This window comes from Micromys minutus, assembly GCF_963924665.1.
Source record: "Micromys minutus genome assembly, chromosome: 32".
Taxonomy (NCBI): domain Eukaryota; kingdom Metazoa; phylum Chordata; class Mammalia; order Rodentia; family Muridae; genus Micromys; species Micromys minutus.
In genome coordinates, this window is record NC_137967.1 from 18441414 (window position 1) to 18513502 (window position 72089).

General features: G+C 47.3%; 1 protein-coding gene across 1 annotated transcript; it reads right to left on the reverse strand.

The window, feature by feature from the left end:
• Positions 1–6011: 6011 nt before the first annotated feature.
• On the reverse strand, positions 6012–54159 carry LOC308413624 (cell adhesion molecule CEACAM6-like; the record flags this gene model as incomplete). Its single annotated transcript, XM_080908681.1, has 7 exons — positions 6012–6163; positions 11023–11298; positions 12648–12902; positions 13340–13618; positions 16799–17155; positions 50267–50632; positions 54066–54159. The coding sequence occupies 7 exons, from the start codon at positions 54157–54159 to the stop codon at positions 6012–6014; spliced, it is 1779 nt and encodes a 592-aa protein (XP_080764807.1).
• Positions 54160–72089: the final 17930 nt, after the last annotated feature.

Sequence of the window (72089 nt, forward strand, 5' to 3'; positions counted from 1 at the left end):
GCCTGGACCCAGTGTCTGCAAGAGGAGGGGCTGTCCACCTGATACGGGGATTCCGAGAAATTGGCCTGGTGAGCTTCCAGAAGAGGGAAAGCAAATCTCCAAGTTCACCCAAAATCAGGTAAGCTAGCGGCCGATAAATTATGCACCAAGAGTCTGCATGCAAAGTCAGCACAAGGACACCCTCCACTCTTAATATGCTGTTTTTGTTACTAGTGTTCCTCTAGGGCGTCCCTTCTGGGCTGCTTTTTCTCTAATAGGTAAATGAACTCACTACCAGTCCCTCCCTGTCCAGTGGCCTGAGTCTGCTCAGAAGCACTGTGTATGTGACAAGCCCCCACCCCTGCCCCCACCAGTCCCCCCACTCTCACTCTTAGTAGGGGACAGAGGAGGTGAGAGTCAGGGGCTGGTACATCAGCAGTGACGTCAGCACCCCAGGTCAGAGCCTCACCTTGCTGGTGATACTGTGGCCTCTGAGGGCTCCTGTCACTCACTGTCTGACATCCAGTGTGCACAGAGCAGTATGAATGAGAGGCAGATGAGGATGTGACAGCAAAGTGTGTTTGAGGGAAAGGACAGTTCTGTGTGCTCACTGTGGGCGGCTTCCCAGCTGTGAGAGTGCTACAACAGCCTTGGTAGGCAGGGACAACAGATGACCCTAAGGAGGACAGTCGCAACAGCGTACCTCTCAGAGAGAAGACTGGTTCAGACCAGAGTGGGAAGTCGACTCTGAAAACGCTACCTTTCTCGATTGCTAAAAGGACGTAAGATGCTATGTGGCAGGGGCTCTCTGATAACGAACAAAGGCACACAATCATCGCCTCTTTTAAGAGTCAACCTACGTGGTCTGTCCATCTCCTGATCGGGAAACCACGCCTCAGAAAGGCTGTTTGTGCAGAGACTTTAGAAAACAGCACCCAGCCTACCTAACCACACAGCCTGTGGTTCATTGTCCACCCCTTGAGGGCCTTCCATCTGCAGTGGGCCCTTTGGCCAATACCCACTGTGTTTCTCTAAGAAACCTGCCAGGCTCCTGTACGATGCCCTGTGTCTTGTCTGAATTCATCTGCCAGACACTAAAGGACTAAGGTGCAGGGCAGAGGAGGGGACAGAGACCCAAGCACCTGCACCCTTCACTGCTCCCAATGGAATCCCGTCCATTGAAGGCCAGCGCAGGTTCAGAGGATGCTGGACAAGGGAGGAAGGGTGTGGCCCTCCCTTGTTTGCGACAGTGCTGGGAGCTACACGGGTGTTAGCTGTCACGCCCTTTGACCTCTCTGAGTGGGCAGAGTGGAGGTGAGCAGGCTAAGGACGGAAGCGGTGAAGCTCCCTGTCTGTTGCATGAGGAGCTAAGGACACACCACACACTTGACTGCACAGTTGTGGCTCCAAGAGTCCCCAGTGCCTGCAGAGCCCTCTGAGAGGAAGCAGGCAACACTTGCCTCATGAGGAGAGTCGTGGGGCCTGTGACCTGCTGAAGGAAGGAAGAGAAGTCACCAGAGCACGGAAAGGCAGAGCTGATCTGAGACGGTGGTAGACATGGTGAGGGGCTGGTGATGTGCATGGCCGGTTAGAGAATTTGCTACAGATTCCGTCTGCAGACTGGGCTCATTGGACCAGAGGAGAGGCAACAAAGACAGAAGGCTGCGTTATCTGGTGCAGGAGTTCTCCCAGATCACAGAGCTGTGATAAATCTTTCCTCGGGGCTATGTGTCAGTGACATGTTCCTGTGAAGACAAGGAACACAACTCACACTCACAGCAGAGTCTTCTAAAGGGGAACGAATGTGCAGGACCCTCAGAGGTAGGGGGAGGCGTTGGCGAGAGGAATTGGCTCCGGGACATGTGGCTCCCTCAGACCTGCCCAGCCTAGGTGGACTCAGTCTCCCTTCAGCACTGACCTGTCATCCCGTGGCTGGGAAGGGGTGACGACCTACAGTAACTGAGGGCTGGGGAGAGAAGATCTGCTCTGTGAGTCGGAGAGTGGACCGTGGCTGGTGTCCAGGATGCCATGGTGGGGACAGGTGGTGGAACCTTCCGGTTCCCCTTGGTTAGTGGCTGTACTTACCTTGGGTGGGCAGTGTTGGCTTGTCTGCAAAGAGAATGCTGCTACTTCTTGCCCTAAGTGGGTGGGAAACATTGGCACTGTTGTTTGGTTTCTGAATTAGGGAGCACCCTGGGAGCCATGACTCCTGGGAGGAGCACCCTGGGCACCATGACTGCTGGGAGCCATGATTCCTGGGAAGATCACCCTGGGAGCCATGATTCCTGGGAGGAGCACCCTGGGAGTCATGACTTCTGGGAGGAGCATCCTGGGAGCCATGATTCCTGGGAGGAGCATCCTGGGAGCCATGATTCCTGGGAGGAGCACCCTGGGAGCCATGACTCCTGGGAGGAGCACTCTGGGAGCCATGATCCCTAGGAGGAGCACCCTGAGAGTCACGATTCCTGGGAGGAGCACCCTGGGAGTCATGACTTCTGGGAGGAGCACACTGGGAACCATGACTCCTGGGAATTGCTTGGCTTCCTTGCTGTGCATTCACACTGTGGCTGCGCTGCCTGTCTTGGCACTGCCTCCTTTTCGGACCTAAGCGTCCCCTCCAGCCTTTCCTCCTGTCACCCTGTCACTTTTGCCATCTCCCTACCTGGTGCTGGGGATGGTACTTTGGGCGAGCAGATCTTTCTGAGCAGTGTAACTTCACACACACACCCTTTGACTCCCACAGGGAGGTGGTTCTTCCTTCCCCCACCCCGGGTTGTCCTAGGAAACCCTGGTGCTTGTGCCTCCTCTCGATTCTCTGACCTACCTTTCTCTGCTTCTTTTTTGCTCTCTTCCAGTTCTTTCGTTCCTCCTTGTGTATTCCTTTGTGCCTTTTCTGACTAGGAGACAGAGAAATACAATGGAGTCTTTTGTTCTAAGCCCTATGAGAATGGGAGGGACCATGAGCAGCACAGAGAGGGATTAGGGAGTCACTGGGAAGGCAAGAATTTGAGGACCCCCCCAAGGAATTAATGAAGGAGCAGGCACATAGGAGAGGTGAGAAGACCCAGTCTAGAGACAGAGGTGAAGACGACCTTTTCCATTCCCAAGCAGGGAGGAAGGGAAGAGAAAGACACCATACTTATCAAGTTTCTTGAAAAACGCGAAATACACCAGGCCTCCCAGGATAGCCAGCCCAGCCAGAACTTCAGCAGCTAAGCTAGCCACAAGCAGGGGTGACAACGGGAAATTTTTTGTTGGTTGATCTGTCAGGGAAAGGTATCAGAAGAGGGAATTAAAGTCATTTTATCCCGGGTACTGGGTACCCGAGAGGCGCTCTAGGCATGGCCGGTGTCTCTGTCTGTCTCTCTGGGGGATGCATCTTCTCTAGGAAGGTCCTGTGGGTGACTGGGGGAAGGGAGGTGTGAAGAGAGACTGAGTCACAGCGTGGGGTCTAGAGCAGCCTGGGGTGAAGAGTGAGACCCAGGCCTGCAACCAGAACAGGACTCACGAAACACAGCATTTGCTCACCTGTATCTGTGTAGAGAAATGGATTTTAAAACATTTATCTGTTTGTGTTTGTGCGTATGTGTGTGTTTGGGCATGTGTGTGAGGAGCTTGGAGGACAGCTGTGGGAGTCTGTTCTCTCTACCACGTGGGTCCTGGAGACCAAACCATTTACACTTGACTGCAGGCACCTTTGTCCGCTGAAGCGTCCCCCCCACCCCAGTCACTTCAGACTTGGATGAAGGAGAGGACCCTTTTCCACAGACCATATAGAGGAAGCTGAATACCTGTCCATACCACACGGTTTTTCCTTGTGCAGTCTGCATTTCAGATCAAAGACCCTGATCGAAAACTTGAAAGGTTTGAGAAGATGGCAAAAGCTTCCTGACATGGGATTTGGCTGTGGTTTATTTTTTATTATTATTATTTTTTTACATTTATTTATTTTATGTATGTGAGTGCACTGTCTCTTATCTTCAGACAGCATCAGATCCCATCACAGATGATTGTGTGGTTGCTGGGATTGAACTCAGGACCTCTGGAAGAGCAGTCAGTGCTCTAACCACTGAGCCATCTCTCCAGCCCCTTGGCTGCAGTTTCTTGACTGTGACAGAAAAGCAGAGGTGTCAGTACTCACCGAGCCATAACACCTGAAAAGGGCAAACTTCAGGCATTCGGGACATTGTCTGGTCTGTCAAGCTCACTCAGGACTGTGCACACAAAGGAACCGGTTCTCTGCATTGCAAGGATAGCTAAGTCCTTCTGTTCTATGTTGCTATCAATGGAGCTAAGGCAGAGAAACTGCAGTGTCCATTGGTGGATGAATGGAAAGGCTGGGGTGTAAATATACCTTGTTGTGTGACTGGACCTTTCAAAAGATGCAGACTCTGTATTTTGAGAACAAGGGCGAACCTGGAGGATCATATGCTAAGTGAACTAAATCTTGGATAGAAAAATCCATGATCTTGCACGTGTGATCCTACTAAATGACCTTTCCTAAATAGATGTGAACATATATACTTCTGAATCAGTCCGCATGAACTAGTGAGATTGTTGGATAAAACACTTGACAAGAGTGTGGGTGAGGGGTTAATCATGGGAACATAGGTGACTCAGAGTCAGCTTCATGCCAGTAAAGCCCGCCCCCGCATATGTCACAACTCATGAAAGATGAAGCCCTTGGCCACCTTGCATGGCTGACAGGTATCTCCTCACCGCCGAAACCATGACTGGTTACATAGCCTAGCGTTAAAGGCCTTGTGAAGCATGTAAGTTTCAGGAGCTTTCTGAGATGTGTGAGTTTCATTGTTGTCTTAGTTAAGGTTTCTATTGCTGTAAAGAGACACCATGACCAAATCAACTCTTATAAAGGGCGACATTTAAGTGGGGCCAGCTTACAGGTTTAGAGGTTCAGTCCCTAATCATCAAGACAGGAAACGAGGCAGCATCCAGGCAGGCATGGTATAGGAGGAACTGAGAGTTTTAAGTCCCATTTCCAGCACCAGATGTGAATTCTCTCATGTGCGGAGAGCCTTAAATCTGATTGGAAAGCGGTTGGGTGTATACCTAAGAGTCACATCACTATTGTGCCAGTATACCCACCTTGCCTGGTACAACGTGTAGGGTCCATAGCCAAGCAGAACTGTGGGTGATAGTTTCCCTTAGTAACCATTATGATACCTTCCAGCACTAAGCAGAGAAAAGGTTCCATTTCAGTCAGTCTCCAACCAATGCATGCGCTGCCTTAAACAATGGGGTTTTATCATCCAGCTCTGGCAGACAGCCAACAGTAGGGCCATAGTCTTCGTAGATTGTGTGGCTGCCAAGAATCACGATCGGTAAGAGGTATCCCACATCTGGCACTGAGATTTTATATTTTTATCCAACAACCTTATGGCTTCGGGAGTGCCTTCGTTTAAACCCACTAAAGGTCCTTACTCTTCTAGATGCCTCTTACAAAGCTCTAAGACAATCAATCCAAAATTAGCCTTATGTAACAAAACCTTTTTTTTTTGCAGCCGGTGGGCCGAGTCTCTGTCTGAAGGCCCACCCAATCAGAGTAAGTGACAACTGATGCTAGGTTGCTATGGGGATGCTAGCGCACAGAGAGATTAGCAAGGCTTAGTACAGTCCTCAGAGATCTCATCACTTACCGCAGTGATTCCATTACCAGAGTAATATTGGGTATACTGGCATGGTTGGGGGAGGACTTTCTTCCACACACCTTAATCCATAGCCATAATCTACAGATATTGTCCATAAGCCATTCAGCCACTTTCCAGGGCTGCCTTGCACTGCTTGGCCTAGTTCAGCCTAGGGGCTGTAGTCTCCGGCTGTAAAGATCCTAGGCTGGGCAGACAGTCTCCTTGCCACATGCTTTGGGGGAATAACTGTGTACCCCTAGGCCAAGCATCATAGTCTCAACCCATTGTCTGCATTTCCTGTATTTCCTGTCCTACATTTCCTAAAGCTGTGCAGGCTTTAGGTCACTAACGCAGCATCCCTGGTTCTGTGCATTGTTCTCGTAGCTACTCTGGCTCCACATGGGTTCCCATTCGCCTTTGCGTCACCTGGACGTAGTTCGTTGTGCACTTGAACATCGGTGGTGGATTGAATAGGTATGGTCCCCAGAGGTCCCCAGAGGTCCCCAGAGGTCCCCATAGGCTCCTGTGCTTGAAAGCTTGGTCCATAGAAAGAGGTGCTAGTAGGAGGTGTGACCTTGTTGGAGGAAGAGTGTCACTGTGGGGGCTTTGAGATCTCCTATGCTCGAACTACACATGGTCTCCTTCTGCTGCCTGTAGATTAAAGTATAGAACTCTCAGCTCCTCCTCCATGCATGCTTGGACGCTGCCATGCTTCCCACCATGACAATGAACTGAACCTTTGAAACTGTAAGCTAGTGCCAAGCAAATGTCTTCCTTTATAGGAGTCGCTGTGATCAAGGTGTCTCCTCACAGGAAGTGATTCCAAAGATGCCATCCTTTCTCCCCTCTTGTTTGCTTCTTTAAAGAAATCTTGTTTTGTGTACATTGGTGTTTTTATCTACATGCATGTCTGTGTGAGGGGGTCAGAGTCCCCTGGAACTGGAGTTACAGGTGACTGTGAGCCACCATGTGTGTTCTGGGAATTGAACCTAGGCCCTCTGGGAGAGCAGTCAGTGCTCTTAGCTGCTGAGCCATCTCTCCAGCCCCTCTTGCTTGCTTTTGTACTTTACAGGCTTTCTGAATGTTTCTCCAAATGCTTCACCTGTGACAGAACTTCTGCCCCATAAAGAACAGATCCTACCGCGGACCTGTGGAAAGCCACCTCTGCCCATCCCGAGCCTCTTCCTGCACGCAGCCCTCTGTAGCCCAGTAAACCGGCTACTGACTGCTACCTCTCTGTGCACATGGCTTTCTTAGAAAGAGCTGTCTTATTGTTTTCCAGGTCCTAATATTGGTGGGTGATGTTAACAGCATCCCTAATAACTCCTACAGTCTGTCAACTGGGGACTGATTCTCACCGTAGTTCCCCAGGTTAGACAGCCTTTGTCTCAGGACAGATGGGTGCTGGGTGCTCACATCACCCGGTTCCTCTGCTTCTCAGAGCAATCCCTCCACACTCAGGCCAGAGTCCTCATGATCGAGATTCTGGTTGGAGTCTTCATTGTTTGTTGGAAAGCCTTTCCCAACAAGCAGATCAGAGGCTGAGAACCCAGCGATCACTGTAACTTCTTGCAATGAGCCTCTAGTAAGGCTCCTTCTGTGTACTGAAAACATGGCTTACTCCTGTGTTAAAGGTCAGACCTGAGGGGGGCCCTATCACTACTACCATGTTCTTCCTTGCTACTCTTGATAGCGCCCATGGATTCTGAATGTTTGCATCTTGAGTACAGCTCTACTGGAGACTCGTTTACACCATGTCTTAGGGGTTTACTGTTGTGAACAGACACCATGACCAAGTCAAGTCTTATAAAGGATGACATGTAATTGGGGCTGGCTTACAGGTGCAGAGGTTCATTATCATCATGGTGGGAGCAGGGCGTCATCTAGGCAGAAAGAACTGAGAGTTCTACATCTTTATCTGAAGGTTGCTAGTGGAAGACTGACTTCCAGGCAGCTAGGATGAGGGTCTTAAGCCCACACCCATGCCCACAGTGACACACCTACTCCAACAAGACCACACCCCCTAATAGTGCCACTCCCTTGGCCAAGCACATACAAACCATGACACACCATATCTAACCTTCTCAACTCTTCTCTCTCTGCCTCTGTTTCTCTGCCTCTCTGTCTTCCTCTCCCTGTTTCTCTGTCTCTCTCTGTCTCCCCTTCCCCCCAAAATAGAGACTATGCAGTGAAAACCATCTACATGCCTTTGTCTGTTGTGTCCTCTCTCACTTAGACAAATTCTTTGTGGGAAAGAGGTGAACATCTCTTTCTCTCACCAAAACAAAGGCACCTGCTCATGCTCTTGTCTTGTATGCACAATTCCAGTGTTTTAATATCTTCTGGAGTCCATCAAACAGTCGTGTGGTGCCCCCCTTCACCAAGAATGACATGCTGCCCATACTATTAGAGAAAGATTGTCACAAAGGGGTCTCCTCAAAGGGCATTTCATTCTCAGTGTCCTCTGCATGCCTGATTGTATGCCCTATGATACACCTCATGGAACATGCGGCCTCCAACATTGCTAGGCAGTGTGCCATAATATCATATAGGAAATGGTATCATACTGAGAGTAGCTCAACAGATCAGCCCAGCTTCGTGTGTTGGCACCCTTTGCCGTGGCCATGTGACCACGTCTCCCCAACTCATCCTTGGTTCTCTGAGTCTTTATTCAGATGCCGATTGTGCTGTGCTGTGTGACTTTGACTGGTCAAAGAAGTGATTTTACCCGAATTGAGCACAGTGAACCAGTGAGTTTTTGGAGTCACTTATAGGAACATGGCAAAGGGTTACTTAACAGGAACATGAATGATTGGAAGGCAACCACATCACAGACAAGGCTATCTTAGCATGGGTAACAGCTTGTGAGTCTGCACTGCTGAGTGGAAAAGCCTACTCTCCCAGAAACAGTTACTCTATACAACCTCAGGGAGAGGTGAGTAGGTACTGTCTGTTTCAGGATGTTCTTGAGACTTATGAGTTTGTATTCCTTCTGACAGCAACCAACTACCCATTTAAATAGCCAAACTTTTATGTAAATAGAAGGCTGGAAGGTGCTTACCAGAGTCTGGGTATAGAAAGAAAACACTGAGGAGCTATTGGTAGCAGGATATAAATTTCACATTGGGAAGAAGAGCAGGTTAGAAGTAACCCATAAAGAATTATATTTTGAAGTAGCTAAGATGAATTTTAAATGTCTCGTCATAACAAATGGAAGATAAATGAGGTGATGGATACTAATTGTCTAACTTAAACACTCTGCCTTGTACACAGACATCAAAGAACACTTTCTACTTCTACAACGTATGCACAGTTAGGATGCTGGTTAAAAACACTTTTAACAAGTAACAGGCCAAGTTTGTTATCAAGAAAGTGGAAAGACCATTTTCAAGTGTTAAAAAATGTTATGTACTGTAAATCTGAACATGGGCCAAAATATATAAAGAATTTTCACAATTCAACAATAGTCACAATAAAAACTACAAATAGCTCAATTCAAAAAGAAGGAAAGGACCTGACATTAAAAGAAAAACAAAAATTCTGGGGGTGGTGCCAAACATTATTAATCCTTGAACTCAAGAGACAGAGGCAGGTGGATCTCTGTGAGTTCGGGCAGCCTGGTCTACAAGAGTTCCAGGACAGCCAGGGCTACACAGAGAAGCCATGTCTTGGGGTGGGGGTTGGGGAGAAAGATAAACACAGCTCAGTGAAGAACGGCAGATATAAAGAATTGCTCATGTGCTACTCTGCTAATGTGAAAGGCCTGGCCAGTCAGCTCTTCTGTCTCTACCTCGCCATTTCCTGTCACACTCTGAGTACATACGGGTGCTGGTGAGCCACATACCTGCTTGTCAGTGTTTGTCCCTAAAGCTAACATATAAAGCCTATAAAGGCTTGCGTGTTAAAATGGTAAAGTTCTGGAAATGGACCGTGGCTACACAACCTTGTATATGTACTTAACGCCACTGAAATGTACACTTCAAAATAGCTAAAACAGGAAATACCACATATATGATATATTGTATATATCATATACTACAGATTGTAAATATGGATTATATTTTACATATATTATACATATGTTATATATGTAATATTTATATTTCTATATAAATATACACCTTAAAATAGCTAAAACCAGAAATACCATATATAATACATATTATAAATACATTATATTTTATACATATTATAATTTATATATTATATAACATGTACATCATATATAATTACATAATAAAATATAAAATAAATAATAATAGTAATATGTAATCATAATATGTAACATGTAATAATATAACATATAACACGATCTAAACAGTATAATCATATAATAGATAATATATACAGATAATGTATATTATATATTTATAATTATATAAATTTAATATAATTTATATAAAATATAATTATATATGTGTTATATATATATATATTTTTTTTTTAACCATAAAAACAACATACAGAAAAGAGTCTTGTGCGAGGTCACGGTAAACAGCACACATAGGAGAGGAAACAATTCTCCATCCATAGCTTTCACTTCCCTGGATTAAATCAAACTCAGGTCATCAGAAATATTCAGAAAAACCCAGAGGTAGGGTTCACATCGGTAGGAGCAGCACCTAGACGTGGAGGCAGGAGGATCTCCATACTGAGAGGATGCCTGGGCTGAGACATGGTTCCCCAAAGGAAGCAAAAAGACCCCAACCAAACAAAGACCCTCTCAGAACAATTGTGTCTGCCCTGAAAACTGCACAGACGTTTCCTGGCCTTGTTCTCACCGACAGAGTACTGCCCTTTGTCTGGTCCTGGTGTTGTATCTCACGCTGAAATCCTAACACAACACACAGTCTGTGCAATGATATTCAGACTTATCCCGAACACTGCCATTTTTGCCAGAAACAAGACCATCCACAGATTCTAATACCAATGGGTCTCCTGGAGCCATTTGCCCACGGATCCCAAGTATCTCATACCAGACTCAGAACTTACCCCTTAGCCACGTTGTAACTGGGTTTACTGTTTGAGTTTTATTTGTGTATATGTAATTTAGGGACAGGTTCTTGGTCTGTAACCCAGGCAGGTCTTTCTCTCCATCCTCCTGCCTTAGCCTCCCAAGTGCGTACCTCACTATATCGGTGTCTCGACTGACATTCTCTTCCCTGCTCAATATCAGTAACGAATCCCCCAGTGGGAGGACTCGGAGACGGTACAGTACAATATAGCTCCATGAACAAAACTGCCCGAGTTGGGTCCCTATAGCCCAGGTAGAAGGGGAGGAGCTAAGCATGTCTTCTGACCTCCACATGTGTACCACGGTAGCTGTGTGCCATCCAATAATAATAATAAGCCTTTAAGAAATCCCCTGGTAAGATGTGGGAGAGAAAGAACTCACAGAGCACAGCCAGCTTGACTGGGTCACTCAGCCTGGTGTTGAGGGGGTTGGAGACCTCACACTGGTACGACCCAGCATCCTCCTTCGTGACTGGGTCTATGGTGAGCCTTCTGTTGTTCCAGGAGAATGTCACCCTGTCTGTGGCCTTCAGCTTCTGGTTGTTGAACGTCCACCAGATGGAAACTCCAGTATTTTCCGAGACGCAGGTCAGGTCCACAAAGTGATGTTCTAGGACTGTTTTGTTTTTGACTTGGATATAGGGCTTTGGCAGTTTCTCTGTGAATGTGCAGAAGAGAGGACTAGTTAGAAGGAGTCTTTACGGAAAGGTTTCGGCCAGCACTTGGGGACCAGAGAGAACTGTAAGATGGTCCTGAAGTTGTCTCTAGGGCTGCAGGGACCCTCCATCTTGGTTCAGGAGACGGTCTGTAGGAAGAGTGAGGGTCCTACTAAAAACACCTCTCATCTCTGGGCCTCCTGGTTTGACCCTGGGACATGTCTCTAGCATTCCTATCAAGAATCCTTCCTAGGTTCCAGTGTCCAACATCTTCACCATCAGGAGCTCTAGATTTCCATACAAAATAACAAGTTCCATTATGACATTTTCAAGAAGCACGTCTCACTATACTTTATTCATACTCATTCTATAGTTACTTCTCTACATAGATGCTAACTATATATAAAGATTAGATAAATACTATATCTATATGTATATAGAGAGACAGATATTGCATTTTTGTTTTCATTTCTTACATACATGGATACATACATACATTCATCCATACTGCGGTGGTTTGAATATTCTTGGCCCAGGGAGTGACACTATTAGGAGATATGGCCTTGTTGGAGTCGGGGTGTCATTGTGGCAGACACTTATTAATTGAGCCATCTCCTTACCCACTGTTCTCTTCCATATATTCTTTCCCTCCCAACCCATAGTGAAGCCATATTTTCTCTCCTGTGCACCAAGTGTCCACAACCTCCCACAACACATCATCAGAGCAAGGACCCGGCTTAGAGACATCTACTCCAAAGCTTGCTTTTCTCAGTATCAGACTCCTAACCCCATGAAGGCTCTGGCATTGATTGGCTTCAGGGTTTATCCTGATTCTGAACAGGCGTTTCAGAGTTTCTCCACCCAACCTGTCCAACTGTGGGTGGAGTCGGAATAGAACCAGTCAGCAGGGCAGGAGCAGAACTGGGGAGAGCCGCCAACTGCTGTGAGCCATCTGTTGGGGGTGAAGTGTTCCTATCCCCACAGGCAGGCAACAAACAGTGCGAGTGTGTCCCAGTGCCCTGGTGTCCTTTGTAGATTACAGAGAGTACAAAAGATGAGTGGGAACACAGAGGATGAAGGAGGAGCAGGATCCCCTTCCTCCTCCCTCCTGGGATGCACTAACCCTACGCAGAGTTTAGAGTACCCCTCTTCGAAACCCATGTCTCCAGGTCAGCAGAGAGACGTCAGCGTATTCAGGGGAAGAGAGTGTCTCCTGGGTCAAAGCACCCCAGCGAAGAACTAGGGTTTGCTTGCAACTGTGAACGGGAGCTGTGGGCTTTCTCTCCACTCTTTACAGAAAACCAGACCCCACCTCCAGAGATTGGCCCCAATGTTACAAGAAGCCACTTACCGACTATTATAACTTCTTTGACCTTGGAATTACTGCGGCCAGTTGCTGGGTTATTGACGAGGCAGGTATATAGTCCATTATCACTTATGCCGACCTGGTGGACAGATAACTCTTGTCTAGCGTTCCAGGGTTCTCCATTGACATTCCAGGAATAGTGTGCTTTGGGGTGAGACACTGTTTGGCAGGAGAGCCACATGCTCCTTCCTTCCTCAAAGTATTTGTGTGGGGGAAATATTTCGGGGGTATCTGGGCCATCTGGAAGAAAGAGCAAGACAAGATACCATAAAAGGGCACCGTAGGATCCTGTTCTGTAGAAGGTCAGCGTGTCCCTGAGCAGGCTGACAACCTTGCCTTACGATTGTGCCAGGTAGGGCTGGCCCTTAGATAAGCCGTAAAGCAGTTTCCTCTGAGGGCTTCAGGCTCCTCTCTAACATTCCACAAACCACACCCTCACGGCAGTCAATTTAAACCTTACGCAGGTGGCGTGCCCTGTTTTCTGTCACTAGTAGTCACTAGTATTGATCCCCAGTACCTCCAGAATGGAGCAGCCCCTCCATTGTCTGTCTAAAGTCTCATCTGCCAGGATGTGCCTAGAGCAGATGGTGTGGCCGGTCCGGTTGTGTGTATGGGGGACCTGAGCATTGGGTGTGCATGGGGGCTGCCGGGATAAGAGAGGAACGAAAGTTACTCACAGAAAACGTCCAGAGTGAATGGGTCACTCTGGAAGACACTCAGTGGGTTCTTAGCTTCACACTCATAGCGTCCCCTGAAGTGCCTGGAGACCTTGAGCAAAGTGAGAGTGGCGTTTCCCCGCGACAGGACGACGTGGCCGTCACCGTGAAGCTTCTTACCGTTTAGATGCCACAGGTAGGTTGTTTTCCGGAAGGGAGGTTCACAAGTTAACTCAACAGTGTCTTCACCCTCTACAGCAGTGGTCCTGTTGCTTCTTACGGAGGGTTTGCTTAACAGAGCTGTGTAGATAACAGAAAGGAATGGTCCGTGTGGTACCGGATACCTGGAAGGTCCTCTCCGTACAAGGGTGTGCATTTCTCACCGCCCACCAGGGATGGGTGAGCCATAGACAGATGCACAAGGCTCTGGGCACTCAGGTCCTCTGCCCACGGGCACCGGGTGTGGGAGAAGTGCTGGCTGTCTCACGTGGGAGCTCGGCGCCAGAGTTTGGATGTGGACTGACCTGGGAATGGCAGCAGCAGTCCTGCCTGGCTCTGCTGCCCTCACTAAGATTAAACCTTGTTCTTTTAAATGAGTTGCATATGCACAGTGCATACCTAAGAGTTGAAACACACACACACTCACACACATATACATACACACACATATACACACTCACACACACACTCACACACATACACACATATACACACTCTCACACATACACTCACACACATACACACATAAACACACTCTCACACACACACTCACACACATACACACATATACACATACACACACACTCTCACACACACTCTTATACATACACACACACTCACACACACATACACACATACACACACTCACACACATAAACACACATACACACACTCACACACACATACACACATACACACACACATACACACACATTAACACATATATACACACACACAAACTCACACACACTCTCATACATACACACACACACTCACATACAGATACATATACACATACACACACTTTCACAAAACATTTACATATACACATAGACACACTCACACACATACACACACACACCACACACACATATGTGGCCAAGGCCGGAAAGTCACCATGGGGAAACAAGTGGGAGAAGGGCAGGAAAAAGAGAGACAGAACACACATACAGGCACAGAGAGAGGAGGAGAGAGAACAAAATGGAGTATATGGGGAAGATTCTCTGGGGGAAGAGCAACCCAGCCCTTGGGCTGGAAAGTTCAGGGTTGTGGGCAGGACACGCCAGGCAGGGGCTGGGGGATGCTGAGAGAACCTGATATGAAAATCATGCACCTCAGCCCCCTGTTGGAGCTGACACGTAGGTCACCAGTGTGTTCGGGTCCCGCCCACTGCGTTGTTCTCCACTGTTCAGCAGCAGCTTTGGCTGAGTCTGGGCTGTCCAAGGCTGTCATGGTGACAAGTCACCATGGAGCGTCCCACCCACAGTCCATTCTACGCACCGGAGCGGTGAGCAGAACCCACACACAGAAGACTTGAAGCAAGACTGGTCATCCCAGATCCCGTTGTCAGAGTGAGGGGGACAGACGGGCCTCAGAGAGCAAAGCTTGGTCTTGTGTCTAAGAGGAGTGTCTCCCTAGAGCTCAGTCAGTCTTAGACTGAAGTCCGGAGTCCTTCAGGACGGCATAGGGCTCTCCTGTAGAGAGATCTGTGAGTCCCTCAACAGCGACCGAACTACTCACAGGAAGTGTGCCTTGTCTGTGACATGGACAAATGCCATGCCAGATTGGTAAGTTTCAGACAGTAGATATCTATAACAGCTCTGGAGAGCCTCCCTTTATTTTGACCCCAGAAATCACAACTGAAGCTGTGCCCACGCCAGTCCTGGCCGATACAGCTCCCTCTCGAAGGTTTTAGGAAGCTGTGACATTGAGGAGACAGGAGCTCTGTGGCCTGAGCCTCAGTCTCCCCGGGAATCAGTCCAGACGGAAGTAGTTTCTCTGTCCCGTCTTGTGACTTACATCACTCGCCAATCACAGAAGAGACCTAGGTCGGACAAGGGCAGCCAGACCCTTGGCTAATGGTGAAACCTGCGGGAGTTTCAGCTTCCTGTGTTCTCTACTGTTCCACAGGCGCGGTGTGGCTACAGGTGCAGAGAGGAAGGGAACTGGACAGTCAGCCTTAATGTGGGAAGGGAGGAGAGAAGCAAGCTGGGCAGGGGACTCTCAGCTAAGGGTCGACTCGTGAGTGGCTCCCGAGTTAGCCTTGAGAGCACGTATACACTCACAGGAATGGGGCAGGACCGGCCTCCAGTGCAAAGAGTGGACTTGTCCAGAGGTTTACACGTCACAGCATCCAAAGAGCTTGCAGGTTCGTTCCCTTATTTGCAGCTTGCAGGTCTAGAGCTTTTGGCAGTCTTCCCTTCCTGGCCTTCCAAGTGCTGGCACTGAAGGCTAACGCCACCTCGCCTGGATCTCCTCTATTCTTCATCGCAAAACTATTAGGAGTTGTCTACTCTTTGGGAATCTGTCCTGGCTCAGTGTCCAGCGAAGAGGGAAAGACCACTATCGTTTTCTTTATCCTCTAAAGAAAGCGCCCCCCCCACCTCCCCACCTCATCCATCAAAAAGATACATGACCTTAGGTCCAGCAGGCCAGCATGTGCCCGGAGGACATGCTGAGACAGCACTGTCTTGATTCATGTGACTTTTGAAGAATAGGGACGATGTGCGTGCTCTAGGGCACAACCCAGGCTCTCTCCCAAGCTTCCTGTCTATCAGGAAAGCTCCTGACCCACCAGCTCCACAGCCACCTCAGAAGAAATCCTGCCATAGAGAACAGTACTGTGGCTGTAGGCAGACATCCCGTCTCTGACCAGCACTCAGGCCCCGTGTGCGGCAACTGCACTTCCTTTCCACAGGGCAACTGCTGTGGGGATTCCTGTCTCACCCATAGACTAGCCTCACAGTGCTCACACCAGCCCGAGTGGTCACCTTGCTCTTGACAGAGTCCTCCAGGCTCCTCTACAGAGCCATGGTCCCTGGGACAGACCATGTGTGGGACAGAGCTTTCCCTTCACACCAGCCTGTCTTCTGCAACACGGGTGCAGGAAAGGACGCTGCTCTTGGGAAGTATGTTTCCACCATGTGTGTCCTACACTAAGTGCTCAAAGCCAGACAACCTGTATGTAGTGTATGTGTGTGTGTGTGTGTGTGAGAGAGAGAGAGAGAGAGAGAGACTGTATATGCGAGTGTGCATATGTGAAACTGTGTGTGTGAGTATAAATGTCTGTGAGAATGAGTGTGTACATGTGTCAGTGGACATGAGTGTGTCAGTGTGTGCAAATGTATATGTGAGTGTGTATGAACATCTGTGTGAGTGTGTGTGCATGAATGTATGAGAGTGTGCATGTGAGTGTGAGTGTGTGTAAGAGAAATACAATGAACCCCACTTAGCTATTAGAGACCAGAGAGAATCACTCACGGTACACAGAGACTTCCACGAACACTGATTTTTGGCCATCTGCAGAATGGATATTTAGGTGGTAGATTCCAGATTGCTTCAAGGTGACATTGTGCAACACCAAGGACCCGTTAGGGTATAGCGTCTCTCCACCGCTGTGCAGCTTCCCCTGTTTAGTTTCTTGAGATTTTATTTCATACATTATAATTAGATCTTTGTCGAGCGAGCGTCTTCCTTTGAACCACTGATAGGCTGATGGGTTGTCTGGCAGATTGTGAGCAGGTAGAAGAACAGTCTTCCCCTCGAGAACAGCAGGTGGCACCGACTCAATAGTGGGGTCCGCAGCAGTGCGGGGGTTCCAGATGGTTAACAGTAAGGCTGAGAGGGAGGACAGAGAAAGACGTTAATATGTGGACCTTTATGTATAGAAGGACAGGGTCCTGTGTCATGAATAGGTATCTCTGTTCAACAGGTGTGTGTGTGTGTGTGTGTGAGTGTGTGTGTCTGCGTGTGAGAGTGATTGTACGTGTGTGAGTGCATGTGTGTGAGAATATGTGTGAGTGTGTATGTGTGTGTATATGTGTAAGAATATGTGTGAGTGTGTGTGTGTGTGTGAGAGAGTGATTGTATGTGTGTGTGAGTGTATGTGTGTGAGAATATGTGTGAGTGTGTATGTGTGTGTATGTGTGTAAGAATATGTGTGAGTGTGTATGTGTGTGTGAGATATTGTATGTGTGTGTGAGTGTATGTGTGTGAGAATATGTGTGAGTGTGTATGTGTGTGTGTATGTGTGTAAGAATATGTGTGAGTGTGTATGTGTGTGTGAGAGAGTGATTATATGTGTGTGTGAGTGTATTTATGTGAATGTGTGTTTCAGTGTGTGTGAATATGTGAGTGTATGTGTATATGAATGTGTGTGTATGAATGTTTGAAAGTATATGCGAGTGTGAGTATGTGTGTGTATGAGTGTGTATGTATGTGTTTCCCTCAACCCCTGCCACTGTTGCAGTCAGCAGCATGACCTCTATCCCATCAGCTTCCTGAACTTCCTGCACTTCTCATGTGGTTTGTGGAACTGTTTCCCCAGGTGCCTCGGAACCCACCATTCCCTGTCCTCAGATGCACACTCACATTCAGAGCATCCCGAGGAATGTATTCCTTAACCACCCTTTCTAGTGACCCTGGATTGTGGGCAGAGGATGAAGTCTGTGTGTAAGTGTGTATTGTTGGCATGAACATGGGCTGCCACGTCAAGGACGTCAAAGCCCCAGACCCAAGAGAATGCCAATGCTTTCCTGAGGTCAGGCTCAGTATGGCAAAATCCTTTTCTGGTCTATACACGGATGTTACAAATGACTGGCCTTTAGCTGAAGTCAGTGCATGCAGAAACTATCATCCACGGCTTCCTCCCTCTAGATGTGAGTGTGTGTGACCCTGAGACCCTTGCACCGAGATTAAGCAACCCACCAGCCTCCTTGTTCAACTGGATGCAACAAACCTCTCTTCAACTCAGATGCACAAAATAAGTACGCAGTGTCTCCCAGCTCCCGTTGGTACCTCTCCGTCAGGACACATGGCCCACCTGATCCCAGTTTCTCTGTACATGTGTCTGTGTGTCTGTCCTTTCTTCAGGCCCTGTCATACCAGTGAGGTTTTCAGGACCCAGCCTCGTGGGATGTAAGCTTGGGTCTCCACTTTCTGACCCTCCCTGCGCTGTTCTGCCCATGGCTTTTGTCAAACAGAGTTCATTGTCTAGATGCCTTTGCTGGTCTGTCTCCCTGCCTAGTATCATGTCTCTGTGAGGAGAAGGATTTGTTCCAGTTGTGGTCCCAGTGTTGATAATAGGCTCAGATACCTGTGTAGGAATAAGGAGATGTCGCCACGATCCTGTGTGTCGAGGGTTTGGTTTTGTAACAGTGGGCAGTACTCACTGGTCCAGTTTTTTGTTTGTTTGTTGTTTGTGTTTTGAGTCCCTGCAAACGTCAGGTTGGCCGGGGAATGACTCAGGGGAGTTAGGATTGAAACTCAGTTCAGCACGATTTAGTCGGTGCTGGGACAAACTTCTGGAGACTGACACTGGCTACTTATAGCCATATTTAAGCACAGCATGATTTTGGAAAACAGGGTTTCTAATGACAATGGACTCATTTCCAAATGTACAAGGTGTGTTTACGTCGAGACTCTTTGCAGAGTACATAAGGCTTCTTGCATAAAGATGGTTCGGTTGACTCGGGAACAAGGCTCAACATGAGGGTCTCCGGAGACTGGCTGAGGTAAGCACAGGAGTGATCTGTCCCTAGGATAACCCTGGGGTCACCCAGGCTGTCCTAAAGCACAAGTGATGTCACTCAGAAGTGATGTCACTCAGAAGTGATGTCACTCAGAAGTGATGTCACTCAGAAGTGATGTCACTCAGAAGCATGGGTTTTATGAACTAAGAAACAATGCTCAAGATTTAGGGGTGAAAGCCTGGGATAAACAAATACAATATTTTGGGGGGCTTGAGTGAAGCCTGGTCCGTGCCAGGATAGCAAAGGATCAGCAGGTGTTAAACTTCGTTCTTCCCATGTGCTCCCCAAGGAAGACAGGCAAAGGTCTTCCCTTGAAGAGTCGAGCCTGGGCAGTTAACTTTGCTGGCTTTTCCGGTGCATCTGTGTGTACAGGGCTCTCACACTCTACAACCCTGACACCTTGTGAGAATCCATCTTGAAGACTGCATTAAGGTTCTCTAGAGTCGCAGGATGTTTATTGTGCTGACTTACAGTCTGTAGTCCAATGAACCCAATGAGCAATAGGAAATCCAAAAAAAATCAAACAGTCGCTCAGTCCCACGAAAGCTTGTTTCACTCTTGTCCCTATATTTGTCCCTTCCCCTCAGGGGCCAAGAGAAGCCTTTTGTCCCTTCCCAGAATCCCATATTCTCCATGAGACTCCAGCCATGAAGGGAACGCCCCGGGGACTGAACTGAATGTGTGCTTTTGGCATGCACGGCCACTTCAAGGACCCCAGAGCTTCAGGCTTAGAAGGGTGGCAAATCCTTCCTCATGGGGCACTAGGTGGGAGTGTCAACCTTGAGCGCAGCAGCTGTCTTCCATGGCTGTCTCCCTGACCTATGGATATTTGTGGCCTGATGATTTCTTCCTTACAGAAACCGCTCCTAGGACAGTGCCTGTCACCTTGATCCAAATGTTTTCCACAGACCCCACCTCCTTATTCAGCTGTATGCAATAACCGTTGGGATTCTGTAAACCCCACCCCACAGCCACCTGGCCATAGCCAGATATGCTCCGCCCCAGTGACCTGACACTATAAAAGGGGCTGCTTGCCCCCTCCTCTCTCTCTTGCTCTCTTGGTCTCTTACTCTCACTTCCCCCTTGCCCCTCCTCTCCCCATTCCCTTCCCCTCCCCCCTCTCTCCACACGCTGTGGTCATGGCTGGCCTCTACTTCTCTACTCTCTCTCTCTCTCTCTCTGCCTCTACCACCCTCTTAACTCCCCTCCCCATGCCCCGAATAAACTCTGCTCTGTACTATACTGTCGTGTGGCTGGTCCGTCAGGGGGAAGGGATTCTCAACATGGGCCCCCCAGAGGCATCCCCTAACTCCACACCTTGCCGCACCTCCATGGGGATCCCCGCCCCCCAACTCTCTTCATTTTTTTTTCTAACATTGGTGCTGAAACCCGGGACGTCATCTTTTCTTTTTTATGTACACATTATTGGTATCTCCTGTGAGGAGACTAGATTTCCTCACGACCAAACATCGCTTTCTCTCTTTTCAATAACCCCTCTTCCCTGTTCAGCTCTCTAAAATAAGCATGCTCCGCTCCTAGAGGCTGCTGTTTCTCCATCAGAGATCCCAGTCTACCTGATCCCGGCTTTCCTGTGTGTCCATCTGTCTTTTCTTCATCCCCCTGCCACCCTGGTCTGGTTCATCTCTGGAGCTGTGCCAGGTACACCTCTTGGTTGTGACACACTCAATCTACCCACCATCTTCCTGCTCACTCCGTAGGCTGTTCTCCTTACCTGTGAGCAGCAGCCCCTGCCAGGGGACATACGTTGGCGGAAAGGCTGAGGGGGGCTCCATCATCTGTTGTAGGTTCTGTCCTTTCTCTGAGGAAAAGAGTTTGGGCCCCGATGGCCCAGCCGAGTCACTTCTGTTGTCCGTTGTCTCTCTGAACTGAGTTCATCCTGGGTCTGGTCCTTTCAGGGCCACATGGGCTAGGGACAGGGCCTGTTGTTAGGACTCGTCCCTGTTCCCTACCCTTCTGGTGTTCTTTCCTCTCCCTTCCCTGTGTTTGTTTTCAGTTCCCCATCCCCCACAGACTGACTGGCCCCCAGTCAAGCCACCTACCCCAGCGCTGACCTCTGCTGTGTCCTCAGCCTGGGTGCTGTTTTCATCACAGAGGGAGGTCTTGGAGTCCCCAACTAAGGGTGTGTTTCCTTTTGTGACACAGACACACAACTGCCCTTCTCACCCGCCCTTCTCAGTGACTTCTAGGTTCTGGGACAGTAGGACTGACTTACTCTCAACAGGAAGGTAATAGGGAAGGCACTAGGGCAGACAAGTGGGCTAGCTGAATCATGGCGGTTTAGAAGACCAGCTTTTTATCTGTCATCAGGCTGGCCTATGTTCCTGGACACAAATTTAGAAACAGGAAGAGCTCCAGGTCCCAAAAATGCAAGAGGAGGTCACCTGGATATTCTGGGCTGCACTATCTTCAGTAGAAGGCCCAGAGAGACCGGCTCTGTGTATCAGCGGAGTGCCTCAGGTTTGCTCATCTCTCTGACTTTTATGGCAACCTCCCTCCTACGCTCAGGTGTCTTTCCTGTAATCTCTCCCTATGGGTGATACTCGCAGGCATTGGGGCGCACAGGCTGACCTTATTAGGCAGGGGAAGTAAAGGAACGGCAGAGCAGGCACTTGGGAGGAACTTACCGTGGTTTGTTAGTTCCGGGAAGCAGGCTGCATACCTACCTCTTGATCCAAAGCCAAGCTCTTGTGTCTGGGATTTCACTAGCTGACTGTTACTTTGTGTCTTAATATCACCCCCTGGATGACAGGAGAAGAACCTGTAGAGAGACTCTCTTGTTTCCTGTATGGAAGCATCACCTGTCAATAAAAATCCCATGGCCTGTTAGCTGATGCAGGAAATTGGAGGCGGGAGTTCTGGCTGGGAGAGAGGAACTCTGGGATAGAGTCAGGTGCAAAGATTCGCCCCAATTCTGAGGAGACAAACCCATGAAACTGAGTAGAGGTAACCAGCCACATGGTGCTCAAAGAACAAACAGGTTAATTAAGTCCTGAGCTAGTTGGAGAACAAACCTAGGCCTAGGCATTTATTCATAAGTGATCAAATCTCAGAGTCATTATTTTGGAAACAGGAGAGTGGGTGGAAACGCCCATGCTTACAAAGAGCTGCTTCTGGTGCTATAGGCTGCAGCAGAGATGCTGAGCAGGCACCAAGGTGCAGATGGGATCTCACCTCCAGGCTGCAAGGTTGATCATCCTGACCCTGCACATTGTAGTGTTCCTTCATCCCCCAGCTCTTGCGTTTTCTTGAGATTGCTGGTCCAGAGCTGGAGAACTGGTACTAGAAGGCACTGCATGCTACCAGAGGGAGTTAACCATCAGTGTCACCCAGCTACAAGCCCTGTGACCTACAACAGCAACCTACTTGCAAGATACACTGGCACAACCATGGTACAGATGTTACGGGAGCAACCAACCACCTTTCTATTGCACTTATGGTCCACCGTTGTAGTACTGGCCAGTTTGATCCTGGCAACGGTGGCAGAGCCCTTTGCCACCTGCCCCAGTGTTTTAGGTTTTTGAATGATATATGCACATGTGCACACACCTGTGCACACACAGACACACAGAACCTTTTTTTTTTTTTTTTTTTGGATATGTCTAAAATAGCTCAAAATGGTTGGGCACTTCCTAACCTCTACATGGCTAGTCCACTTTCTCCCATATTCCCAAATCATTACCTACTAAAATCTATATCTTTGCTGCCCCAGACGCAGTCAGACAGTCCTCTTGGGGCCGTTCTTCCCCAGCTCATGTAATTTTGGGGACCCAAATTAAAATAATACAAGCAGCATTAGACCAAACCCAGGACACACTGTAGGCACACATGTTCTCAACCTGCTTTAATAAGTGTTCAACCTCCCTTCAGCCCACCACTCAGCAGAGGTGTGGAAAAGGGAAGTTAATAGGACATGGGAAAAGTAGACCTGTTTAGAAATTGTTCTCTGGGGGTGGGTCCAGTCTTTGTCCTCAGGACATCAGCTGTTCCGCCCAGTAGCAAACACCAAACATGAATCAGCAGCTTCTGTCTGTAAGACTCCCAAAGTCTTAGCCTAGGCGCCGCCCCACAGAACACAACTTGAGGATAGATCACTGCAGTGGCAAGAGGTTTATTTTGATCTGACACGTGTGGGGTTGCTCAGCTGAACTCATAAAGCATACATCTTTTATACCTTCTTGTGAGGGGGGTGAACTATATTGTGATTGATCAACAAAGCGGCAGTATAATTTTAAACTCTTTGGCCAGAAATGGGAGAAGAAGGGGCAAGAAACTTTGGCAGTAAGGTTGCTGAAAATTTGCAGTTCTTCTTGGAATTCAGTACAGGGAGGGGCAGGGGGTTTTATTCCGAAAGCAGTTATTTTTGTTTTGTCTTAATTCAGCTTGGTCAGCATAGCCTGGTCATTCTGATGTGTCTACAAAAACTTTGTTTTTACATTTTTAGAACCTTGTTTATACATTCTCAAAAACTTTGTTTTTACATTTTTAGAACCTTGTTTATACATTCTCAAAAACTTTGAGAGGTTTAGGCTGATGATGATGTATAATTGGACTTTTCTATGAGACCTTGTGGCTGTCAGCCAGTATATTCTGTCCTCACAAAAAAATAAATAAATAAATAAATAAAGGTGTTTTGGAAAAGCCTCAGAGCCCCTAAAAACTTTGTTTCCACACATGACCCAGCAGCTGTAGTTCAATCCGTAAGAAGCTGAGAGGCTCGTCAGCCGGCCCAAGGCCATAGAAGGGGTAAGAAGCTGCAGGAACTCCAGGAGACATTCTTTGGCGAGTTTCTCTCTATGGCACCACAATGCTCAGCAACGCAATGTAAGGCGAACCAATACACGCATCTCACTCGCAAAGAATGGCGAAGTGGAGCAAAGCAGACCAATGCTCTAGCTCGCGCTGTCTGTGGGGTCGTATTTATATTCCTTCTGCACACAGTGTGTCCCTTCACATGTCTGCTATAGCAAAACATCCTTTCCCCTGGGTTTGCTGCAGGAAAACGTTCTTCCACGTGTCTGCTTTAGCAAAAAGTCCTTTCACAGGCTGAAGAGCACTGGCTGCTCTTTCAGAGGTCCTGAGTTCAATTCCCAGCAACCACATGTTAAGAACAGTCAGTGCTCTTAAACATTGAGCCATCTCTTTAGCCCTAACTTTGTCTTTTTTTTTTTTTTGTTTGTTTGTTTTAAATTAATTCTTCTCTCATATTACATCTGGATCACAGTTTCCCTTCCCTCCTCACCTCTCAATCCCCTCCTTACCTCTCCTTTTCCCTGGATCCATTCCTCCTCCATTTCCCTTCAGAAAAGTTCAGGCCTCCCAGGGATATCACCCAAACACAACGTAACAAGTTACAATAAGACTTGGCACAGACTCTAATGTCAGGGCCGGGCAAGGCAACCTAGTAGGAGGAAAAGGGTCCCAAGAGTAGGCAATACAGTCAGAAACACCCCCCTTTCACTCTGAGGAGTCCCACACGAACACCAGTGCTCACAATCATAAGGTATATGAGGAGATCAGACCCACGTAGGCTCCTTGATCGTCAGTTCCGTCTCTGTGAGCCCCTGTGAGCCCTGGTTAGTTGATACTGTGGGCCACGTTCTCACAGTCTTCTCAACCCGTCTCGTACAACTCTCCCTCCCCCACTTCTTCAAGATTTTCTCATGTATGTATATATGTATGTATGTATGTATGTATGTATCTATCTATCTATCTATCTATCTATCATCTTTCCAAGCATAGAGTGCACTTTGATGAACTCATCCTCCTATATTACCCCCATCCTTCCTCTGTTCACCCCCGTACCCCTCCATGTTTCTGTCAGTCCTCTCTTTACTCTCACTTCCTTCCCACCCTCTACATCCTGTGAATGAGAGAGAACTTTTGAGACCTGGGTAAGTGTAGCTTGTTTTGCTTAACACAATGTTCTCTAGCTCCATCTAACTGTGCAAATGATGAAATTTTCATGTTTTTGGCTGAATGATACCCCCTTGTGAATAGAATCCACACTATAACTTAGAAATTACCTCTTTACTGTTCAATTGATCGATTGATTAATCCATGTATGTGCACATAGGTGTGTGCATATGCATGTGTGTGTGTGTGTGTGCATCTAGATTCCAGTACCTTATAAATGCAAAACAAGCAATGTACCACTGAATTATATTCATAGTTCTTATAATTTAATTATTTTTTGTACTGATGTAGGGAGTTTGGCTTTGCCGTTCAGCATGACCTCAGAATACCAGGTTTCAATAACCCTCTTCCCCTCAGCCTTCTGGGTAGCAGAAATTAGAGATATCACATTACCACACCTGGCTGCAAGTGGATTTGGGTAAATGAGTGCATTTATGTGATAATCCCTTGTCTTAGTCAGGGTTTCTATTCCTGCACAAACATCATGACCAAGAAGCAAGTTGGGGAGGAAAGGGTTTATTCAGCTTACACTTCCACATTGCTGTTCATCACCAGAGGAAGTCAGGACTGGAACTCAAGCAGGTCAGGAAGCAGGAGCTGATGCAGAGGCCATGGAGGGATGTTACTGTCTTGCTTCCCCTGGCTTGCTCAACCTGTTTTCTTATAGAACCCAGGTCTACCAGCCCAGGGATGGCTCCACCCACAATGGGCTGGGCCAGGGATGGCACCACCCACAATGGGCTGGGCCAGGGATGACTCCACCTACAATGGGCGGGGCCAGGGATGGCACCACCCACAATGGGCTGGGCCCTCCCCCCTTGATCACTAGTTGAGGAAATGCCTCCATGAGATCCGGCTGTAAGAACATACACACTGAGGGAAAAAAGTAAAATATCTTGAAATAAACCTAAAATATAGTCTATCACACACACACACATACACACACAGTCACACATCACACCACAACACACACACCCTCACACCACACACATACACACACACCACACACACTCACACATGCACACCACATACACAGGTACACACACATTCACACCACACAAACAGGTACACACACATGTACGCACACACAGGTACACACAGCACATATACACACACATTCACATACACCACACACACACAGGTACACACACAGCACACATACACACACAGGTACACACACACACAGCACACTTACACACACAGGTACACACAGCACACACACTGAAAATAAGAAGATGGTCTTGAGAGTTGTGGTAGACAGAGCCAGGTCACTCAGAGGTATAAAGTGACCTGGCTCTTATAAAGGCTAGGATTGTAACTCAGTGGTGGAGTGTGTGCCAAGGCCTAAATAAGTGTGTTCAACCCGCATAAGTCCCTTCATCTCCTCAGTCTGCTGTGTGGTGGGGCACAGGGCTGGGAGTGGGGAAACGCTGTAGAGCTTACGTCAGGCATTGTGAGTTTGGAGGTTCGGGACAGTGGGAGAGGGGAAGGGTGAGAATGAACACAGGGCCGGGTTTCACTATTACCACAGGTGAAGGAAAAAGCCACAGCCCAGGGGAGTAGGCAGCCTCAGGGAAGGTCAGACAACAGTGCCCCAAGTGTGTGAGGAGGCTCCAGGGGGCCATTCTGTGGGCCATACCGGGGAAAAAGACACCATGTTCTGTCAGCGTGAAGTGGGAAGAAGCTTGTGAGTCACAAGGGAGGTACTGGAAGGAGGTGGGGTCCCGGCTTCTGGGCCTACTGTGCGTTCCTGTCTGTTGGCTTCCTTCACACATCAACACTACAAAACTCAAGACACTAGGGCACAGTGGGGCATACTGGCACATTATAAGTCCTGCGGGAGTTACTGTCTCTGCTGAAAGAGGCCTGCATCTAGCTGGTGGTGAGAAGGGACCAGGAAAGGCCACCGTTTGTGGAAAAGGTAAGGGAGGTGTGGCTGTGGACTGATAGCTTGTGCCACCAGGGCCTGTGCAACCCTGACTCAGTGGCTGTATCTCCTGCCTCAGTTTCCCTGTAAGAGGAAAATGATCTCTGCCTTGCCTGCCGTTGCCTGCCTTTGAAACAGAGGAGCTGCCCAAATGGAGCCTCTGTTGCTATTGGCCTGCAGGAGAGAATTCCCTAGGCTGGACCCCTTAAGATGACAGGGGCTGCCAAGTGTGCCGTCTTCCTCATTTTGTTCTTGTGGGGACACTAGCCTTTCTGTGGAGTCTCATAAACCTGAAGACCAGTCAGCTGACACCCTGGGGCACGTGTCGCTCTGTTTTCCATCCTGAGTCTCAGGAGGGGCCCAGGTGACCCCAGCACAGGACTAGTTCTCTGTGACAGTGCATTGGCAGGCTAGACAGGCCACGAGGCTTGGGAGGGTAAAGCATCGTTTCCTGACAGATCTAACAGGCCAGGACCGGCAGTTCACCAGTGTCACCTGGAGTCAGGGGTCCGAGGCAGCTTGCTCCCCACCCAGTCTTTCTCAGGAGAAGTCTCTTCAGGGCGGTTTCAGGTGAGAAATTCTGATCTTCTGTGTCTAGCAGTCAAACTCAAACCCCGATGTGGGGACACAGTACAAGGGACGTGGGTGCCATCCAGGTACGCCAGTCCTTATAGGTTTCGTGGAATTAACCCAGAAACACAGAGAACCATTCACAGGGACGTAATCAACCCCGAGGTGACATCAACACTAAAGGTTTTGCTGAGGATGGTGGTGCATCCCAGAACTCGGGAGGCCGAGGCAAGCAGCTCTCTGCGAGTTCGAGGCCAGCCTGGTCTACATAGTGAGACCCTGCCTCAAGACACATTGCAACTAAACTAACCCTGAGGTTTTTGTTTATGGTTCGTGGTGTGTACAATCATTTCTTTCCACGCTGTTCTGGAGCAGTGGGACCGGAGGGGGTGTGTTATCTCTCTGCTCTGTGCCGTCTCTGAGTTACTCGAAGTATTGCGTCTTAGGCGTTGTGCAGTTCGATGCCTGTCAGCCATTTTCCCAGGGAAAGGCTTGAGGGTTCTCTGGCAGACAATGGACAGCTAGAGGGATCGTCTTATCTTTGGCAGTGTGGGTGGCGCTGTTTCCATGGTGAGGAGAGGAGTGAGAGTGGTCCAGTCAGTTAAGAGGGTGATTGGAAGTTGAAGCAAGAGAGGTGTACCATATTGAGAAAGATGGGGTCCTGGGTGCTGGGCAGGTGTGATCATCTCTCAGCCTTAGTGTGTGTGTGAGCATGTGTGCATGCTTGTGTGTGTGTCTATATGTGTGCATGCTTATGTGTGTGTATGTATGTGCATACATTTGTGTGTGTATGTGTGTACCTGCATTTTTGTGTGTGTTTATGTGTGTGCATGCTTTTGAGTGTGTCTGTATGTGTGCATGCTTATGTGTGTGTATGTATGTGCATGCATTTGTGTGTGTGTGTATGTGTGTGCATGCTTATGTGTGTGTATGTATGTGCATGCATTTGTGTGTGTGTGTATGTGTGTGCATGCTTATGTGTGTGTATGTATGTGCATGCATTTGTGTGTGTGCCTGCATTTGTGTATGTGTGTGATTCATGCATTTGTGTGTGTGTGTATGTGTGTACCAGCATTTTTGTGTGTGTATGTGTGTGCCTGCATTTTTGTGTGTATGTGTGTGCATGCTTATGTGTGTGTGTATGTATGTGCCTGTATTTTTGTGTGTGTATGTGTGTGCATGCTTATGTGTGTGTATGTGTGTGCCTGCATTTGTGTGTGTATGTGTGTACCTGCACTTGTGTGTGTGTATGTGTGTGCATGCTTATGTGTGTGTGTATGTGTATGCATGCATTTGTGTGTGTGTATGTGTGTACCTGCACTTGTGTGTGCACACATGTGCCTCTCTTACTGAAGGGAGGTAGCGGTATCACCTTCACTGCCCAGCACCCCGAACTCTCCTTCTTCCCTCTGTCTGAATCTCTTCTCAGGTGTCCGCACAGCTCACCCCTCAGCACCCACAGGCCCTGCTCACACTCAGCGGTCAGCGAAGCCCTCACAGCCTTAGCCTCCAGTTCACACTCAGTGTGGCCCCGATCCTTTCTCAGGGTGAGCTTTTTGGATTAGGTTTTGGTTCTGTTTTGACAAGTGCTGCCGTCTCCATGCTGAGGTTTACGGTGTGAGTGTCACCTCCACCACGGATTCAGTTGTGCTAAGGTCTAGGGGCCTGTTCCAGGTTGACACCATTGCACTGAACTCTGACCTCGGGCATTTTAATACCATACGTGTAAAGTCTGTTCTTGCACAGAACTTTGCAACTTGCCCAGGCTTTCCAGCTTCCTCTTCCATTCTGGGAAAACATCCAGCCACCAGCCATCTTAAACTGCACACACAGATCCTTCTGTACCAACAATATTTCCACTTTCACTTCCTTTTAGCATTGTCTTCCCACAGCCATACTGAAGAAAACCTTCCTTTTAGCCTTCTCACAACGCCGAGATGCTTTCTGTCATGGGATGGTTAGCAATCCAAAGAATACTGTTCACCAAAGACTGTGGTGGCCACCATAACTCATGGGTGTGTCTTCCCCAAGAACACTGTCTTAGTCAGGGTTTCTGTCACCGTGACAAAAACACCACGACCAAAAGCAAGTTGGGTATGAAAGGATTTACTTATACTTTCAGATCATAATCCATCATTGGTGGGAATCAGGAGAAGAAGGAACCTTAAGCAGGGCAGGAACCTGGAGGCAGGAGCTGATGCAGAGGCCATGGAGGGATGCTGCTTACTGGCTTGCTCCTCATGACTTGCTCAGCCTGCTTTCTTATAGAAGCCAGGACCATCTGCTGAGAAATAACCCCACCCACAATGGGTGGGGCCAACCCCTATCAATCATTAATTAAAAAAAAAAAAAACACCCCACTTTACGGCCTGATCTTGTGGAGGCATTTTTCTCAGCCTCAGCTGCTTTCTCTCTGATGGCTGTAGCTTGTGTCCAGTTGACACACGAAACCATACAGTACAGATACTGTCCCAGATAGAGATGAAATCCTGGATGAGCCCCCTAAATTGTTGGAAAATATAGATGGTGACTCTGTATTACTCATTAGTGGAAAATCCAATCGTAATTGGACACAGTTGCTAAGATAATCGGCATGCTGGGGAGGCGTGTGGTAAGGGGGTCAGCTCTGAGGAATGTGCAGGGACTGGGCAAACAGGAGCACACAAAGGAATGTCACAGAACAGGTGACGTTTATGGGATATTGGCTATTGGCTGGCTAGCCACCTTTGACAGAAAAAAAAAATCCCTGCTTCATGGTAAAAAAATCTCAATGCTTGTAAATTAATATTCCTAGCTGGGTATCATGGTGTATGATTTTAGTCCCAGCTTTTAGTCGGGAGGCAGAGGCCTCTGTGAGTTTGAGGCCATTCTAGCCACAAAGTGAATCCCAAGACAGCCAGAGCTATACGGAGAAAGCATCAACATTAATAAGTTAATTAAACAAATATTTTTTCCTGCAGACTCATGAGCTGCCTTACTGGGTAATGTTGCTTGCTATGCAAGCATGATGTAAAGGTCTGAAAATCGCTGAAGGAAGACCCCAGACTCAGGAGGTATACAAAAACAGGGAGCGTTTATTCTGCAGAAACACCCAGCATGTGGGGAGGCCAACCCTTTTTTAAAAACATGGTGATCTCAGACAAAGGTGTGCAGGCCTTCTAATAGGGAACTAGGGGAACTCTCTAGAAGGATTATGTAATCTAAAATGTCATTGGTGGATGCTAGGGGGTCACAGGTTAGTGGTTTACATTTCTACATCATGACTGTTTAACCATAGGATGAGATAGGGCTGCCCGGCAAAGATGGCTCATCCCGAGACAAGATATTTCCCCATTCTGTGGTTATCCCCAGACTGTTCTTTGGGAGGAGGTTTTATAATCTGGTTCCTGGTTCTGGATTTTATGGTCTGAACCTGGAGCTGGTGCCTATGGCTTTTTTTTTTTTTTTTTTTTTTTTTAAATCAGGCCTGGTCCTTACATGGAGACAGATGTGGTTTCCATGACAACCAAACTCCATAAAGTTAGAAAGAGAAAGCCCACACTACAAAGTTACTTTCTGATCTCCATATGCATACAGTACCTGCCCCCATTAACCACAGCCTAAAGTATTATTTTACATTCGTTTATTTACTTAGTGTGTATGTGTGATGAGAACGGTGTGCTAAGAAAGTCCTGAAACACAGGGGAGAAGTTCTGTGGCCTTTTATAGAACATATACACAACAGTTACCTTGGAGTTTATATATCCTAGGTGTTGGGATTCTGTAAACCCCACCCCTCAGTTACCTGGCAATAGCCAGGTAAGGTCCGCCCCAGTGACTTGACACTATAAAAGGGGCTGCTTAACCCCTCCTCTCTCTCTTGCTTTCTTGCCCCCTCCTTGCTCTCCCACCCTTACCTCTCCTCTCCCCATTCCCTTCCCCTCTCTCCATGTGCTCATGGCCGGCCTCTACTCCTCTCTTCTCTCTCTCTGTCTCTACCACCTTCTTAACTCCCCCCATGACCTGAATAAACTATTCTGTACTATACTGTCGTGTGACTGGTCCCTCAGGGAGAAGGGATTCCCAACATGCACCCCCCCCACCCCCAGGCATCTCCCTTTGCTCCCAGGCCTTGACACACCTCCATGGGCCATATTCCCCACCCCCTTCATCCTTTTCCTAACACTAGGAACATATAAAAAATATGCTAGACCAGGTGAAGGGTGCCTCCCCTCAGATGCTTATACGCATTTAGCCTACATTTATCACACAGTATTTATGTCTAATGCCCATTGGCCAGAAGAGGGCATCACATCTCTCCGAGTTACAGACGATTGTGAGCCTCTAAGTGCAAACCCAGGTCTTTTTGAAGAGCGGCAATGCTCTTAACTACCAAATCATCTCCCCAGCTCCAAACCCAGGCATCTCTTGCCTTCTGAGATGCAGCCCTTTCAGTCTCTTCTCTCCTGCCACAGACAGGAGTTAGTGGAGCAGAGATGTTCAGGGAGACAGAGGGAATCCGAATGGAGGATCGTGCAGCGTTTGGTGGTGAAGAAAGGAGGAAATGTGAGCAAGAGAGGGAACTCTGGACTCTGTGGAGGACACTGGACATTCCCCAGCAGGAGAAAGAGCCAGTTTCGGGAAGTTAAAGATAGTGCTAACTCACTGGCGATTGAGCAAGGCTCCTCCACCGGACCTAGCAACAGCTTACGTCATCATCTGCTCCCACCAAGTACTGGCTGTTGATGAAAGGACCGCTTGCCTCCCTAGCGCTCCCCCGCCGCGTGTTCCCGGCAGATCTCCCCCCTTTCTGTCCTCTTTCTCCCCTTCTTTCCCAGCCCTCATAGCTCTGCTTTCGTCTGTCTACCTACATGTCCTCTCATCCCCCAAGTAACCCCCTTATAGCAGATCTGTTGCATGGGGTGATTTCTCAGGGGGACACCTTGGCATGGGCCTGCTGGGTACCCCCTCGCTGCATTATATTTCTTGACATTCAAGAACGGGCATTTTGGTTGGACCTATGACATCATTCGGAAGTAAAACGGACATCCAGAAAACCTGTTATTTAGCCGTTGATTTTAAAAGAGGAAAGAATTACTGAACACAGCAAATAAAATCTCCCCCGTGCTGCTTTGATTGACAAGTAGCAATAGTTCCATTTTTAACCATCTTAGTCCTTTCAGTGTGTGTGTGTGTGTTTTAAAAGATTCATTTATGTATGTGAGTACAAGGTTGCTGTCATCAGACACACCAGAAAAGGGCATCAGATCCCATTACAGATGGTTGTGAGCCACCATGTGGTTGCTGGGAATTGAACTCAGGACCTCTGGAAGAGCAGTCGGTGCTCTAACCACTGAGCCATCTCTCCAGCTTTCAGTGTTGTATACCCAATGTTTTTGATTGTACTTCAGACCCCGTATCCAAGAACATTATTACAAAGGTAACCGAGAATCATCTACACCCCCCTCTCCATTTGTCTATTTCCTGCATACGAGTGCGTTCAAGTACAGCTTTAGTATCTTAGTCATCATCATGTGTTGCTTCTAAATCTTAATTTTTAGATAAACCTTGTTTTATTTTTTTTCTTATTTGTTGTTCTCAGGGCAAGAATCACCACCCAAGAACCCATCGCTATCCAAAATATCTCGGAGACCTGCTGTGATCTTTCAAGAGCCATTTCTCTTAAACGAGGGTTGGATTCAAGTTACACATGCAGTATGCTGTAGTAAATTAAGATTACCTAGCTGGGCGGTGATGGCACACACCTTTAATCCCAGCGCCTGTGAGGCAGAGGCAGGTGGATCTCTGAGTTCGAGACCAGCCTGGTCTACAGAGTGAGTTCCAGGACAGCCAGGGCTACCCAGAGAGACCCTGTCTTGAAAAGCCAAAACCAAACCAAACCAAAACCCACTAAACTAAACACACACACACACACACACACACACACACACACACACATTTATATACACACATATGTTTATATATGCATATATGTTTATATACACACACACACACACACATATATATATATATATATTAACCATCAACCCTCCTGCTATAAGTTTTAAATTACTTTTTGTTACAGGCATTGGGATTCTATAAACCCCACCCCTCAGTTACCTAGCAACAGCCAGGTATGCTTTGCCCCAGTTACCTGACACTATAAAAGGGCCGCTTGCCCCCTCCTCCCTCTCGTATTCTCTCTTGCTCTCACCCCCTTGCCCCTCCACTCTCCACTCCCTTCTCCCCTCTCCCTCCACATGCTCATGGCCGGCCTCTTCTCCTCTACTTCTCCATTCCTCTCTTCTCTCTCTCTGCCTCTACCCTCCTCTTAACGCCCCCATGACCTGAATAAACTCTATTCTGTACTATACTGTCTTATGGCTGGTCCCTCTGGGGGTAGGGATTCCCAAAACGGGTCCCCCAGAGGCATCCCCCATGCCCCTTGCCCTCCACACACCTCCATGGGCTCCCCACCCCCTTCATCTTTTAACTAACATTGGTGCCGAAACCCAGGACATCATCTTTTTCTTTTTTATATACACATCATTGGTGCCCTGAGTGAGGAGATTAGATTTCCTCACAACCAGACATCTCTTTCCCCTCTCAACAGGTTTTATAGATCTTTAACCACACCCAGCAGACTTACAAATCTTGAGGTACAAAAAGTTCACATAATAGACTTAACAAATTGAGAGATAAGAGTCATACTTTAGCAAAAGTTTTAAGGAGTTAAAAAAAATAAATGTATGAGGTAAGGAGCAATTCCAATTGTCACTGGGAAGCGTCTGTTTTCAGGCTTGGTTTGATCCTTTCTCTGTCACATAGTCAGGTGGCCTGCCTGTCACAGGGCAGGGAATCTGGAGGAAACTTTAAAACAAACACGCTTGCATCTAGAGGAAGGGGAACCATAAGCCTTCAAAGTAGAACATCATAAAACAACCTTTTCATATTATCCATGCACAGAAGACACCTGGATCCCTGTAAAAACTGAATCCAGTGACCAGAGAGAGACCAGAGTTAGCTGAGAACCAGGAAGGCTTACACATGAGAAATTAAGCCCTGTGACAGTCAGAGGACCCTGCAGGAGGGGCCTGAGAAACTCAGCAGGCAGGAGGAGTGTGTGCATACCAGAGCTGGTCTACTCCTCCCCACTCTCCCTGACCTGCACTGGGCAGCTCCTGGTAGCTCCTACATCTGCAACAATCGTAGGGATTCAGCAGAAAACACAGTTTCAAAGTACTTTAAGAAGACAGAACCTTCACACAGTCAGTGGGGACCAGGCAGAAACAAATATTTGCTGGTCATCTTCATTCATACACCCAGCAGCTAATTTTCATCTTAGCATTTCCAACAAGGGCCGGCAGCATCCCTGCGGTGCCCCTGACTTGGGAATGGATGCTGCCTCCAGCTTTTCCAGGAGTCTCACACATGTGTGCTGCAAACAAACAGAATCCTCCCCTACACCTCCTGAGGTTCGCCGACGCCTCTTTTCTCATAGTCCAGGCATTGAACACCTGCCAGGGGTCCCCACGAATGCTGGGCATATCTGATTTCTCAGTTCTCAGTACACCAGGAACCTTCTGGATCCCAATAACCTTGGTCTGGAGAGGTTGCTCAGTGGTTAGAGCACCGACTGCTCTTCCAGAGGTCCTGAGTTCAAATCCCAGCAACCACATGGTGGCTCACAACCATCTGAAATGAGATCCGATGCCCTCTTCTGGTGTGTCTGAGGTTAGCTATGGTGTACTTATATACATAAAATAAATAAATCCTCAAAAAAAAAAAAAATACCTTAAGCCATAAATGCAGTCCCTAGGGAGACTGGTAATGTTCCTCATCTTTTAAATAATGGACTATTATAGAATACTACCAGTTTCTTGTATATTCAGTGTCTTAGTCAGGGTTTCTATTTCTGCACAAACATCATGACCAAGAAGCAAGTTGAGGAGGAAGAGGTTTATTCAGTTTATACTTCCATATAGCTGCTCATCACCAGAGGAAGTCAGAACTGGAACTTAAGCAGGTCAGGAAGCAGGAGCTGATGCAAAGGCCATGGAGGGATGTCACTTACTGGCTTGCTTCCCCTGGCTTGCTCAGCCTGCTTTCTTATAGAACCCAGGTCTACCAGCCCAGGGATGGCTCCACCCACAATGGGCTGGGCCAGGGATAGCACCACCCACAATGGGCGGGGCCCTCCCCCCTTGATCACTAGTTGAGAAAATGCCTTACAGCTGGATCTCATGGAGGTATTTCCCCAACTGAGGCCCCTTTCTCTGTGATAACTCCAGCTTGTGTCAAGTTGACACAAAACCAGCCAGTATACCCAGTTTATCCAAATAGCTAAGAAAACTAGGCATGTATGTTCAAGTCAGTTGCTGTGAACCCAAGTAGACTCTGGGAATTGATACATACACTTTATGAAACATACCTTATTGGTCGGACATATGTTTTTTATTATCCAAAATTTTCTAGAAGCCTCATGTTGGAGACCTGTTGTTGCTTCCTTAGTCTGAAAGGAGATTCAGTAATAAGCTGAGGGCTCGTTAGGACTAGGAAGTTTTATGGGTGTTGCCTTAGTTGGTTTATGCCACATGGTCATCTTAAGATGATGAAGTCACATTGTCTGTACCCTTTAACCTTAGTAAAGATGACCACCAGCTGTGTGGTTGCTATTAAAAATATCCACAGTTTTAGTAGATCTATTTTTAAACTACACTTGAAACCCAGTTACATACATAGCATATTCTAAACAAGAGCCGAATCTCATATAGAGCAAATTAAGATCACCCATGTGTAGGTTATTTTACTGTAAGCCTTTGATTTCAGCTTTTATATATTTTTAAAACCATACCCAGTGATCTTACAAATCTTGAGACAACTCTACCTCAGGTATATACAGCATAGTTTTAAGAGGTTTTTGGGCTTTCTGTTTGTTTGTTTGGTTTGGTTTTGGGTTTTTTATTTATTTATTTATTTATTTTGAGAGCAGAGAACAAAGAAATCATAGAGAGAAAAGATTTTTTTTTTATTTTTTTTTTATTTTTTGAGTTTTTAAATTTATGGTTGATCACAAGAAAAGTTCTGTTCAGGTTTAAAGCTGAATGAAGTTGCTCAGCTGCCGTTGCTCTTTGTTTTTCTTTCAGGATCAAGGTGGGTGCTTTCATATAAAATCTTATTTTTTATTCCTTCTCTGGCAATTCTTTCCTGGATCCTCAGCTTAGCAAAGTTATACCTACAGTGGAACCAACATCCTAAAGTCACCAGGATAACTCCTCCTACTCCAACATCACACGATCTTCTAATTCTACTGGTCACCAAGAAATGTCCAAGTCCAATCACAATAGATCCTAATGAGCCATAGAGTATAGATTCTCGAGCACATGGCGTGTTTTCAACATCTAAGATACCCAGGAGCTTGAAGGGCTAGGACAAAATGAAAGAAAACCTAGCCTTTTTCTCTGGCTCGTGGGGCTCCGAGAGAAAAGATTTTTAAGGACGGGAAGTAGAATCTCAGAGATAAGAAACTTTTGGAAGCGTAGATAAGAGAGGTTTTAGGCTCATTGGTTTGTGCAGTGGTCATATTGACATCATGTGAGACTCTGAATACGGGACATGCCAGTCTTTGGCCGTTGATCTGTACTGAGGCCAAGCTGTTTGTGGTTGAGGGAGAAGTTGTTGCAAAACAAAATTCTAGGAACTCCTCTAAGCTCCAAGAGGATGCTGAGAGCGTTGAGGCCAAGGAATGCAGGCAGCTTTCATGGAGGAGGCAAGGGAAAGGCTGTGGCAGTTTCCTGAGGGACTGCAGGAGGCTCCCGAGGGGAGGAGAGGGAAAGAGCTAAGCTGGGGGTGGGCAGTGCTGGGACAAGAATTTCCATCCAGTGTGTCCTCGAACAGATGGGGAATTTGTCAGAGGAAAATATTCGGAATCACAGAGGAAAGGCATCCCTTGTCCTTGTGATTGGACCCAGGGAGGGGCAGGAGGAGCTTTAGGGCATGCCAGTGTGGCTTTTGGAGTAATGCACAAAGCAGGCAGCTTGGTGAGAGTGGGAGGGAGAGGGAGGGGGAGGGAGGGAGAGGGAGGGGGAGGGACAGAGACAAACATTGTGAGAATCAGAGAGACAGAGACAGACAGAAACAGAGAGACAGAGTCACAGAGAGAAGAGCAGGTGAGGGTTATGGGGAAAGGGACAGGCTAAATGTCTTTAGTAACCCGGATGGGTGTAGCGGGCCAGAGGGGAGAGAGGTAGAGAGAAGGAGCTGGAGAGACAGAGAGCTCCCCGTACTCTGTTAGAGCAGTTAGAACAGGGAGACAGGAGCAGAAACGAGAATCGGACTCTGGAATCAAATTCGGTGCTTGCAAGCAGAAACAAGTGAGCAGCCATATATACCCCAGGAGAGTCAGATCAGCGTCCTGGAAAAGAGCCCCTTGGAAAAGAACTCCGGCAAAGAGGCACGGGGCTGGCCGCAGCCCTGGTGGGAGGATGCCGCGGATGTGGGATGGTGGTCCAGCAGGGAAGCAGGCAGTCCCGAGCACTGCTGCTCTGGGTGGACTGTCCCGGAATTCAGTGTCTGCTGTGGTCGCCGTGGCCGCGGAGTGACAGGAGAGCGCAGGTTTCAGAGTCTTTGGGAAGAGATGGGGGGGCTCGCGGTGGGTGTTCTCAGGGACTGGCTGATTCCAGTGCGTGTCGGGACCAGGGCCAGGACTGAAGAGAGAGCAGGAGATGAGACAGCGCCCCAGAGCGGAAGCGAGCAGGGAAACCCGACATTTATTTCCTGGCACTTCATCAGGACCAGATGTCCCAAAACACCTGTCCTGGTGGCTTTAATGGCTGCACCGTTAGCGCCGGGCGTGGAACCTAGATTTTCCACACACACCAAATTGTTCGGAATCACAAAAGCTTCCAGGGTCAGCACAGTGAAGGTGTCGTCACTAAACCTACGGACCCGAGTGGTGAAAGAGGAGAGCTGACTCAGCAAGTTGTCCTCACAGGTGCGCGTGCGCACCCTACATGACGAACAAAATGTGACATAGAAAAAAATTACGGTCATTTAAAATGTAACAGTGCCCTGTGACGTGGGCTGTGCTGTTTCTGACACTCGCTCGCAGTTAATATGAGAGGTTGCGATTCAGTCCCACATCTGTGACTTGGCGCCCCTTCCTCCCGGCACCTCACCCTCCCAATGGGAACGGACCGTCAGGCATGGTTTACCAGTCACGGCCACAAGGTGGCAGCACCGCCTCACTAGAGTTTCCTAGTGAGCCAGACAGGCTGTTAGCATTAGAAAGGGTGCATTAGGTGACTAGGTCAACTGTGTCACCCTGTCTGCACCCCCACCCCCGTAGAACGACAGAATTGTGGTCAATGGGAAACACTTGTATCTAGATTGGAAGACACTTTAGAGAAGAGCCTATTGGTTTTTTTTTTTTTTTTTTTTTTTTTTTTTTTTTAAGATTTGTTTATTATATATAAGTACACTGTAGCTGCCTTCAGACACACCAGAAAAGAGCATCAGATCTCATTACAGATGGTTGTGAGCCACCATGTGGTTGCTGGGATTTGAACTCAGGACTCCTGGAAGACCAGTCAGTGCTCTAACCATTGAGCCATCTCTCCAGCCCAAGGTTGTTGTTTAAACACAGTTCTGACACTTCTAGTGGAACCTGACAGGCCCCTCCCTCCCTCCTTCCCTCTCTCCTTCCCTCCCTCTCTCCTTCCCAACATGTCTGTCCCTTTGCTGCTCTGGTCTTGTTGTCTAGGCTGGCTCCGAATATATCCACCCGCTCCTAGGATTTGATAATATCACTGCTGGGTGGTGATGGGTCGGTCACACTAAGTAACAAGGCTTTAGATATGAATCCCACCTGTGTTGATTTGTGGCTGGTGTGAGAACAGACTCTGGGGGGAGACTCTAACGAGTCTGCTGTACTATGACTTTAACATACAATTTTTCCTTTCTTTTTAAATTCTCATACAACCCATCCTGATCACGGTTCCCCCTCCCTCCACTCCTCCCGGTCCCCCCAACTCCCCTCTCCCAGGATCCTCTCTTCCTCTGTTTCTCTTCAGAAAAGGTTCTCCCAGGGATAGCAACCTTTTAACACATGTGTAATAACACAGCCTGGCAAATCACAATACAACTATGCACATACTCTCATATAAGGGCTGGACGAGGCAACCGGTAGGAAGAAAGGGGTCCCAAGAACAGGCAAAAGTGTCAGAGACTCCACCCCCTACAAACACACACACACACACACACACACACACACACACTGTTAGGAGTCCAACAAGAGCACCAAACTACACAGCAATAAGCTATTGGCAGAGGACCAGCACAGACCCATGCAGGATCCGTGACTGTTGCTTAAGTCTCTGGGAGTACATGTGAGCCCTGCTTAGTTGATCCTGTGGGCCACGTTCTTGTGGTGTCCTCGAACCCCTTGGCTCCTACAATTCTTCCTCCCCTGTTCCGTGGGATTCCTGACCCGATGGAAACCTGCAACGTGGGCTCTCTCTGCACCTAAGTTTGTGAGGGTCTCTGCATCTCCGTCGGCTGCAGGAGGAAAACTCTTGGATGATAATTTGGTGTTGCACCATTCTCTGAGTATAGCAGAATATCATTAGAAATAGTTTTTTTTGGATTGTTTTCTTTCTATTTATTTATTTATTTATTTATTTATTTATTTATTTATTTATTTTTGAGACAGGGTTTCTCTGTGTAGTCCTGGCTGTCCAGGAACTTTGTAGACAAGGCTGGCCTCAGACTCACAGAGATCTACCTACCTCTGGTATAGCTGGGTCTTGAGGTAGATCATATAGTCAATATTCTGAGGTACTGGAACTGCCGCATTGATTTTCCAAGTGGCTGTACAAGTTTGTACTCCCACCAACAATGGGAGTGTTCCTCTTGCTCCACATCTTCGCCAGCGCGGGCTGTCACTTGAGTTTTTGATCTTTGCCATTCTGATGGGTGTAGAGTCTCAGAGCCATTTTAATCTGCATTTCCCAGATGACTAAGGATGCAGAACATCTCTCTAAGTGTCTCTTGGCCATGTGAGATCCCTCTGTTGGGAATTCACGGTTAGATGTGTACTGTATTTTTTAGAAATTGGATTATTTGGTTTGCTGATGTCTGGTTTCTTGAGTCTTTTATGTTTTGGATATTAGTCCTCTATCAGATGTGGGGTTGGTGAAGATCTTTTCCCTTTCTGTAGGTTGCTGTTTTGTCCTGTTGACAGTGTCCTTTGCCTTACAGAAGCTTTTCGGTTTCCTGAAGTCTCACTTATTAATTGTTGAGTTTAGTGCCTTTGCTGTTGGTGTTCTGTGCAGGAAGTTGTCTTCTGTGCCAGCGAGTTCAAGGCTAATCCCCACTTTCCCTTCTGTCAGGTTCAGCGCATCTGGCTTTATACCGAGGTCTTTGATCTACTTGGACTTGAATTTTTGTTTTTTTGTTTTGTTTTTGCATTTTTGTTTGGAGACAGGGTTTCTCTGTGCAGCCCTGGCTGTCCAAGGACTCACTTTGTAGACAAAGCTGGCCTTGAACTCAGAGATCTTCCTGCCTCTCTCCCTCCAGAGTGCTAGGATTAAAGGCATTTGCCACCAAAACCTGGCAGACCATAACCCAGCAGATTTGAGGGTCTTTTTGTTTTTTTTTTTTTTTTGTTTGTTTGTTTGTTTTGTTTTTTGTTGTTGGTGTTTTCAGGAGGCTAGATAAAGGATAAAGGAATTATCTGCATTCTTCTCCGTGCAGATTTCTAGTTTGACCAGCACCATTTGTTGAAGATGCTTTCTATTTTCCATTGTACATTTCTGGCTTCTTTATAAAAAATCAGGTGTCCATAGGTGTGTGTCTGTGTCTTTGTTTCTATTCCATCGATCAACCTATCTTTAGGCCATTACTATGCAGGTTTTTTAAATCATTATTGTTCTGTAGTAGAGATTGAAACCAGGGATAATGAGCCTCCAAATATTTTACTATAGAGGGTATTTTTAGCTGTTCTGGGATTTTGTTTCTGTTTTTTTGTTTTTTGTTTTGTTTTTCCATTTGAAGTTGAGTATTGTCCTTTCACGGTCTGTAAAAAATTGTGCTGGAATTTTGATGGGAAGTGTGTTGAATTTGTAGATGATTTTTGGTAAGATGGTTATTTTTATCGTATTGATCCTACCAGTCCATGAATATTGGAGATCCCATCTTCTGAGATCGTCCTCAATTTCTTTCTTTAAAGACTTGATGAAATTAATTTCACACAAGTCTTTCACTTGCTTTGTTAGAGTAACCTCAAGATATTTTGTATTATTTGTGGTGTCTATGAAGAGTGTCGTCTCCCTAACTTCTTTCTCAGTCTCTGATTTCTGTATTGGAGAATTACTGTTTGTTTTGTTTTTTTTTTTTTAAATTAATCTTGAATCCAGCTATTTCACTAAAGATTTTAAGCAGCTCTAGGGGTGCCCTGGTAGAATTTTGGGTGTCACTTACGAATATTACCATATCGTCTGCAAATAATGGTACTTTGACTTGTTTCTAATCTGTAGCCCTTTGGTCTCTTTTAGTTGTCTGATTGCTCTAGCTAAAACTTTAAATACTATACTGAATAGGTCTGGAGAGAGTGGACAGCCTTGTCTTGCCCCTGATTTCAGTGGAATCTCTTTGAGTTTCTCTCCATTTAATTTGACGTTGCCTCTTGGCTTGTAGATTGTCTCTATTGTATTGAGGTATGTGCCTTGTATCCCTAATCTTTCTAAGACTTTTATCATGATGGAGTGTGGGATTTTGTCAAAGGCCTTTTCAGCATCTAATGAGATGATCATGTTTTTTTTTTTTTTTCTTTCAGCTTATATATGGTGGATTACACAGACTAATTTTCATGTATTGAACCATCCCTACATCTCTGGGATGAAGCCTACTTGATTGTGGTGTGTTATGAATTGCTGTCTTTTTTTTTCTTTTTTTTCCCCCTCCCTCAATGCAGGCGCCTGTACTCAGAGGACAGAGCTGAAAGTGTTAGAGAGGGGAGAGAGATACGTAGACAGGATGACAAGATAGAAGCTAAACGTGAGGATGATACACCAGAACCACGTGGTTCCAGGAGCCATAAGTAACTGGGGATTTCTTAGATAGACGATTGAATAATGTATCCGTGTCAGGTGAGTTTTGTGTTCTTTCTGTGGGCACTTTGGGGCTGAGGATTTACTCTTATAAATCTGGCTGATAAATGACAAGCCTCTGGCATTTTTATTTCTGGGCAAAGGAGATTAGAGCAAGCCCATGCCAGTTTCAGGGGACTAGCCGCAGGGGGTGGATGGCTCAGGAAGTGCCAGCAGTTCAGCAGCAGCTAACCAAGAGAAGGACAGAGTGTCTTGTGGCTCCCTGTGGGGGTGGGGACACCGCTTCTGTCGTCCCTAGCCGGTCAAATCCTGGATTGGTTTTGTTTGTTTGTTTTGTTTTTTTATAGTTACACGCTACAGTGTAACTACAGTGTAACTACAGTGGACTAATTTGAGGAGTATTAATATTAGCTTTTCTGATAGAATTCTTTCCTGACAGTGTGATAGAATTCTATGCCAAAACCATCTGGCCCTTGGGCATTTTTTCACTCCCATTGGGAGACTTTAATGACTGCTTCTATTTCCTTAAGGGTTATATATGTCTATTAAAATTGCTTATCTGATCGTGATTTACTTTGGTAAGTAGTATCTATGGAGAAAATTATCCACTTTTTCCGATTTTCAGTTTGGTGGAATGCAGGGTTTTAAAGAATATCCTTATGATTCTTTGTATTTCCCCAGGGTCTGCTGTTTCTGTCTCCCTTTTTGTTTCTGATTCTGTTAATTTGGATACTGTCCCCTGGCCTTTTGGTCAGTTTGGCTAAGGGTTTGTCTGTCTTGCCCTTTTTCTCAAAGAGCCAACTTCTCGTTTCATTGATTCTTTATATCCTTGTCTTTGTGTTTATTATAGAAACCAGCCCTTAGTTTGACTTTTTCCCTGCCATTTACTCCTCTTAGGTGTGTTTTCTTCTTTTTGTTCTAGAGCTTACAGGTATGACATTAAGTCACTAGTATGAGTCATTGAGTAGAAATCCATAAGTATGTAGGCTTTCTGTTGTTTCTGTTGTTGAAATCTGGCTTTAAGTTGCAGTGGTCTGATAAGATGCAGGGGGTTATTTCATTTTTTTCTTGTATCTCTTGAGACTTGCTTTGTGCCTGAGAATGTGGTAAGTTTTGGAGAAGGTTCTTTGAGGTGCTGAGAAGGATGTGTATTCTTTTGTGTTTGGGTGAAATGTTCTGTAGCTGTCTCTTAGGTCTGTTTGAGTCACAATGTCTGTTAGTTTCAGTGTTTCTCAGTTTCGTTTTGTCTGGATGACCTGTCCGTTGGTGAAAGTGTGGTACTGACGTCTCCCACTGCTAATGTCTGACGGTCCATATGTGATTTAAGCTTTAGTAGATTTTCCTTGACAAACATGAGTGTCCTTGTGTTTGGAGTGTAGATGTTAAGGATTGAAAGGCCATCCTTGTGGATTTTCCTTGGATGAGTGTGAAGTATCCTTCTGCGTCTCCTTTTGTTAATGTTGGTTTGAGGTCTATTTTGTTACACAGACCTGCGGCTACACCAGCTTGTTTCTTGGGTCCATTTGCTTAGAAACCATTTTCCCAGCACACAAATGAATGTGAGTAATATCCCAGCTGTAAAATGTATGTTGTTTGTCCATCTCAATAATTTATTATTTTTATTTTCTTGACATCCTGATCACAGCCCTCCCCCCACTCTCCTCCCAGTCCCACCCTTGCAAATCCTTTAAATCCTATTTTTAAATAAACCTGTTTTTATGACTTTTTCCTCATCTGTTACTCTTATTCCCAGACCAAGAACCACCACACAAAAACCCATTCCCTAGGCTGGGCAGTGCAGCGCCCCTGGTGGACTGACAAACTCAACTACTGCCCAGGGACAGATCCAGGGCTTTGAGTTGATCCACTCCAACATCTACCCCACCTACAAGCTACTGGAGCATGTGCAAGGACTGGTGCCCTCGGAGGTCAGAAGGACACACGGATCCCTTGGAACTGGAGTTACAGAGCCGGACCTGAGCCTGGGACCTCGGTGGGTGCAGGTCCCCCAATCTTAGGCTCAAGGAATGAATCTTAAGTTGTCTCCCTGCTGGTTTCTATATACACGCAGTGTGTATCTCTGTGTGTAGTGTGTATGTGGGGGTGTGTGTATGTGTGTCTGACTGTGTGTATGTGTGTGTCTCTGTGTATATGTGTGTGTATGTGTCTGTATGCATGTGTTGGTTTATGTGTGTGTTCATCTGTATGTCTATATATGTGTTTGTCTATGTGTGTGTGTATCTATATGTGTGTGTTAGTGTGTCTGTCTGTGTCTGTGTGTATATGTGTATGTATGTGTCTGTGTGTTTATGTCTCCATACGTGTGTGTGTCTGTGTGTCTGTGTATGTGTGTGCGTATGCGTGTGTATTTGTGGATGTATGTCTCTCTGTGTGTGTATGTATGTGTGTACATGCATGCACACATATGATGCAGGGAAAGCATGTGGGTTCCTTGGGTACCAGGCAAACGCTCTGCCACTGAGCTGCATCCCCAGCCCACAACAAGCAAGGCATAGTGTGGAGAGCAGTTTTGGTACCTCTGGAGAGTTGGTGACGAGGTAATATTAATTTTCCAGGATATCTTGAAGCTGACCATAGGCAGGAAACTGGCTTCTGTGCTGCACACTTAGGACGGAAGCCCAGGGAGGTACATTTGCATCTGAAGCTCCAGGCTGAACCCTTAGGAATGTAGCTCAGGACAGGGCAGATTCAGCTGATGTAGGCTCAGCAGTCTCTTTGTCTTTTGAGACCCCCTTTTGTCCCTGATCTTCATACCTGGCTTGCAGAAACATGTTTACAGGTGTGGGTTTGAAGGGTCAAAGTGGAAATGTGAGAGGTCGAGTTCGGTTGAAGCCCAGAAGACAGGTGACTGTCAACCGGCAGGTGCTTTCTGAACTCCCGATTGCAAATCCACTTAGTCTGGATGCACCACAATGGGGCAGATGTACAAGGCTCTAGGCAAGTCCCAAACCCCACCTCCACAGGAGAGAGTGACTTAGACTCTACCCAAATCAGCCACTCCCTAAGTCCCTCCCCTGCACACACACACACAGCATTAGAAAAACAACTATGGCAAATGTATGGGAATCCAGTGGTTGGATCCTGGGCTGTTTTAAAAGAACAGAACAAAGGAGAGAGGCGTGAAAATAAAGACACGTTGAAACCTTCTCCTCAGTCCTGGCTCCTTTGTGGTCCTGACTCCTTTGTTTTATCCCAGAACCTTATTGCAGGCTCTGCGCTTTTCTAACAGGCAGGCAGGGGTTTATGGCCCTGGCCAGCAGGGCTATAATCACTCCAGAGTTCACAGGTCTGGCAGCACCCGCTGGGATTTGTTCCCACGCCTCCCAGCCTGAACTCCTGTGGGCCAGGCAGAGCGTGCACCAGAAGCAGCCTTCCCTGGGACCTGCCCTGTGAGAGGAGCTACCTTCCCCCTGAGGAGCAGAGCGGGGTTCCCCAGACCGATAAGTACAAGATACAGGATCTTTGACTGTTAACTCACTTGTTCCCTGTTTTAGAACTGATGTAATCTTTCTGCATGTAATTAAAGTGGTTTAAAACAAGAAAAATTAAACAAGGCTTCGATTCAGCCTCGAGGTTTCAACCTTAAAGCTTGCCGAAGTCACACGTTGTAATCTTTACTAACCATCTCTTCTTTCTTTCAATCCTCACACCGGCTCTGGGGAACCTGCTGTTTGCCTGAGCTGGCCTCTGACAGTGTCAGAAAGACAGAGCTTGTTTTGGAACCTGGCCCAGATGTTATCTTCAGTGGAAAACAATAAGATCCTTTAGAGGGAAAAGTAGCTCACGGTTAAAGCACTAGCCTAGAATTCGAAAGGCTCTGGGCTTCATTGCTTACAACTAAAAATGGAGGAGGAATGGAGAAGGAGGGAAGAGAAGGATCCCTAAAGATAGAGCCGTCTCTGACAGGTAAAGCTGTGTATTTTGCTCTGAGAGTCACTTAGGGATAGGGTAAGTATGCTGGCTGGTTTTGTGTCAACTTGACACAAGCTGGAGTTATCACAGAGAAAGGAGCCTCAGTTGAGGAAATGCCTCCATGAGATCCAGCTGTAAGGCATTTTCTCAACTAGTGATCAAGGGGGAGGGCCCCGCCCATTGTGGGTGGAGCCATCCCTGGCCCAGCCCATTGTGGGTGGAGCCATCCCTGGGCTGGTAGAACTGGATTGTATAAGAAAGCAGGTTGAGCAAGCAAGGGAAAGCAAGCCAGTAACATCCCTCCACGGCCTCTGCATCAGCTCCTGCTTCCTGACCTGCTTGAGTTCCAGTCCTGACTTCCTCTGGTGATGAACAGCAATGTGGAAGTGTAAGCTGAATAAACCCTTTCCTCCCCAACTTGCTTCTTGGTCATGATGTTTGCGCAGGAAGAGAAACCCTGACTAAGACAAATAGACATAGGGAAACATGATCATCTTAGTATTTATCTTAAATCAGTGGGATTGATTAATGAACAAGAGATCGTCTGTGAGGAGATAATCTAATGAATTAGGCCTTTCAAAAACCAGAGTTTTCACTGCTTGTGTTGGGAGGGGGCAGATATTAGAGAGGTGGGAGGGAGTTTTCCTTTGCTTTAATGGAGGGGCCCATAGGCCAGGTAAGACCTTAGATGGGTCTCCACCATCTAACTGAACCGGTGAAGTAACAGGTGTTGTGTTATTGAAGCATCTGCACATGGCCCTACGGTCCTGGCTGGGAAGCTCAGTGGACAGTGGCTCAGGGCCTCACATACCAGAGACTCTGAGTTTGATTCCCACCTAAAATAAGGTGGTGAGGCACACAGGCCTGTGATCCTAGCTATTCCAGATGGGGAGGCTGGCTGACAAGCTCAGGCCCACCCAGTCCCTCAATAAAGGAAGAAAACTCTGATGTAAATGTGATAACTTGTCACCCAGCAGTACAATGTGGGCTTGGTGTTTGTAAGCGGTAGATTGAATTAGGTACATATTTAATCTTTAAAAACTGAGCCAGGGGCTGGAGAGATGGACAGGTACTGCTCTTCCAGAGAACTTCAGTTCTGTGGATTCACATCAAGTAGCTCACAATGGCCTGTAACCACATACCCAGAGGGATGTCTCTCTCACACACACTCACACACACACACACACACACACACACACTATAAGTGTATATATACATACATGTATGTATATCTATACATATATGTGTATGTAAAATAAACTGAGGTAGAGGAACACAGAGTTGGCTCAGCACTTGAACACACTTACCACTGAGCCTCACGACCTACCTGAGTGGATCTCTGGAACCCTCATGGTAGAAGAAGAGAGCCAGTGTTCACAAAAGCAAAACAGACAGACAAGGAGAGGAACTCCTGGCGGTGAGGGCACAGTATAAGCAGGAGACTAAGATTGTCAGTGAAAACGGAGCAGGCAGAGCCGATGTTTGTTTGCACAAGTTCTGTGAACTTTATTGCTGGTGGAAGGAGGTGACATGGAACACCATCGGCTGATGAAATCCCTGGGCTTCACTCCTGAGCATCAGCTTTTCCTCCCAGGACTTGGTCCTAGTTAGAAAGAACAATTAAAGGAGAATTAAATGCGGGGGGGGGGCTTGAAAATATTTCTAGTGATGCTTTTAGGCTGTGGAAAGAAATAAAAACAGTGAGAGAGAGAAGGAGAAGAGGGACACAGTTAAAACGGAAGGTGAAAGTGGTCCGGGCCGAGCAGAGCTAACACTGAACAGAGCAGGATGAAACCTGAAGACACAGCATCTAGTCTCTGTCAGGGAGGAGGCTGAGAGCCCCCCTCCTCCTTGTGGGGATTTCGTCCCTGCGCCTCCAGCTCGGTTCCCTCTGCTCCCAGCCCTTCTCTCGGTGCAGGTCCTGATGATGGGGGACTGGTGCTGCTTCCTGCCCTCTCTGATCGTTCTCAGCCAGAACACATTGTTGGGGTGGTTCTCACCCTCCATAAAAAATATCAACTTCTTATCAGTCACTATACTGGTCTCCCAGACCAGAGACCCTGTATTGAGCCCAGGCACAGAAGACACGGATACATTTTCTTTTTTCCTCACTGAGTGAAATCCTAGATCCCGGTAACCAGGAACAATGAGTTAAAAATTATGTAGCCATTTTATTTAAGACTTTCAATGATCTGAAGCAGGTTTGGCTCAGCCTGGGCCAACAATCCCCTTTTACATTGTCTCCTTGATTCTGTTTCTGGCTGTTTTGTTCCCTCTGACTAGAGGATCTCAGCAAAGCTTGTCTCACAGGGTGAATGTTTAGAGTATTCAAAAAGTTGTCAGGACCAAGCTATTAGAAACCAAGAAAACGATGTGCCCACAGCTTTTGAAATGTTAGCAGGGGAAGGCATGTAGAGTGACACTGGTGACAGATCACACATCCTCCTGGGGCTTAGGGACAAACAATGGCTTTGGCACTGCAGGCGTGGTGTAAGTCACCAGAGTCTGGAAAGAAGACAGAGGAGCTTTCCTAAATTACACAGGGGCTTGATGAGCCATGTTTAGATTTATTATTGTCAAGCAGTTGGCACACTGAGAATGCCAAAGCCTCGTGCCAGACTGCCATCCGTCCTTGCAGAAAGCAGGGGGATGTTAATAGCTACATTCGCCTTGGCGCTGGTCTTGTGCCTCTGTGTACTCAAGGGTTATCACTGGCTGTGGTCCTCTGAGGGCGGACAGCGCCTCAACTATTGGCAGCCATTCAACGAGAAGGGAACGGTTAATATAAACCAGCTGTTCTTTTCCCAAGGAGAGGCTTCGTACTGTGCTGGGCTTAAAGAACTGTCTCTATGCTGTTTCTTTGCATCCACGATTGTAAAAGCTCTGCTTCCAGTGTCCCCTCTATTAACTCGGCCGAACCAATGAAAGACATCCTTGGAGATTTTTGCCTCAAGGAATGCAAGTAGCTCAACTTTGACCAAAAACTTGTTGCTACTGCTGTAGGGAGAGCTAAGGGCTGTTTCCTCTTGCATTTATTACTCGCTATTAAAATAAAGTGATATGATTTGCGAAATAGTAAATTTAATAATACAAAAATTATTAGCCATATAATAAAACAATATGGCTAATATTGTAATTCCATTATATGGATAATATCCTGTGTCTGCTGAGAATACTAGAATGCCGGGAGATTTATTTGCTGAAGTATAAATTGGATTAACTCCTTATGGATTGATTATAGCTCCTGAGAAAATTCAACCCACGCCTTTAATCTTATATTTAGGAAAATAGATAAAGTCTACAAGAACCATTCCTCAAAGGTGGAAGTCAGGGGGGACATGTTAAAGATCGAATGATCTTCAAAACCTGCTAGGAACAATAAATTGGATCAGATCTATCTTTGGACCCTTCATCTGATGTGCTTAAGAGGAATCTGGACCCCTCTTCTCTCAGAGAGTGGAAGGAACCTTCTTGTACAGCATTACATCAGGCAGAAAATGCTCAACTGCAGTGCATCTCACTAATCTTGGGTACACCGCCCTGCTAAAAACATCATTTTATACCAGCAGCTACAATTCTGTTCTTCCTGGTAACAACCATTATATTTGGCTGTTTTTCTCGACTCTGTGTGTGCTGTAAATGCTCTAACCACCATGTGGGGACACAGTAGAGTCACCTAGGACTGACCTTTCTGTGTGTGAAGCAGGATTAGTTCTACCCACCACCCAGAGGTAACAGAATTACTTACCGTATACATTAAATCGCACAGACATAGGTACATTTTCAAAGTTTTGATGTAGCATAATGAATGTGTAGTCTCCCTCATCCATCTCGGTGACATTTTGGAAGAACAGGGACCCATTGGTGTACGTTGTCTCTCTGCCGCTGTACGCAGGCCCATTGTGAATCTCAAGACCAGATTCAGTAGCTACACATCGTGCAATTTCATTGTTTGTAGCTTGAGCAGGTCCCTTGTACCAGTAAAAGACACGGAGTGTCTGCGGCAGATTGTGAACCAGCAGAAGAACGTTCTTCCCTTCAGCAACGTTGGGCGGCACAGCTTCAATGGAGACTTGGGCGGTGGTGGGAGAGCTCCAGTCGGTTAAAAGAGAGGCTAAGGGGGAAGAGAGAAAGATCTATAAATCGGAACCATAAATTGAATTCGATTTATCTTTAAAATTCCTACTGCAACCTTCCTTTGAAGTCCTTAAGGGAATCCTGACCCTTCTTGTCCCTGAGGGTGGCCCGGGCCTGCTCCATTACGGGAGGTGGAGAACCGCTTCTCTTAGGTGCGTGTCTGATGCATTTGCTGTTCCTACAGTGTTAGGGCCTCCTTCTCCCAGAATTTCCACAGGATGGCTTTGATACATCTCTCTATCAGCCCCCAAGGTGATCACTTCATATTAGCATATGGCTGCTGAACTGATAATTTTAGGCAGGTCTCACACAAAGCAAGTATTCGGGCAAGAACCAAAAACTCTGTATTCCTTTTATAATGATAAAGAGTTGCGATATTTGATGAATCCTCCAGATGATCTTTTGCTGCAGATCTATTGATAACCTTATCCTTCCAGTAAACTCATTGATTTTTGCACCAAAAAGAAGAATTCTCTATTCTATTTGCTAAAGAACCTGGGTCCAACATCAGCCCTCTGCACAGGCATTATTTGTAGATGATACATGTGTAAGGTTCCTAGCAGCAATTCAGGGATTTCTCGTGACCCGGGCGTTTCTCCACAACACATGTGATTGCTCACGACTTACATGGCCTTACAGGAAAGCCTCAACCACGGAACTCAGAGTCTGACTCACACTGCGCAGTGCTGGCTGGGTATCGCCTAGAATCAGCACAGCCGGCTTCATCCAGCACTTCTGTTCACTTTGTTACAATTAATTCCACAGAAAAGCAGAAGCCACCAACATCCAGTTTACTTTGGCCTTATTAGGTCACATTCTAATCTTCCAGGACCAATGTCTGAGGGAAATGCAAAGACAGATTCCCTTTGAACAATGTCTCTTGTAGGAATTAGCTACCTAAAAAAATACAGGAATCTCACGCACACTTTCATCAAATCATGTCAGCATTAAAACCTTGTGCACTAACTAAAGAGCAGGCTCTCCTGAGAGCTAATGGATGCCCCTCATGTGGAAGAGTTAATACCCACCTCTACCTTCCTATACCCTGACTCCCCGAGGATGACGGCCAAGTCATTTCTGTCACACGGATGTTACTTATGTCCCCCAATTTGGCAAATCAGAATATGTTCCTGTCACTCTGGACACTTAGTCTTTGCTACTGTCCCCTATCTGGGTAAGCAGGTGAGGACAGTAATTTCACTATTCAGAGATTTCACTATTTTAGGCATCTGTATTAAAAACTGATAGTGCCATTGTTTGCAATGCTAAGTGTTTTCAGAAATTTTGCCAACAGTTTGGTAGGTATAATCCACACTAAAGGCATCCCACAGAGCAGGCAGGACCAGTGTTTTGTGGAAAGGGCCAATGGACAAATTCAACAGTATTTTAAAACAAAGGACTGGGAGAAGGTACCGTGGCTGCTTTTCACAGGATTTTGTCTCCTGTTTTATACACCTCAAAAATTAAACTTTGTGCAGAACTGTCTGTACTGCTGCAGAATGCTGTTTCAGGCTCTCTGAAGACATCCACACACATGATCTATTAGAGAGATGTTACATCAAAGCGGATTCTGATAATCACTGGACCTACAGACATATTTGTGTTTTTCCTCAAGGCATGTAAAATGTAGCAAAGATTTTTGGTCATTAGTTTTCTGTCTATAATTAAACTGTGGACCTTAGGGATGTTCTGGGAAGTTTTCTGTTGCTATTGTTATACTGGGAAACACTCCAGCCTTAGGATTAATTTGATACTCAGTATCTACTTTTTTTTTAAAAAAAAAAGATTTATTTATTTATTTATTATATGTAAGTACACTGTGGCTTTCTTCAGACACACCAGAAGAGGGCATCATGTCTCATTACAGATGGTTGTAAGCCACCATGTGGTTGCTGGGATTTGAACTCAGGACCCATAAAAGAGAAGTTAGTGGTCTTAACCACTAAGAAATCTCTCCAGCCCTCCATATACTTTTAAGATTGACTTGTATATCCTGAAATTTAAAAAAACAAAAGAGAGGATGGTGGGGCCTCTTGGATTTGGCCTGGTCCAGCAGCCTGTAGTAGCTGTTTTTGTATCAACTTGACAGAAGCTGGAGTTATCACAAAGGAGCCTCAGTTGAGAAAATGCCTCCATAAAATCCAGCAGTAAGGCATTTTCTCAACTGGTGATCAAGGTGTGAGGGCTCAGCCCATTGTGGGTGGTGCCAATTCTGGGCTGGTAGACCTTGGGTTCTATAAGAAAGCAGGCTGAGCAAGCCAGGGGAATCAAGTCTGTAAGTGACATCCCTCCATGGCCTCTGCATCAGCTCCTGCTTCCTGACCTGTGGCTCGCTCCTGGACCAGCGAGGAAAGACGAACACCACTAGAGGATTCTACTCAGATCACGCTTTATTGTGGGAGCCTCTTGGTTGAAGGGGAGAGCAGGAAGTGAGGGGCCCCAGAACTACCCTAGCTGTCCGCTTATATAGGGAGAAGCGCATACGGGCTTGCCATGATTGGTTGTCACCAGTCTGCTGATACCAGAGGCCTCGGGATTGGCCTGAGATAGGTTATGTACTGCGCATGCGCAGGGTGCAGCGCCTTAGCTGACAGGAACGTTACTATATATGGAGTTGGTTACCTCAAACCGTGAGGGAGCGAGCGCCATCTTATAATGGTGTCCACTTTCGGCTCCCCACACAGATCTGCTTGAGTTCCAGTCCTGACTTCCTCTGGTGATGAACAGCAATGTAGAAGTGTGAGCTGAATAAATCCTTTCCTCCCCAACATGGTTGTGATGTTTGTGCAGGAATAGAAACCCTGACTAAGACACAGCCCCAAGAGGCAGTCATCTTTGGTTTTCAGGTCAGAGTCCATGGCTCCGGGACACTTTCAGTTCAACACCCTCCCTCAGGTCCTGAAGCCTTAAGCCATCTTTGTATCACTGCATTCTAGAAAAGTCAGCAAAGCACATAGCGCTTGGCAGAACAGTCATTCTTAGACATCAATCTTGGGTCCACTGCCCAGCTCCAAAGGGTCATCTTATCCTGGCAACTACAACTGCATTCCTTCTGGTAACCACCAGTATATTTTGTTTCTGACAAGGGAATGAAGAAAGAAATCTGATTTCTTGCGATAAACCTGTCACAGTCTCAGTCTTCCTGTGACCCCTTCTCCCTGACATGAGTGTAATTTCCACTGACCCTGTCAGGACACTCTGGCTCCCAGCTCCTTCATGTCTGATTCCTCCATCCCGGTAAGAGCTGAGCACACATTGGTCCTCGTGCTGGTCGCAGGCTCTGGTGGGAGAGAGGAAAGCCTTCTCCTTTCTCCTCTGGTAGGAGCAGACCTGGGACCCTAGGATAGCAAGTCCAGGGAACAGGGTGTGTCCAGACAGGCCTGGGACTCATCTGAGGAAAGCTGACTTACTGCTCAACACTTTCATTTCCTGGACCCGGTCTCTAGTCAAGCTGCGCATGCCTGAGGTCAGCATCTCTGCACCCACATCACCCTGGCGGTGCATGGACACCTAGTAAGGTCTCCAGAGTGTGGCTGTGGACAGAAGCCAGTGCCAGCCAGGGCCTGTGTGACCCTGACTCAGTGACTGTATCTCCTGCCTCAGTTTCCCTGTAACAGCGCACAGGATAAAGGATTATTGCTGTGCCTGCAAAGTGGCCTAAGGAGGAGCAATGGTCTGACTTCCATAACCAGCATCTGTCACTGTCTGCTGCAGGGAATCATCCCGGGGCCGGACACCTGGAGAGCCAGGAGCTGACACTTGCACACTGTCTCCTCCTATCTCTTTAGGGCTCTCGACCGTGCTGTGAAGGCTCATGGCGGCGTGAGAACAGTTGTCTGGTTGTCTCACACACCTCTCCAGCTGTGCTGAGCACCCTGAGTCTCAGCAGCAGATCCCCAGGTGAGCTCCCTCAGACATGGCTCTCCTATAGGCTGACTGTCAGCAGCTAAGTCCTGCAATCAATCACTGTTCCCGTGGGCTCTAACAGGAGCTCAGATTTCAACCCAAAGCTTCCCAGGGTTTCTGGAGTCCAGGCTGAGTCTGGAGCAAAGCTTCCTGGTGCTCACCTCTCTCTGAGAATCTTAGGGTTTCCTCAGCCAGGCCCTGCTTGGGTCCTGAAGGGGCTTTCTCAAGGCCGAGTTCAGGATAAGCATCCTAAGATCCGGGACAGAGTCTGACATCCTCGCACTGGGTGACCTCACCATCTCTCCCCTGAAAGAGCCGGTCCTAGTGAGGCACCGCTTTATTGCTGTTTTTCTCCACTCTGTGTGTGCTGTAAATGCTCTAACCACCATGTGGGGACACAGTAGAGTCACCTAGGATTGACCTTTCTGTGTGTGAAGCAGGATTAGCTCTACCCACCACCCAGGGGTTACAGAGAATTACTTACCATATACATTAAGTCGCACAGACATAGGTACATTTTCAAAGTTTTGATATAGCATAATGAGTGTGTAGTCTCCCTCATCCTTCTTGCTGACATCCTGGAAGAACAGGGACCCATTGGTGTACATTGTCTCTCTGCCACTGTATGCAGGCCCATAATGAATCTCAAGACCAGATTCGGTAGCTACACATCGTGCAATTTCATTGTTTGTAGCTTGAGCAGGTCCTTTGTACCAGTAAAAGACACGGAGTGTCTGCGGCAGATTGTGAACCAGCAGAAGAACGTTCTTCCCTTCAGCAATGTTGGGCGGCACAGCTTCAATGGAGACTTGGGCGGTGGTGGGAGAGCTCCAGTCGGTTAAAAGAGAGGCTAAGGGGGAAGAGAGAAAGATCTATAAATCGGAGCCATAAATTGAATTCGATTTATCTTTAAAATTCCTACTGCAACCTTCCTTTGAAGTCCTTAAGGGAATCCTGACCCTTCTTGTCCAAGAAGGTGGCCCAGTTCTGCTCCATTACGGCAGGTGGAGAACCGCTTCTCTTAGGTGCATCTCTGATGCATTTGCTCTTCCTACAGCGTTAGGGACTCCTTCTCCCAGAATTTCCACAGATGGCTTTGATACATCTCTCTATCAGCCCCCAAGGTGATCACTTCATATTAGCATATGGTTGCTGAACTGATAATTTTAGGCAGGTCTCACACAAAGCAAGTATTCGGGCAAGAACCAAAAATACTCTGTATTTCTTTTATAATGATAAACAGTTGCGATATTTGATGAATCTTCCAGATGATCTTTTGCTGCAGATCTATTGATAACCATATCCTTCCAGTAAACTCATTGATTTTTGCACCAAAAAGAAAAATTCTCTATTCTATTTGCTAAAGAACCAGGGTCCAGGCATTAACCTCTGCACAGGCATTATTTGTAGATGATACATGTGTAAAGTTCCTAGCTGCAATTCAGGGATTTCTTGTGACCCAGGTGCTTCTCCACAACAGATGTGATTGCTCACGACTTACATGGCCTTACATGAAAGCCTCAACCACGGAACTCAGAGTCTGACTCACACTGCGCAGTGCTGGCTGGGTATCACTTAGAATCAGCACAGCTGGCTTCATCCGGCACTTCTGTTCACTTTGTTACAATTAATTCCACAGAAAAGCAGAAGCCACCAACATCCAGTTTATTTTGGCCTTATTAGGTCACATTCTAATCTTCCAGGACCAATGTCTGAGGGAAATGCAAAGACAGATTCCCTTTGAGCACTGTCTGTTCTCCTAGGAATTAGGTACCTAAAGAAAATACAAGAATCCCACGCATACTTTCATCAAATCACGTCAGCATTAACACAGGTGTGCACTAACTAAAGAGCAGGCTCTCCTGAGAGCTAATAAATGCCCCTCATGTGGAAGAGTTAATACCCACCTCTACCTTCCTATGCCCTGACTCCCCAAGGATGACGGCCAAGTCATATCTGTCACACGGATGTTACTTATGTCCCCCAATTTGGCAAATCAGAATATGTTCCTGTCACTCTGGACACTTAGTCTTTGCTACTGTCCCCTATCTGGGTAAGCAGGTGAGGACAGTAATTTCACTATTCAGAGATTTCACTATTTTAGGCATCTGTAAAGCATTAAAAACTGGTAGTGCCGAAGTTTGCAATGCTAAGTGTTTTCAGAAATTTTGCCAACAGTTTGGTAGGTATAATCCACACTAAAGGCATCCCACAGAGCAGGCACGACCAGTCTTTTGTGGAAAGGGCCAATGGACAAATTCAACAGTATTTTAAAACAAAGGACTGGTAGTAGGGTACCATGGCTACATTTCACAGCATTTGTCTACTGTTTTATACACCTCAAAAAATTAAACTTTGTGCAGTGATGTCTGTACTTCTGCAGATTGCTGTTTAAGGCTCTCTGAAGACATTCACACTCATGGTCTATTAGAGAGATGTTACATCAAAGCGGATTCGGATAATCACTGGACCTACAGACATATTTGTGTTTTTACTCAAGGCATGTAAAATCTAGCAAAAATTTTTGGTCGTTAGGTTTATGTCTATAATTAAACTGTGGACCGTAGAAATGTTCTGGGAAGTTTTCTGTTGCTGTTGTTATACTGGGAAACACTCCAGACATAAGATTAGTTCAATATTCGATATCTCTTTTTTGAAAAAAGATTTATTTATTTATTATATGTAAGTACACTGTACCTGTCCTCAGACACACCAGAAGAGGGCATCAGATCTCATTACAGATGGCTGTGAGCCACCATGTGGTTGCTGGGATTTGAACTCAGGACCTCTGGAAGAGCAGTCATTGCTCTAACCATTGAGCCATCTCTCCAACCCTCCAAATACTTTTAAGATTGATTCAATACCCTGAAATTTAAAAAACAAAAAAGGGGATGGCAGGGCCTCTCGGATTTGCCCTAGTCTAGCAGCCTGTACTGACTGGTTTTGTGTCAACATGACACAAGCTGGCGTTATCACAGAGAAAGGAGCCTCAATTGGGGAAATGCCTCCATGAGACCCAACTCTAAGACATTTTCTCAACTAGTGATCAAGGGGGAGGGCACAGCCCATTGTGGGTGGTGCCATCCCTGGGCTGGTAGACCTGGGTTCTATAAGAAAGCAGGCTGAGCAAGCCAGGGGAAGCAAGCCAGTAAGTAACATCCCTCCATGGCCTCTGCATCAGCTCCTGCTTCCTGACCTGCTTGAGTTCCAGTCCTGACTTCCTTTGGTGATGAACAGCAGTGTGGAAGTGTGAGCTGAATAAACCCTTTCCTCCCCAACTTGGTTGTGATGTTTGTGCAGGAATAGAAACCCTGACTAAGACACAGCCCTAAGAGGCAGGCATCTTCACTTTTCACATCAGAGTCCATCGCTCCAGGACACTTTCAGTTCAACACCCTCCCTCAGGTCCTGAAGCCTTAAGCCATCTTTGTATCACTGCATTCTAGAAAAGTCAGCAAAGCACATAGAGCTTGGCAGAACAGTCATTCTTAGACATCAATCTTGGGTCCCCTGCCCAGCTCCAAAGGGTCATCTTATCCTGGCAACTACAACTGCATTCCTCCTGGTAACCACCAGTATATTTTGTTTCTGACAAGGGAATGAAGAAAGAAATCTGATTTCTTGCGATAAACCTGTCACAGTCTCAGTCTTCCTGTGACCCCTTCTCCCTGACATGAGTGTAATTTCCACTGACCCTGTCAGGACACTCTGGCTCCCAGCTCCTTCATGTCTGATTCCTCCATCCCGGTAACAGCTGAGCACACATTGGTCCTCATGCTTGTCGCAGGCTCTGGTGGGAGAGAGGAAAGCCTTCTCCTTTCTCCTCTGGTAGGAGCAGACCTGGGACCCTAGGATAGCAAGTCAAGGGAACAGGGTGTGTCCAGACAGGCCTGGGACTCATCTGAGGAAAGCTGACTTACTGCTCAACACTTTCATTTCCTGGACCCGGTCTCTAGTCAAGCTGCGCATGCCTGAGGTCAGCATCTCTGCACCCACATCACCCTGGCGGTGCATGGACACCTAGTAAGGTCTCCAGAGTGTGGCTGTGGACAGAAGCCAGTGCCAGCCAGGGCCTGTGTGACCCTGACTCAGTGACTGTATCTCCTGCCTCAGTTTCCCTGTAACAGCGCACAGGATAAAGGACCATTGCTGTGCCTGCAAACTAGCCTGACGGAGGAGCAATGGTCTGACTTCCATAACCAGCATCTGTCACTGTCTGCTGCAGGGAATCATTCCGGGGCCGGACACCTGGAGAGCCAGGAGCTGACACTCGCACACTGTCTCCTGCTATCTCTATAGGGCTCTCGTCGTGCTGTGAAGGCTCATGGCAGGGTGAGAACAGTTGTCTGGTTGTCTCTCACACCTCTCCAGCTGTGCTGAGCACCCTGAGTCTCAGCAGCAGATCCCCAGATGAGCTCCCTCAGACATGGTTTTCCTATAGGCTGACTGTCAGCAGCTAAGTCCTGCAATCAATCACTGTTCCCGTGGGCTCTAACAGGAGCTCAGATTTCAACCCAAAGCTTCCCAGGGTTTCTGGAGTCCAGGCTGAGTCTGGAGCAAAGCTTCCTGGTGCTCACCTCTCTCTGAGAATCTTAGGGTTTCCTCAGCCAGGCCCCGCTTGGGTCCTGAAGGGGCTTTCTCAAGGCCGAGTTCAGGATAAGCATCCTAAGATCCGGGGCAGAGTCTGACATCCTTGCACTGGGTAACCTCACCATCTCTCCCCTGAAAGAGCCGGTCCTAGTGAGGCACTGCTTTATTGCTGTTTTTCTCAACTCTGTGTGTGCTGTAAATGCTCTAACCACCATGTGGGGACACAGTAGAGTCACCTAGGATTGACCGTTCTGTGTGTGAAGCAGGATTAGCTCTACCCACCACCCAGGGGTTACAGAGAATTACTTACCATATACATTAAGTCGCACAGACATAGGTACATTTTCAAAGTTTTGATATAGCATAATGAGTGTGTAGTCTCCCTCATCCTTCTTGCTGACATCCTGGAAGAACAGGGACCCATTGGTGTACATTGTCTCTCTGCCACTGTATGCAGGCCCATAATGAATCTCAAGACCAGATTCGGTAGCTACACATCGTGCAATTTCATTGTTTGTAGCTTGAGCAGGTCCTTTGTACCAGTAAAAGACACGGAGTGTCTGCGGCAGATTGTGAACCAGCAGAAGAACGTTCTTCCCTTCAGCAACGTTGGGCGGCACAGCTTCAATGGAGACTTGGGCGGTGGTGGGAGAGCTCCAGTCGGTTAAAAGAGAGGCTAAGGGGGAAGAGAGAAAGATCTATAAATCGGAGCCATAAATTGAATTCGATTTATCTTTAAAATTCCTACTGCAATCTTCCTTTGAAGTCCTTAAGGGAATCCTGACCCTTCTTGTCCCTGAGGGTGGCCCGGGCCTGCTCCATTACGGGAGGTGGAGAACCGCTTCTCTTAGGTGCATCTCTGATGCATTTGCTCTTCCTACAGCGTTAGGGACTCCTTCTCCCAGAATTTCCACAGGATGGCTTTGATACATCTCTCTATCAGCCCCCAAGGTGATCACTTCATATTAGCATATGGCTGCTGAACTGATAATTTTAGGCAGGTCTCACACAAAGCAAGTATTCGGGCAAGAACCAAAAACTCTGTATTCCTTTTATAATGATAAAGAGTTGCGATATTTGATGAATCCTCCAGATGATCTTTTGCTGCAGATCTATTGATAACCTTATCCTTCCAGTAAACTCATTGATTTTTGCACCAAAAAGAAGAATTCTCTATTCTATTTGCTAAAGAACCTGGGTCCAACATCAGCCCTCTGCACAGGCATTATTTGTAGATGATACATGTGTAAAGTTCCTAGCAGGAATTCAGGGATTTCTCATGACCCGGGTGTTTCTCCACAACACATGTGATTGCTCACGACTTACATGGCCTTACAGGAAAGCCTCAACCACAGAACTCAGAGTCTGACTCACACTGCGCAGTGCTGGCTGGGTATCGCCTAGAATCAGCACAGCCGGCTTCATCTAGCACTTCTGTTCACTTTGTTACAATTAATTCCACAGAAAAGCAGAAGCCACCAACATCCAGTTTACTTTGGCCTTATTAGGTCACATTCTAATCTTCCAGGACCAATGTCTGAGGGAAATGCAAAGACAGATTCCCTTTGAACAATGTCTCTTATAGGAATTAGCTACCTAAAAAAATACAGGAATCTCACGCACACTTTCATCAAATCATGTCAGCATTAAAACCTTGTGCACTAACTAAAGAGCAGGCTCTCCTGAGAGCTAATGGATGCCCCTCATGTGGAAGAGTTAATACCCACCTCTACCTTCGTATGCCCTTACTCCCCGAGGATGACGACCAAGTCATATCTGTCACACGGATGTTACTTATGTCCCCAAATTTGGGAAATCAGAATATGTTCCCTTCATTCTGGACACTTAGTCTTTGCTACTGTCCCCTATCTGGGTAAGCAGGTGAGGACAGTAATTTCACTATTAAGAGATTTCACTATTTTAGGCATCTGTAAAGTATTAAAAACTGGTAGTGCCATTGTTTGCAATGCTAAGTGTTTTCAGAAATTTTGCCAACAGTTTGGTATGTATAACCCACACTAAAGGCATCCCACAGAGCAGGCAGGACCAGTGTTTTGTGGAAAGGGCCAATGGACAATTCAACAGTATTTTAAAACAAAGGACTGGGAGAAGGTACCGTGGCTGCTTTTCACAGTATGTTGTCTCCTGTTTTATACACCTCAAAAAATTAAACTTTGTGCAGAGCTGTCTGTACTGCTGCAGAATGCTGTTTAAGGCTCTCTGAAGAATCCACACTCATGGTCTATTAGAGAAATGTTACATCAAAGCGGATTCTGATAATCACTGGACCTACAGACATATTTGTGTTTTTCCTCAAGGCATGTAAAATGTAGCAAAGATTTTTGGTCATTAGTTTTCTGTCTATAATTAAACTGTGGACCTTAGGAATGTTCTGGGAAGTTATCTGTTGCTGTTGTTATAAGGGGAAACACTCCAGCCTTAGGATTAATTTGATACTCAGTATCTACTTTTTTTTTTTAAAAAAAAAAAAGATTTATTTATTTATTATATGTAAGTACACTGTAGCTTTCTTCAGACACACCAGAAGAGGGCATCAGATCTCATTACAGATGGTTGTAAGCCACCATGTGGTTGCTGGGATTTGAACTCAGGACCCATAAAAGAGCAGTCAGTGGTCTTAACCACTAAGCCATCTCTCCAGCCCTCCATATACTTTTAAGATTGACTTGTATATCCTGAAATTTAAAAAAGCAAAAGAGAGGATGGTGGGGCCTCTTGGATTTGGCCTGGTACAGCAGCCTGTACTAGCTGGTTTTGTGTCAACTTGACACAAGCTGGAGTTATCACAAAGGAGCATCAGTTGAGAAAATGCCTCCATGAAATCCAGCAGTAAGGCACTTTCTCAACTGGTGATCAAGGGGGGAGGGCCCAGCCCATTGTGGGTGGTGCTATCCCTGGCCCAGCCCATTGTGGGTGGTGCCATTTCTGGGCTGGTAGACCTGGGTTCTATAAGAAAGCAGGCTGAGCAAGCCAGGGGAAGCAAGCCAGTAAGTAACATCCCTCCATGGCCTCTGCATCAGCTCCTGCTTCCTGACCTGTGGCTCGCTCCTGGACCAGCGAGGAAAGACAACCACCACCGGAGGATTCTTCCCAGATCACGCTTTATTGTGGGAGCCTCTTGGTTGAAGGGGAGAGCAGGAAGTGAGGGGCCCCAGAACTACCCTAGCTGTCCGTTTATATAGGGAGAAGCGCATACGGGCTTGCCATGATTGGTTGTCACCAGTCTGCTGACACCAGAGGCCTCAGGATTGGCCTGAGATAGGTTATGTACTGCGCATGAGCAGGGTGCAGCGCCTTAGCTGACAGGAACATTACTATATATGGAGTTGGTTACCTCAAACCGTGAGGGAGCGAGCGCCATCTTGTAATGGCGTCCACATTCGGCTCCCCACACTGACCTGCTTGAGTTCCAGTCCTGACTTCCTCTGGTGAGGAACAGCAATGTGGAAGTGTAAGCTGAATAAACCCTTTCCTCCCCAACTTGGTTGTGATGTTTGTGCAGGAATAGAAACCCTGACTAAGACATAGCCCCAAGAGGCAGTCATCTTTGGTTTTCACTCAGAGTCCATCACTCCGGGACACTTTCAGTTCAACACCCTCCCTCAGGTCCTGAAGCCTTAAGCCATCTTTGTATCACTGCATTCTAGAAAAGTCAGCAAAGCACATAGCGCTTGGCAGAACAGTCATTCTTAGACATCAATCTTGGGTCCCCTGCCCAGCTCCAAAGGGTCATCTTATCCTGGCAACTACAACTGCATTCCTCCTGGTAACCACCAGTATATTTTGTTTCTGACAAGGGAATGAAGAAAGAAATCTGATTTCTTGCGATAAACCTGTCACAGTCTCAGTCTTCCTGTGACCCCTTCTCCCTGACATGAGTGTAATTTCCACTGACCCTGTCAGGACACTCTGGCTCCCAGCTCCTTCATGTCTGATTCCTCCATCCCGGTAAGAGCTGAGCACACATTGGTCCTCATGCTGGTCGCAGGCTCTGGTGGGGGAGAGGAAAGCCTTCTCCTTTCTCCTCTGGTAGGAGCATACCTGGGACCCTAGGATAGCAAGTCCAGGGAACAGGGTGTGTCCAGACAGGCCTGGGACTCATTGAGGAAAGCTGACTTACTGCTCAACACTTTCATTTCCTGGACCAGGTCTCTAGTCAAGCTGCGCATGCCTGAGGTCAGCATCTCTGCACCCACATCACCCTGGCGGTGCATGGACACCTAGTAAGGTCTCCAAAGAGTGGCTGTGGACAAAAGCCAGTGCCAGCCAGGGCCTGTGGCACCCTGACTCAGTGACTGTATACCCTGCCTCAGTTTCCCTGCAATAGTGACAGGGTAAAGGATCATTGCTGTGCCTGCAATGTGACCTGAGGGAGGAGCAATGGTCTGACTTCCATAACCAGCATCTGTCACTGTCTGCTGCAGGGAATCATCCCGGGGCCGGACACCTGGAGAGCCAGGAGCTGACACTTGCACACTGTCTCCTCCTATCTCTTTAGGGCTCTCAACCTTGCTGTGAAGGCTCATGGCGGCGTGAGAACAGTTGTCTGGTTGTCTCACACACCTCTCCAGCTGTGCTGAGCACCCTGAGTCTCAGCAGCAGATCCCCAGATGAGCTCCCTCAGACATGGCTCTCCTATAGGCTGACTGTCAGCAGCTAAGTCCTGCAATCAATCACTGTTCCTGTGGGCTCTAACAGGAGCTCCGATTTCAACCCAAAGCTTCCCAGGGTTCCTGGAGTCCAGGCTGAGTCTGGAGCAAAGCTTCCTGGTGCTCACCTCTCTCTGAGAATCTTAGGGTTTCCTCAGCCAGGCCCCACTTGAGTCCTGAAGGGGCTTTCTCAAGGCCGTGTTCAGGATAAGCATCCTAAGATCTGGGGCAGAGTCTGACATCCTCGCACTGGGTGACCTCACCATCTCTCCTCTGAAAGAACTGGTCTAAGTGAGGCACGGGTTTATTACAGTTTTTCTCGACTCTGTGTGTGCTGTAAATGCTCGAACCACCATGTGGGGACACAGTAGAGTCACCTAGGACTGACTATTCTGTGTGTGAAGCAGGATTAGTTCTACCCACCACCCAGAGGTTACAGAGAATTACTTACCATATACATTAAGTCGCACAGATATAGGTATAATAGCAAAGTTCTGATGTAGCATAAACAGTGTGTAGTCTCCCTGATCCGTCTCGGTGACATTTTGTAAGAACAGGGACCCATTGGTGTACATTGTCTCTCTGCCACTGTATGCAGGCCCATTTTGAATCACATTCGTATATGTTACACATCGTGCAATTTCCTTGTCTTTAACTGGAGCAGTTTCCTTGTACCAGTAAAAGACACGGAGTCCCTGAGGCAGATTGTGAACCAGCAGAAGAACGTTCTTCCCTTCCTTCAGCAACGTTGGGCGGTACAGCTTCAATGGAGACTTGGGCGGTGGTGGGAGAGCTCCAGTCAGTTAAAAGAGAGGCTAAGGGGGAAGAGAGAAAGATCTGTGAATACTATGACCTTTGCAACTCTCACCCTTCTTTGGTGTGTCCTGTTGGGTGGGGCCAACATCACTACCTCCGTTGCTCAGCAACGCTGAACTTTGCACCATAGGAAACGGTCTTTTTGGGGTTCACACAGCCTTCGCCCACAGCCCTCAGATCCCAGCTCACACCCAGAACCGTTGCTGAGTGCTGGCCTTTGCCTGCTTTGTTTCTTCTGCTGGTCCACCTGACCCCACCTTCTAGAATATCCTCGCTGGTCTGTCTTCCTGCCCAGTAGAACTAGAGCTTTGTGAGGAGGACCCGTTTGATTTTAACTCAGCCTCCCCGCCCCCCCGCTCCTCCCCCCCTGCCTGGAACAGGCTCATATACCTGCATACAAATCAGTGTCCCAGAGCCTAGGGTTTATTTGCAAATTTCTCGGGGCACTATGCAATGATGCTGTTTACTTGCCCCAGTTTGGGTTTTACATGGGGAGTCACCCCGACAGAATTGTGGACTTCTGTCCTCAGGATATCCTGGCCAGTGCTGATAAACTTAGCAACAGTGAACAACCGACTTTCTCCTCCCCACTTGCCCATTCACATTGGCAGAGTTCCTGTTGCTGTCAGGCTTCAAGCAGAAGCCAGATGTCCCTTCTCAGGTTCCGTTCCTCTCCCAGAAGACCCCTTCCAGTCTCTGAGCTCCCCTGCTCTCTACTCCCAAGCGGTGTCTCCTTACCTGTGAGCAATAGTCCCCTCCAGGGAAACTGCCCTTCGCGGAGATGAGCTGAGGCTCGCTCCATAGTCTCTGCTGTCTGCTAGCTTCTCCTCTGGGGAAGAGATTGGGCCCCAGCACTGCCGCCAAGCCTGGCTGCTCTGCTTTTCTTAGAGAACAGAGTCTCCTCCCAGGGAAGGGCACCTCCCAGTGTCACGTGGGCCGGGGGTGGAGCCTAGGACTCAATGCTGTGCTGGCCTACCATCTTCCTATCCCGCCCTTTCTGGTTCAGTGTTCTAGAATATGCTTTGAGCACCAAAGCTGAGAAGTGTCCTGTGCCCTGGCCTTGTGGCTCTCAGCAGTAGAGGGAGTTCCTGCAATTCCTGTCGCCTAGAGTGACACAAATCCCAGGGAGCCCTGTGTGCCCTGTGTGCCCGATGCTTGGGACAGGTGGGGTTTCCTCCCGGCAGGAAATGGCAGAGTTGTCTCTAGGGTTGGGAAAGGCTTTTCTGATGTCCGGGTCGGGCCCGATCCACCGTCACGTGACACCAGTCAGGTGTCTGATCCAGGGATACAAGTTGTCTCTGAATTCGTATCTTGGGTGTGCAAGAGGAGGTGACCCGGAAAGAGGACTGTGTGCTCCATCTTCCTGTGGTGGACACCAGGGAGACCTCCCCAGCTTGCTGTGCTGGCTGAATGAGATTCAGGCCTGCCCATGTCCTCCCTGGCCTGCCCGGGACGCCTTTGTTCTCTCCTTGATGAGCACCCTGGGGTCCCCCGTCTTTCCCATGGATGAAGGAGGATGGAAGGGACTACATAGGGTGTCCCTGCAGAATGGAGTCCTCAGAGATGCCGGAAAGACCCAGGAGGACCGAGTATGGTTATGTGAGGGAGCTGCTCCAGGTCTGTCAGAAATGGGGTGGGAACCAGGCTGCAAGATAGGTTCATGCCCTAGGAGGTTTTCCTGATGCTCAAACGGTTCAATGTCGCCCCCTGGTGTTCATGAGGAGACCCAGCTCACGTCTGGGCCGCCCTAAGGATGGTAACCAGGCTCCCAAGGCTGTGGTGGAGCTGAGCGCTGTTTCCCAGGAAAGGTTCCAGATGTGTAGGTCCTGCGAGGATCCACCCAGCTGTTTGCTAGAGCTTATAGCAGCGAAGTGAGACTCGCTGCCATTTTGATCCGCAGTCCCACGATGACTAATGATGTTGAACCCCCTCTCCCGTGTGCCTGGTAGTTTATTTGTGTATCTTGTTCAGGGGCAGGAATATCCAGAACTTTGTTCTCTCTAAAATTGTTTTATTCTTACTTTTAAATATTACAGCAAAGCATTTTCATTCACCAACAATAACATATTTTAGAATTGTAACATTAAAACACACACACACACACACACACACACACACACTTCTCAGTGTTTGTAATTCCTGGTGTGTTAGTATTTGAGATTCAGTTGCAGCAAGTCAGCATTCCTTGGAATTTTTTAAAAAATCATAATTATGACTATTTAAGCATATGTCTGAGTATCTTCACTCCTTTAATTCTTATAGTTTAAAATTTCTTGTTTAAAAACTAATGTCCCCTAAGTTGGCGGTACTTACAAGAACTCCACCGTACAGGAACATTCAAACGATGAAAAACAGAACTTCAAATCCAGACTGCACAGTCAGGTAGCAGTGCAGCATGGGTCCCACGTGGGCACTGCTTGCTAAGGACCTGTTTTACATCAAGACCGTGTTACACGGCGAGAGAGCATTCAAAGGACCCACACAAAGTCCAGCACGTATGTGTCTCTTTAAAAATTACCCATCAGTGCCAGGTCGTGGTAGCACACCAATACCCCAGCACTCGGGAGGAAGAGGCAGACAGATCTCTGTGAGTTCAAGGCCAGCCTGGTCTACAGAGTGAGTTCCAGGACAGCCAGGGCTACACAGAAAAACCCTGTCTTGAAAACCAAACCAAATCACCCCCCCATGTTCTCCTTCCTAAATGTTGTACCGTATTTCCACATATTTAATTACATATGTACATGCTTGCATCAGAGGCTAGGATCCACATACAAAAAAGAACATTTTTTTTCTTCCCGAGATCAAATGATCTTATTTAACATGACACATTTTAGGTCTAGCCACATTCCTGTAAATTTTGTGTTTCATCTTTCTGCAGAGACGACTGCTGTTTCACTTGGCGTGTGTGGTAGACTTGCACTGCGCGTTCCTCTGTTGATGGAGGTTGCTTGGCTCCATTTCCTTGTATGTGGGCTGGAGCATCCGTAGCCCTGGGGGTGCAGACATGTCAACAGCAGGGCGCAGGTTCTCTGGCGTCTGCCCAGTGACATAGCCGTGTTCTGTGGTGTGGCTGATTCTTTGAGAGACTTCTGATCGGCTTTGTATAATGGTTCTATTAATCTGCACACCCACCAGCGATGAATAAGTGTTTCTTTTTCTCCACACTTTCTACATCATATCTTATCAGTTATTTTGATTACAGCCATTCTGACTGGGGTGGGCTGCTACCTCACAGTAGTTTTACTTTGCATTTCCATGATGATCAAGCATTGCTCCCCCTCCCCCGACCCCGAGGGGAGTATTAGTTATTTATTCCAAACACGAAAGCCATATCCTATATTTACAATTTACAAATGCGTTTTTCTGTTCTGGAGATTGTCATTTCAGGTTGTAGCTGGATCCATAAACTCACTGTCTTGGGGTTACTATTGCTGTGATGAAACGCCGTGGTCAGGAGGGGGAGGGAAGAGTTTATTCGGCTTACACTTCCTTATCTCTGTTTATCACAGAGGAAGTCAGGACAGCAACTCAGACAGAGCTATGGAGGGATGCTCTGTCTGGGACCAGCTCGGTCAAACAACAGGTTCCCCAGGGCTGGATCAAGGATTGAAAGAAAAAGGGAGACAGTCAAAAGTGTAATGTGACTTTGGTCAGTCTTGAGGCTGAAGCGAAGCCTTGTGTATTTAGTCCTCTTTAATTACATGCAGAAAGATAACATCAGTTCTGAGTCGGAGAACAAGCAAGTTAACAATCAAAGATCCTGTAAATGTCTTTCTGGAGGCCAGGTGTAAACATCAGGGACTAAAGGGGATCAAAGAGACTGACTGCTGTGCCTACTTCCTCTGAACTTTGCCTGTTCTTAGTTACATTTCTAAGGGTTCCGACCTAAGCTTCAAATGCAAATGTTCTTCCCTGGGCTTCAATCCTAAGTGTTCACCCTAAACTTCAGATGCAAATGTACTTAATTAGGGCCCTTCCCCGGCACAGCTCTAAAGCCAGGTTCCTGCATTGACCAGCTTCAGATCGTCCTGGTAAAGTAAGAATTCCCACCCCAACTGTCCAGAGGTGCCAAAAATGTTCTCCACACTGCTGCTTACTGGCTTCCTCCCCTTGGCTTGCTCAGTATGCTTTCTTATAGAACCCAGGACCGCCTGCCCAGGGATGGCTCCACCCACAATGGGCTGGGCCAGGGATGACTCCACCCACAATGGGATGGACCCTCCCACATCAATCACTAATTAAGACAACCTCCTACATGTTGCCTACAGCCAGATTTTGTGGAGGCATTTTCTCAGTGGGGCTCTGTCCTCTCAGATGACTCTAGCCTGTGTCAAGTTGATATAAACTTATCCACACTTACTAAGTAAATTTGTCTAATGAGTAAAGACCAACCCTCACTCACAAACCAACATTTGTTCTTTTTAGAAATTCTTCTAGGATTTAAAAGCAAGTTAAACTTTCACATTTGAAAATGTTTAAAAGTATCCAGAACAAGATGTGTTCTGCTTCTCAGAAAGCCTTTGGGAGGTAGACCAGTTCTCCATTTCTTTTCTTAATGTTTCAAAGGAAGTGTCAGGGGAGGCAATTTTGTGTTCTAGAAGAGAGAGTCCAGGCAGAGACAACTGGAACTGAGAGGCATCTCCTAGAGCAACGGAAATTCCCAGAAATCAATGATGGTGACCCGGCTAAGATTCCTAGCAGTGGGGGAGACGGAGCCCAAATGAGCCATTGGGACACCAGCCCAGCCATAAAACCTTTGACCTACAATTGTCCTACTTGCAAGACGTGCTGGGGTAAAGGTGGTGCTGAAGAGTAAAAGGTTGTCAAAGGACACTGATTCCTTGCCCTAGGGATTTCCTCTGCAGGAAATCGCTCCCAGGAAATCCCACCCAGGAAATCCCACTTTCTTGAGATTTGAGTTTCCAAAATACCACAGAAGGTCCAGATGACCTCTGTGGAATGTTCCAACGCCCTAGGTGTGCCTGGGGGTGTACTGATAAAAAATGTATGATTCTTCCCCTTTTGAATTTCCTCATTCCCCCTGTCCTCCCCCTCCTTTGTGATTTTTGCCTTTATAAGCCCGTTACAAGTTCAGGCCGGGGTCGAACTCCTCTACCCCTGCGTGGTGTATGAGTCTTGACCCCAGCATGCTGGCCTGAGATCTCACTCTGTTTCACTTTCAATAAACTTCCTCGTGCGATTGCAGCAAGTCTGGTCTCGGTGCCTCACTGGGTGCGCGCCTCTCCTGAGATTTGAGTGAGGGTCTCCCTTCGGAGGTCTTTCATTTGGGGGCTCGTCTGGGATTTGCGCGACCACCCAGGGGCCCTAGACCTACTTGGAGGTAAGGATTTTCTTTCCTTTCTTTCCTTGTTGTCCTGTTGTGACTCTGTGTTTGTAGATCGTGATTCTGTGTTTATGGATTGTCCAGATTGTGATTCTGTGTTTGTGGATTGTTCAGAGGTGTGGTGCGATCGCAGTTCTGTATTCGAAAACGCTCTAACCAAGTCTGCTCTTCCAAGGGAGGAGCGGAGTGGACGGGGATAGACGTGTCCAGGTGTCCGCCGTTTGCTCACCCTGGGAGATGTCCCAGGAGGACAGGGGGAGGACCTGGGACGCCTGGTGGACCCCTGCGGGAAAAGTCAGGAGATCAGTTTTTCTCCTTGACGATCTGTGTCAGAGGGCCAATTCTGGGCCATCTGGCTCTTTTCAGGATTTCGGGTCGACTCGAGGTCGGCGACTGACTTTGTCTCTCTGTTTTGTAGTATCTGTGAGTGTTTTTTGTGTGTGTGTCAGAACTAGAAATGGGCCAGACTGTGACGACCCCACTAACACTGACTTTGGACCATTGGACGGACGTTAAGACAAGGGCCCATAATCTTTCTGTTGAAGTTAGGAAAGGACCGTGGCAGACTTTCTGCTCCTCCGAATGGCCGAGTTTTGGCGCAGGATGGCCTTCGGAGGGAACTTTTAATCTATCTCTCATCTCCGCTGTTAAGCGAATTGTTTTTCAGGCTTCAGGGGGACACCCCGATCAGGTTCCATACATCATTGTGTGGGAGAACCTGGTCCAAAACCCGATATCCTGGGTGAGACCCTGGACAGTGGGGGCAGAAACGGCAATGGTGGCCGTGGCCACGAAACCAAAAGTACCTCCTCCAGACAAGCCGGCACCTGCTCCATCGGCCTCCACGCAGATCTATCCTGAAATTGATGATGGTTTTCTTCTCCTTGACAACCCTCCACCCCCATACCCTCAACCGGCTTCTCATGCAATCTCCCACAGGCGCCGGTTCCCACTGACTCCCAGACGACCTCTGAAGCCGGGACCTGAAGCCCCCAGGGTCGAAGCCCAGGGGGAAATGGCGTGGGGCTTGGCTCTGCTATTGCCCTACCATTACGGGCTTATGGACCCACCCCAGCTCCGGGAGAACTAGTCCCGCTACAGTATTGGCCGTTTTCATTAGCCGAAATGTATAACTGGAAAACTAACCACCCCTCTTTTTCAGAGAACCCCTCGGGCCTGACGGGACTCCTTGAGTCCCTGATGTTTTCTCATCAGCCCACTTGGGACAACTGCCAGCAGCTTTTGCAGGTCCTCTTTACTACAGAAGAGAGGGAGAGGATCCTCCTGGAAGCTAGAAAAAATGTTCCAGGACCAAATGGGACCCCCACCAATCTCCCTAATCTTATAGATGCAGCTTTTCCCTTGATCCGTCCTGACTAGGATTACAACTCTGCAGAAGGTAAGGAGCGTCTCAAGGTCTACCGCCGGGCTCTAGTGGCAGGTCTCAAGGGAGCCACAAGGTGACCCACGAATTTGGCTAAGGTAAGAGAGGTTCTTCAGGGACCTGTTGAACTGCCATCTGTGTTTCTTGACAGGGGTTATACCTTGACCCAACCTCTGAGGGTCAGCAGGCAGAGGTGGCTATGGCCTTTATACAGCAGTCAGCATCAGATATTAAGAGAAAGTTACAATGGCTAGAGGGGTTCCAAAACTATACCTTGCAGGATTTGGTGAAGGAATCAGAGAAAGTGTTTCATAAGGAGGAGACTGAGGAAGAGAAGCGAGAAAGAGAGAAGCAGAAGGCAGAGGAAAGAGAGGACCGGAGGGTAGTAGACAAAAAAGGAATTTGTAGGATTTTGGCCACAGTAGTGAAGGGCCAAGGAGTTAGGAATCAAGTCTGGCACTAGGAGGGAGCCTCTTGTCAAAGATCAATGTGCTTACTATAAGGAAGAAGGCCACTGAGACAAAAAATTGCCCCAACAAGAAAAAAAGGGGACACCAGCAACAGAAGCCCCGGACATGTGGCTCCAAAGTTTTAAATATTTATGGACTACCCGAAGATCTGTGGATCTCAGAGTGGGCCGGGTATCCCACTTATTCATTGTAATGCCAGACTGTCCCTGCACCCTGTTGGGGAGAGACCTCCTGACTAAGATGGGGCACAGATT